Below are 63,469 nucleotides of genomic sequence, written 5' to 3' on the forward strand. Positions count from 1 at the left end.
TCCAGTAAGGAACGCCTGCCTGCCTAACATGAAAACACAGCCACATGCAACATCAAGGAGTTGTAACCAACATGCCCCCCATTTCTAAAATCAGATAAACAGAAGTATTTTCCATTCAGAAAGTCACATGGTAGTTGATAGGATCCACCGCACTTAACCCTTTATAATTAGGGAGAAGAAACAGGCTGCACAAGCCATTCTCCTAAAGCATCCACTTGGGAAGACAGTTCTAGGGATGTGCACCAAAAGCAGTATTCTGGCCCTTCCACAGCTGTCATTCTCAACCCTACACAAAGGCTGCACTAGAGCCAAACCAGAAAATAAAAGCGTTGGTGATATCTCAGGTGAGTTCCTCAATGCAGACTACAGCACTAGCAGAAGTGCAGTAGAAAGGACTGCTTCTTGCACTGACAGTGCACTGACAAACTCAAAACATTCAGTGGATACTGATCTACATAGGATGATAGGAATCACCGTTTGGAAGAACTTCCTCTTCTGTCTGATTGCTGGTCAAATGAAGAGCTCTGCATGAGAGAACAGAGAGAAAAAAGTGAAAGCCAAGACTGTTTTATAAACTTCGTAAAAACTCCAATACTTGGCTGTGGAAATTTCTTCAGATAAACAGGTCTCTGACTACATCAAGTCTGGATGGAGCTCCCCAGTCTGACGAGCAGGAAAGAAGGACTTGTACGACTACATGGAGCGATCCAGAACTGATGTATTGTACTAAACAAAAGACACTAGGAGAATACAGTTCTTCTATCATCTTCAGTAAGCCTGTTCTTGTGCTTGACACCTTTTTAGGCACACAATCTTGAACTTCTTCTTCTTCTTCCTGGTACACTGGATAGCACAAATGTGCAGTTCTCCGAACTGTATCACTTAATACCGGTTAATAAACACACACATATGGTGTTAGGAAGGGTAGGACATACACCAACTGTAGAGGTTTTATTCCAGTGGTTAGTGTACACCTCTATGGTGTGCACCTGAAAAACTGAAATGCAAAGGCACAGAAGCAGGGAGAAACAAGTCTATTCATGTAAGAATGGTTGGGTGCATAAGATTAGGAACAATGCTGCTCACTGCAGGTTCTTTGAAAGGAAATAGATGATTAGAGATTAATAATGTGGTGTTCCAGAAATACTCTGTTGTATGCTACTGTTGTGTCTGTAATTTAAAAGACAGGGATTCTTAAAGACTCTACACCTTGCACAGTTCAATGCACGCTGCTTTCACAGTGGTCCCTTCAAACAGACCTGGCATGTGCTTGAATTAAAGACGTTCCTACCTTGGTTGATTAGGGAAAGATTTATTCACAAAGTTTCCTGAAAGTTACTCAAAGGCCACTTCAGGCCAGAGAGAAGTGCAGCAGGAAGAACAACACACCACAACAGGAGCGGTAGGATGCCCAAGGTAATGGTCACTGTCCTCCTCCAAGAGGTCTCCTGGAGCTCCCCATCCGTGATTCTCCAGTGCTGTACGCACCCTGCAGATCCCCACAATACGCAGCTGGACTCCACAGACAATAAGCCAGAAGGGCTGGACACTATTCTCATTATTTTGTCTATTTAAGTATCACTGCCGCTCCGTAAGTAATGGGAAGAGTCTCCCACTGCTAGCGAGAAATGAGTGCACTCAGTTTTGTTCATGAGGACCTGCGTGTACTCAAACACAAAATATTTGTTCCAGCCAGCTCAAACAAGTTATATGTCTCTGAGACAAACTACATCCTTCAACTGCTAAGAGACCTCCAGAAGAGAGAATAAATTCCACTAATGAAGGAGATGTTATTCCGGTCTAATGTACAACTTTCCTTCTTCCCTCTGTTTTTTTAAAGGTCAGCCTTTTTGTAGAAGGTCAGCCTTTTTGTACTGAGTGGAAAATGTTCCTAGCTAATTCACCTCAACTCCTCTCTCTCACACAAACAGCACTGAAAGAAGTCTAACTCAGGAGAAAACCCTTGTGCTCAAAAGATGACATTTGCAGACATGTGCTCAGTTATACTTTCCAGTTCAAAAAAGATAAGCCAGAAAATAAGCAATTTTCCTCAGTCTGTCAAAAATTTCTGCCTTATAGGAAAAGTCTTCATGGAAAGTTAGGTTATCATATCTCAATCCTAAGCACTCAAACTTATGGCTTTTACATAATTAGAGAAAAGAAAGAACTGAATTAATGTAAAAAGTCCAAGTAAGTGAAAATTAGTAAAGTTAAAGGAATAAATATTCTAAGTATTGCCTCTGAGAAGAAGGATGGAGATTCCCACCACGGAAGTAGACTCTAAACCCTCCACGCTAGACTCTAAACTTTGTGTTCTAACAGAAGAGCACTGATTTTTAATTTATTTCTTAAATTCAAGTTTAATTTCAAAATCCATTATTCCTATTTCTTGGCTGAGGGAGTGATGGAGCTAATTAAGCAACTTAGAGCTAGACAACTGCCTTGTTTTTCTTCCATGCGCATAAACACACTGCCACTCCCACACTACACAGAAAAATCTATACTACAAAAAAAAAAATTAAAAGTCTATACTATAAAAAACCCTGTAAGTTTTTCTATACTAGAAAAATCACTTTGAGCTACTAAAGTACCTGCACGTTTGTATTTCAGTTCAGCAGCTTCTACTGATACAGTCTGATATTTGATGTTCTTCAGCTGCTCCTGTTTCAAACCTCAGCTCAGTCGCTAAAAGGATTTTTGATGCTATTTCCAATGAAAGAGAAAAAACGACCTACATTCCTGGAACTGCCTCTCACATCTGAACAGCCTCCTCCAATGTGGAAGACGCTGTCTTCGCTGCATGTATCCTGCTTTGGCCCAGTGAGACAGATTTAATTTATGACCTTTAGGTGTCACATGCTGCACCGCACACCTTTTTGAACACACTCGTAAGGCACGTAGCTGAAGACATCTATATGACAAAAGAGAAAAGCCTAACAACTGTACAATCAAGAGCCAGTCAAGCAACAAATAAAAGGAGAGAGAAAAAAAAAAAGCACATTTATTTTCTACAGGCCACCACTAGAGAAATCACACAGGAAGAGACACGTTGTGAAATACTTAATGATGGCACGGATCATTAAAGAAAATATATGTTTTAGTGCTTTGCAGACATGAGGAATAATGCTTACTTGCATAAAATGGTCAAATTAAATGCGAAGCTAGCTAATAAGCATTCATCTATATTCTTGTTAAACATGTATCATCCAGAAATTCTGACCAAATTAGTAACTCGAGATCTCATGCTTCATGCAGGCAAGGTAGCAGTACCAAAGAAATTCAAAGAAAGGAATCCTGCAGTATTTTGGCCTTTACGTACCACATCAAAAACTCATTTGAAAAATAGCAAGGTCCATTCGAAAAAAAACCTCAGGCCTTGCAACCAAACTTTTCATCTGTAGTTCGTGGGCTATGCAGATCTAAGGGACCACCGGTAACGCTTTCTTCCTCTCCCTCTCTGCAAAGACAGACAGGCAGAGGTGTACATCCAATCCAAGAACAGACAGTAAAGAGAGTATAAAATAAGCTACAAATACTACCATTAAGGCTTTAAACAGTCTCATCTCTCAAACCCTAAATTCCATGTCTCCACTAGCATCAGGAGGTTTGTATAGTATCAGAGCAGCAAGAACTGCCAGCAGTGAGTATACTTCATTTTAACAGGGGGTAATAGCACTGATGGTCAAATATCACTCTGAATTTGAACAAGGAGCAGCTGAGCTATTTTCCTAGAACGCAAGTTCACTGTGAAACACTGCTGCTAAGGGCTCCCTCATCAACCTGAAGTTTATTTTTAACTTTGACCTGTGTTCAGCTCTGCAACACTCTACCAAAAAGCCTACAGACTTCAAAGCTACAGAAAGCTGACACAAAAAGGTATGCCATGAAGACTGACGAGCTATTAATGGGATTTTTGTAGTAAACTGAAAGAAAATGGGTGGGGCAGAAAAACAAGTATTTGACAGAAATGCTTATGGTTAAAAGACTTCTTGAATGTTGTGTTCAGGAAAAATTTTTATGTTGAACCCAGAACTGCAGGAAAATGGACAGTGAATAAAGCTGGCTGCTCAACTTTCTGGAGTAAGCATGATAGTGCTTACATTATCTAAGGATCCTTTTATGATGTATGCTATTTCGGTTTTTGACCCTCATGAACATGACTTGTAATCCTAAGGTATGCCAGTTAGCTATCATCTTCCTGGCTTCATTTTCAGCGCTGTATGAGATCTTCGGATTCCCAGCAATGGAGTTCCATGAGCACCTTACTGAAGGCCTTCCAACTTCCACCTTCCTGCAACAGCCCGAGGTACGCTTCAGATGTGATACCAGAACCCACACTGCGGCACAAACAGATTTATCAACTACCTGAGAAAATGGCCGTGCTTGCAAAAAACAGGAAGCAAAAAGAATTCATCATTCTTTTACTCTTCCTGGAGAGGCAAACAGCAAAGCTTTGCATACAGGAGTCCACAAACTTGAGGTCCATCTAGAGCTACCCTTGCCAATAACTTTTATTGGAAAATGATCAGCTGCATGCAGGTTCTTGAACTGCTGCATTTACTGCAGTATTCTCTAAATCCGGCCAGGTAACACCCACCCGCGCGACCACTGCTGCAGATCACTGCCCCCTTCGCAGACACAGAAGGTAAAAACACCCGACACAAAGGGTGCGGTGGGCACGGCCAGGCTGGCTTTCCTTGTCTGGGGTTTTGGTTTTTTTGTGGGGGTTTTTAGTTGTTTGGTTGGTTTTTTTGTTTTGTTTTTAAAAAGACCTGCAAGCACTAAATGTCAATTTAACTAATTAGGAAAATAATCCACTGACTGCTCCAGGCCCAAGGCCATCAAGTATCATTTAAAAAACCTGACCCAACTCCACAAGCTGTTTCAACACAGTAGGTCTAAGTTTTTGTGAACTGGTACATTTTGAAGCTGGAAAAGCCCTGGAAAAGGGTCAGACTAGGAGCAGCCTTTTACATACTATCCAGGAGCGACAAAACAGAGAGCCCGATTCTTCCCAGCAGTCCGCTCTCTTCTCTCTCTCATCCCAAATAAGTACTCTGAGGCCCCTGCTTACAAGTTGCAAAAATTTCAGTTCACCCAGTCCTCTTTTCTGAGGGCACTAAAATTCCCAACAGCCAGTTCTGGGTACCGATCATCTGACTTGAAAAATAGATCTGTGCTTAGAAATCGTACAAATTAACTAAACTGGATTATATTCCTTTAGTTTTTAATGCTAGTACTTAAAATAAAGCTTATTTGGAGGAGAAAAAACCTTTTGCCCCACACATATAAATTTTTGATAACAAAATACTTTTAAAAGACAGCTTTGTTACAGCTCTGCCAACAAACTTAAGCAACTGGTTACCCAATGCTTTAAGAAAATAATTTCTATAAGCAAGAATATAAATTATTTAAGTGGATCTAAAAACATAGCTAAATAATTTGCCTACATGGAGATCCCCACAGTTAGTTTAACCTAATTTTTCTAGGTAGCTCCTTGGTATGAAAAATATCTATTCAGCCCAGCATAGAGAGCCACTGCTCTCTTTCACTTCAACACTTTCAAAAGTATTCCTGATGCGAGCTCAGAAGCTTTTCAGAAGTTGTTAGACAAGAACTAACCCTATCTTCTCTGTCACGCAGGTGGAACGTACCCAGCAGCCAGAGAACAGCCAACTCATCGGCATGCAAGACACTAGAGCGCACAGCTTTGATCTCCTCAACACTGCCTTCACAAAAAAGCGGGAAGTTAAGTTGCAAGCCAGTATAGCAGGACAAAAACTAGTTTCAGGACTGAAAATTAGAACTGCTTTAGTTCAGTGCAATTCACCACAGACTTGGAATTAGTCAGAACACGTACAACCCTTCAAAGAAATCAGAGCTGAAGTGTCTGCGGCCAAAAGCTATTTTGTCAAAAAAACCCAAGAGACTCCTTACATTTCCCAAGGAACAACTGATCTTGTTGAGGCATCATATGCAAAAGCTGATCTATACATTTATCTATGCATGAGCGTGTTACAAAGATGTTAAAGCCTCTCCTGTACAAGTGATCTACTAACATGAAGCACTTGGATCAGACAATTTAGCTGAGCTTTGGAAGGAAATGTGCGTGCAACTGCCTAGAAGGCTTAGCAGCTGCTTCACTGGCATCTCACATGACTGTTCCTATTTGATGCACAATGGCTAGAACCTCCCTGAAGACATCCACAGGACCAGTCTGTTCTGCATTTAACAACGTAATTTTATTTATTTAATTTAACAGATTAATTTATTCCTTCAGACTTAAAAAAAAAACCAAACAAAACAACAACAACAAAACCACCCAACTAAACAACAAAAAAACCAAACTGCCTTAAGTGCATCCCAGCCTTCAGAGCAGCAGTTTCCAGTACACTTCCCACTTGGTGCAAGCTCACAGGAGAGCTCTGCAACAAAGAACAAAGAACTGGTGCAAAGGACCAGATCAGTGTAAGCTCTTCAATCCAACGTTTGTCAGGAGAGAAAGAAAAGGAAAAAAAAAAACCCAAAAAAACCCCAAAAAAAACAAGTAAGAAGTTTCTTCTAACTAAAAGCTGGACACCTCACAGCTGCTGATAACGGGTTGCAGGCTCAGGCTTCCTCAGCTGTATGTTTTTTCTACCTCTCTTCTTTCCAATATCTTCAAGATAAAAATGAGAACATATTTGCTCCTACTCCTCCAACTGGAAACAACCTAAATACCTGACTTCACAGTAACAGCCAGCAAACCAGCAGAAACAAGGAGAACAGGAAACGTGGGGAAGATAGGTATGCATATTTCATATCCTAAGAATAGCTACTACTGCTGGTTGTTCAAGGGGGAAATAAAGAGAGAAATAAAATATTAACTAACAGGCTCGTCTTGCTGCCTTACAGGAAGAATCATTTATATTCTGTTCTAGGTTTTACTGGGTAAGTAGAGGTGTCAGCGACTGATAACCGAATTAACGCCACCACCAATATATTTTGTCAAGCTGCTCATCAACAGCTTATGAGGTTGTCTTCAGGTGCCTGTAACCTCTTCCCACTGTTCAAAGCAAAATGCTCGATGCTGAATGTCTGACCTCAGCCAGAATCTCTGGGAAAATCATCTTAACTCAGTTTGGATGCTGAGGTCAGTAGTGTTTCAATGTAACTGCACATTAAATTCTTGCAGGTAAGTTGCATACTGGCTCCAGTATTTGCATGTCACAAAGCAGAAGTCACTCAGTAAATATCTGCATGAAAACAAAGCTCATTGCAATGGCTCTCCCAAGCTGCTGCAGTCTCATGGAGGTGTGATACTGAGAGTGGGAAGAATTCCTCCCCCGCAATCTCCGTGGTGCTGCTGCCAGCGCTGAGCAGAACAAGGAGGAGGAAAGAGCTTGCCCAGAACAATGGGGAGAAAAATCTGTAACTGCAAGTGATTTTGACTGAAAATGCACAAGGATGAGCTCAGGATCTCTGGTCTTGATAGAACAGACATGAAACTTAAATCAATGTGTTCTTAGTCTTTTTGGTGTTTGTCCTACAGGTACTACTAGCAAAAAGTTACACTAATCCTCTACCTCACTGGTCCAATATATTGAATTTTGAAACCCAACTACTTAAAGTAGGGTTCAACATGGCACCTTAGAACGTACTTCGAAGAATTCTTTCAGGAAGTAGGCTGCATCCAGTAACTGGTTAAAAAGTAAGCATAGGAAACATCAAATTACTGCCTGCATAACTTGTATTCAGTTCTCCTGAGTACACGCATTACAATACGATTTTCAATTACGCACTTGAACTATTTTTAATCACAAGACTTCCAGCCCATGCAGTGTTTCACTTCCCCTTCTTCTGTAAAAGTTAAAGCAGCACAGCAGGGAATTTATAAAGAGAAAAGACCATCCATTGCCAAGACAGCTGAATGCTCTCCAGAATTGGATTTCCTTTCCTATCACAAAACTAATCCTTACACCACATCTCTTAAATTCAAGCTGGGTATGCATCTTCTGCCTGCCAAATTTGAAACATCTGAAGGTACATCAGAGTAATGTCATGTAAACAGGTACTGATGCAACGGATACTCATTCCTTGACATTATCATGTAAATACAACCACCTCTCATAGAGGCTGCTGTAAAGATTTAAAGAGAGAAGTAATGGCATATCCTACACTTACACAAGCTCTGCAGAAAGTTCAACAGGAGAATTAATGAGCAAGACTGCATGCTCACTGGTGCCAAGGAAGGAAAAAAGTGAAGCTGTACTTGAAGGAGGGCAGAACTAAAGTTTAGTCTGCTCTTCATTCTTTCTCCCCCCCCCCCCCCCCCCCGCCCCCTGCATTTATGCAATTTGGCAGATTATAATCTCAAAAATACATTTTGGAGTTGTGTTTTAAATTCATAAACTTCACTGATAAGGGACTGATGTTTCTGGTTTAGAAAAGGAGTATGGCCCATTATGTTATCTTCAAATTCCACATGTGCAAAGGCCAATCCAGTCAGGTTTTTTTTCCTGCCAACAACCTCACCATCTGCTTCATCTCCAAGAGACAGGCCACCCGAGTATACTCTACAAGTCTTACTACACTTCCTGGATTATCAGTAACTCCATGTGACCATGCAAATTGAAGAATCTAGATTTAGAAGAGAACCTCTTATTTCCGTTCAAGATCTTTCCAGTGAAACAGTACTGACGACGTGGTGATCTTCAAATTGAGGTATGCCATGCGATGTTTATCTAGAATTAAACAAATACTTCATATCTGAAAAAGCCTTACAAAATACCTTTACTCACCAATTAAATTTCTTCTGTAGCTGGTGTCAGAACTGGCAAGCTATTCAGTTCCACAACAGAGAATGACTGAACCTGGAATGCTCCTATAGCCTAGTAAGCTCCTTCCGACTTCTCTGCTCCTTTCAAAGTACTGCATAAATGTACAATCAGGAAAAGAAAGGTCTGGACACTTCTGGCTGAGGAAATGCACAAGACGAGCAGGTGCCATGTAGGATGTAACACGTCCAAGTATTTCAAGTTCCATTTGCAAATCTGTTCTTCAGCTTTTGCTATTTGTTTGTCTAGAATCAAGGTATCACACCCTCCACAGAAAGATGATTACCAATATTCCCTGGTTTTATAATGGGATCAACTGTCCCTTGGTTTAATGGCAATTGTCTCTCAATTAATGCCTTCTAAGCATTACCAAAGCTCAATACACAAATGATCCAAACTCATGATATGAGAGTTTTCTTGTTATTTTCAAGATAAAATTTTATTATTTCACTGAGACCTACTTGGACACAACTCTTAACAGCATTCTTAGACTTTGTAGAAGTGTGCTGTAAGTTCTTTGCTTTTTCATGAGGGTATGGGTGGAACCCACCCATACCCGGATTTACTTAGAGAGGAAAAAATTAAATGTTCAAAAATCTTTTATGCTTCCAGTATAAAATAGCATCCAGTTTTCTTTTGAAGTACAAGTCATCTTTATTTTCAAATTTATTTCAGTTGTAAGAATCTATCCCATGCTCCTCTTGGACATGGACAAATTTAAATTTAACCTTTACCTTCAGTTCTTGGAATCTCTCCATGGTAATGGCAGATTTTCAACAATATTCCAGTGATCAGGTCTGTGGAGCTCACTCCTCCCTCCTCCCACCCCAGCCCTTTAATCTTACTGAAGGAAATTAGAAAGAAAGTTGTCTTACCGATAACTCCAAGGTTAATGTCCCTTGCGAACCCCACCTAGCAAGTCGACATCATGACATGTCAGGTCAGCCTCAACCACGCTTCCCTGATAGTCAGGTAAAAGGAAGGAGTTAAAATACAAAATTGACACTTGCAGATTTCTGGACATCAGAAAATGTGATGCAATATATTCTGAACTGTCTTTCAGAGCTTCTGGTAACCTCCAGGTTGTTAAAACATTTCTTCAGAGGGATTTTCCTGCTCTAAAATTTCAAAAGTTCCTGATCAATAACCAAATATTGCAGATTCACCTTGACTATTTTGTTTGAGTGAGAACATAAGCTTAATATTTCCCTTTAACATGAATGATTTATTTTTTTCACCTCCACATTTTATCAGCTAATATACACTCAACTTCGCCATTCTGGGTTTCAAAAGACATTTTAAGCCAATAGACTATAACAGCTTCATTCAAATCCTAAGTTAACAGAAGCTCTAACTTTTTTTTTTTTTTTTAAATCTAGAAAAAACAGAAAACACAACTTGGTACACTCTTTCTATAAGGCTCTACTTCAGCATTTCACATGAATGACAAAAGTCAATCTGGCAAATCTTCAGTGTACAAGCAATCCTTCATCACACAAGTACTCCAACTCAAGTCATGCATGCTCAAAGATTCTTCATGACAGATTTGTAGAACAGGGTCCTTGCTGTTCTACATATTGGCCACCATCATTTTTGGATAACAATTAAATCTTGCTAAAAATACATACATCTGGCATTAGGCTCTACTGGTCTAGGTGCCAAACATTTTTTTACTAAGAGGTTTTAAGACTTCTTGCTCAGTACTTCACATTTATTTTTCTGCTAGCCTTATAATAAGAGTGCCTTCTGTATTTTTTTTTCTGTATAGCTCAAAATACAGAAATGGGCTTCATGTCCAAATGCAGATGGGACAAGAAGTGTTTCTATACAGAGTCACCGTGTGGTGATCTTCTACTTAAGAGCTGATTTTGAAAAAGTTTAAGCAATGTAGTTGTCATTCTTTCTATAATTAGACTACAGAAGCTGAGTCCTGAAAATAAACAATTTACAAAAAAATTAAACCTTTAATGCTTTGAAAAAAAAATGCAGACTATGTTTAATGAATTAGTAAGATTAAAAGCTAAGTTTAGTAAACTAATTTTGTTAATAATGTGAAAGTAAGTCTACAGTAACACAACAGCTGTAAAAATCTTTTGCCTAAGTTTTGGATATGCTAGGAATCTGGCAATCTACTTCCTATTTTTAAGTTAAACACCTTATCAATACAGACATTTAAACAACTGCTATAAATGAGTGATCAAATGATTATTAAAATCCCATTGCATGGCTCCTTCTCCAACGCCAGCAGGACATTCAGAAGTTTAATATTGGTTTGCGAGTTGAAATCGATTTCCAACAAGAGAATTTTTGCTAAGTAATACTGAAGAAAAGATCAAGAGAGATGCACGAGAGTAAATTTAAATTTATTTTTTGCTCTATGTATCAAAATTGTGCTGAGAGTGCAAAATTATTGAGTATCTGTCATCAGGCATGGTAATTTTTCCCCTGTGCTACAGTATCTTTGTTCAACAATTTTTTTCCAATAAATTTCTTAAGTTCTTCAAGTTCAGTATAAACAACTACTCGAGAAAGTTGTAGTATGCATTATCTCTAAGGATTCAGTAAAGCACTGCTGCAAATTTAAATGGTGAATCTGAGAATCCATAAACATCGTAAATCGAAGAACTTAGTATATCTTGTAAATATACTTTTACTGATTTTAATTTTCCATTATAAAAATGCATAGCTCACTTCTCATATTCAATAAGAACATTAGGATAAATGGTGACTTGGGCAGAAATACAAGATGCAGTTTTACAATTCTCAAGGAAGACAATTTTAATATTTTTGTTCCTTAGTCATTTTGCAAACATTCTAACTGAAGTGTCTCACTTCCTCCCCACACCCCCATAAGCATGCACTGGCACTTCATCTCTCCTGGGGGAACATTAAAAACATGCAGTATGTGAACAGCATCTTGCTTCCAGGATGGAGAATACTTTAAATTTGATTCCAATTAAGCTCCCTTGTACCAAAGCTCCTTTACAATGATTACTGAAAAGTAAAATACGTATTGGGACTACAGGGTTCTGCTCAACACCACAAAAGCTGTATAATTACTATGAAGTCATACTGATAGGACAGCAAATCCTTGTATTAAAACAAAACTACAAGCCAGATTCTTAACCACAAGCAAAAGCCTGAAACATATACCCAGGCAATACCCCTCTGACTTCACTGCTCACATAAGGAACAGAGACCATAGGATTTGGCCCCATTAACTTTACAAAGTTAAAAAAAAATAAAAATAAAAAACCACCACACACACACAAAAAAAACCCCCAAAACAAACACAAACAAACAAAACCAAAAACCCCACCACCACCAAAAGGACTTCAACATACTAAATACTAACTCTGAAAAGCACTTTAAATTATTTATGACCAATTCTATTAATTGGAAAGGAAGAGTCTGACACAGGGGCCAGCTAATTGTTGAGAACCAGATATATATCCTCACTTCAATTCAGGTCAAAATTCAAACCATGCAATTATATACCAGACCCACGACAGTAAAGCGTGGGAAGGCTCATCGTTCTGTTCACATTCTGACATCATACACTTGAGAGACACCAGACAGGAATAGAAGACAAAGGGAGGAGTATGACCACTTAAATTTAACTTCCTCAATAATCTGTGTTTAGAACGTTGTAAATCAAGTATGAGCAACGTATTTGATTTGGATATTTAGAGGTCCGGCAATAGTTTTCTTTAGAGAAAGTTTAAAACCGTTTGTTTCTCTCTTTTCTTGAGAAGCAAATGTTCTTCATTGGGGTACAGAATGGCTCAGATGTAACAGAAGATTAATGTCATGACTTGCCAGTTAAAATTGACATCTGGGAATGTCCAAGACAAGGGTCAAAGCAACACATAATAGCCCAATAATGCAGCTAGTAACGCCCCCAAAAGATAGTACGTATTTTTTTTTTAAACAGCCTTTATTACAAGGCATGAGAATTCTAAGGCAAATTGTTCATCATGGCAGAACATCAAATTAAAATGTCAAGACAGAAATAAGTAGAATATGGAGGGTACGCTTGTGTCATCTGTAGCAAGAAGTTAGTTTACTGTGCCACAGCACCTAATTTATAATTCTCATCCCTAGTCAAATATTATCTTAAATTAGACTAAGATGTTTGAGATCAAAACCATTGCCCTACATGTCCGTACACTGAATAATACAATACGGCTGGATCCTAACAGAATAGCCTCTAGAGGGACTCCCCAGTATGTAATAAAAAGGAAGAGAATTAACACCATTGTACGCTCTGCTTCCTTCTCCACATTACATTAGAAGATTATATTTAAATTAGATCTCCATGAATGTTTGGATACATTTCAACACTTTTTAAAAGCAAAAAAAAAAAAAAAAAAATTAGATGCTGGTAAGTTATTAAACAGCAATTAAACAAAGAGTGCCCTTTGGGCTATCTGTAAATTCTCCTAGATTTCAGTCTGATGTCCAGAGTGCTACATGTTAGCAAGCACAAGAAATTTTGCATGAATTTGATCACTCACATAGGCAGTTATACTTTGAAAACAATGTTTTTCGCAAGAATTACCAATGAAATAATGTTTTAGGACACAATTGAATTTGAAATAGGTAATGTTTTGAATAGATTTTTGAGTTTTATTGAAATCTTACATGAACAAGAAATTGGAAATACAATCACATCAAGGAACAAATTGCCACGGCTTTGACGTTTTAAGCCAAACAAATTTTGTAGGGCAGATTTTCAAAAAGGTGTGAAGTTATAACAATTTAAAAACACAGTTAACCTACTTCTAGGAATGCAAAACATACAATCATGTTATTTTCAATACAAGAAAACTTAATTTGTTGTAATTTCTTAAAACTACTAAGACAAAGCACTAGCTTTTACTTTTATGTACAGCATACTCCTATGTAGTCTATCCCAAATCCAAAAAAAAAAAAACCAAAAAAAAACCAAAACAAAACTGTCCAAAACCAGAGGTTCTGCAAAATCATGATTGAACAGTGTGCCATTCCTGCTTTTAAACTGCTAAAATGAAGGCTAAAATGATAAAAGCATTGAAACCCCATATGGAGTTCAGGAATTCTGCAAGCCCAGTAATGTCCAAGTGCGTTTATGAAAAAAGAAAACTAAGAGACTCGAGTATATACACAATAGAGTGATTCTTCAGCCCAATACAAATGGCAGCCAATGGCTACTGAAGGATGAAACATTAAGCCAATTTTGTTGTGAAGGATGTAGAGCTATAGCCAATTCTATGTTTCCAATATTCTCAATCCCTCCTCACTTGTCTACTTCCACTGTTGCCCATAAGTATCCTGATAAAATTCCTGGTTGTCATTATTGTAACCATAGTTACCGGCATAGTCAGCACCTTGCTGGAGCGGCTGTTGAGCGATGGGTTGGGAGCCCCAGTTCTGCTGGTTGTTGGTCTGACGGCGCTTGGAATCAGGTTGGTTGTACCCATCTGCCTTTCTCTTGCCTCCTACGTTGCCCCCACGGTTGCCCCTGGCTCCACGAGCACCGCGTCCTCTCTGCTGCTGTGCAGGACCCCCTCTCCCACCCCTGGCTCCTCTTGGCGGTCCCATGGGTGCCCCCCTCTGTGAATAGCCAGCTCTACCTCTTGGTGGTGGTGCTCCCCGCCCCCTAGGTGGTGGAGGGGCACCTCTCCCACCCCTTCCTCCTCCTCCTCTTCCTCTTATAGCATAGCCATCATCATAGCCGTAATAGGGATCTTCATAGCCACCACGGTAGTCATGATAGTCATAACCATAATAATCATCATAATAATCTTCATAGCCATAGTAATCTGGGGGATAGCCATATCCACCTCTCCCTCCACGGCCTCTGCCTCTAATAGGAGGTGGCATGCGAGGCGGAGGGTAGTAATAATAGTCTTCGTACCTATTAAAAAAAAAAAGAAACATGGAATTATTTATCTTCAAAAGTCTACCAAAATAAAGTATAAATTTCTCCTTGTCGATTAAAAAGACATAACATGTAGAAAATAAGTCTTTCAGATTCTTCTAAACTAGCTCATATTTTACAGAATATTCATTCTGTAGTATTACAGTAGTGCAAGAATGAACACTCACGCAGTACTTCTGGAGGCCTGTCTGGCAGCCTGACGTTCTTTCCTTTTCTTATCCGGTGGCTTTGCTAACACTATTTCAATTTCTTCCCCTTCTATCTCTTTCCCATTCATTTCATTCATAGCCTGTACAAAAAATCAAGAGAAACATCTAAATATTTGTTTCCATTCAAAAGGAAACTAAAACTTACTGAAAGAAACCAGATGGTTGGGCTGCTCCAGGCTGAACTATGCTATGTGCTTAGTTTCTGTGCTACTTCAACAGAACGTTAGATATTATTCTTTCAAGCCCCTCTTTGAAGTGAAGTAGCATTAAAAAAAAAAAAATATTCTCTTTATATCATAAGGTAAAAGAATGGGCTTAAACATATTGAGCATTATTTTTTAAAAAATCAGACATAACATCACTTTTAATGTTCTCATGTCTCCCACAAGTGTTTCAGAAACACACTGACAGAAGTTCTCCCTACTCACACTGACATGAACACTCACTGTACTTGTAAGCCAAGCAGAGCACATGCACACAAGAGAAAGTATTTTTATATTTGGGCTTCCTAGCTAGTTGAATGGGCTAGGTGAGTGCCTCTGAGGAAATTCAAATATTTCTGAGGACACATACTTAAGGGGAACAAAAAATTACTGAAATTTGGTGATCTCATCAAGTGAGGCAAGAATCCTCCAGAAGAGTAATGTGTAATTATCAAATGCATGCACAAAGAGAACTTAATATACATAAACAAAATACGATTAGGACTACACCTGCCCAGTTCTTCACCTGGAGTTACCCAATTTGCATTTAACATTTCTGGGTATTAATATTTGCATTAACAAAGACTTTACATGCCTATACAGCTACGTGCCTCAAAAACATTAGCGATCATGGCAATTTATTTCAAAGAGGGTATGACAATAAGTAGACACTGGAATCAGGGAGCCAATACTACGCATTAATATAATAATAATGCTTTCATTAAAAAACAAACAACACACTCATACACAAAAATATCTCTCAACATTCATAAATCAATCTAGTGGCCATAAGTCAGTCACATGGGATAGATGTGGTAGTATTCCAGTTTATTTCAGAGAAGATGAGAATTAGATAAAATGCAGTACAGCAGAGTATCTCTATCTTTTCTTGCCTGCTACAAGTTTTCAGTTGCCCAAACATAATGGAGCATTTAGAAGTAACGTTGACTGGAAAGGGACTGGAGAGCGTTTAAAAGACATACTACAGTAAAACTTGTCAGGAGGTGTCTGGTCTAAACCTATCCAAACTGACTTCAGCTTCACTAAACATGAGTGACGTTCTTACCCACCAAAATAGGTTAGAACACTCGAGTCTGGCTTTACGATGAAAGTTGTAAGCGATTATATGGTTATAAAATGATTAGTAAGGTTGAGTAAAGAGCCTTTCAACTGTCTATTTAGCCACATACACCACATACAATACACTTGCTAAAGACTCCCAAGTGCAAAACACTTCCTCTCCTCCTCCTTTCCCCCATAAACTATTGATTTAAAAAACAGATGGAGCAATTTCTACAGAATTCAATCCACAAAGTACAAACAGCAGAGATTAATGACCTTCTCAACTTCTTCTAGATACAAAGGAAGACACCTTTGAAGCTTACAATAACGATCTCGGACATTTAAGAAGTTATTTAGAAGAAGCCTTCTAGGGAGCATGTAGAGTCAAAAATAAGTAATGCATTAAGGGAGTTGCTAGTGCCATTTTTCTAACTCTTCATAAAGCATTGTTTGAATTATCTCTCAACTTCTATTCAATACTTCTGTTACTCCAAAACTACACACAGCCTTGAAACGGGAGTCTTTGAGAGACAACCGATACCTTCTGTCAGTGTTTCCTCAGAAAAATTGTCTAGGTTGATCTTTTTTTTTTTTCTTTCTTTCTTCTCTAGACTCTCCTGCATTGGTCTACACCTCTTTTCCAGTCTATTTGTTAACTTGCTACAGTTTTGTCCTTTTCAAGTTTCACATCCTCCTAGCTACTGAAATCATAGGAACAAAATTATTAGTGTTAAAATTCTCACAAAGGGAAACTTATTAAATGGGCTCTACAAATTGTCGTATCTAGATACTTACTGTAAAGAAATTTCTTAAAACCATCTGTACAAAATAAACACATCACTTCAGCTAGGAAAGAATAATCAACCTACCTTCACTGCTGCACCTCTGTCCTCAAAATGAACAAAAGCATAATCCTTCAACTTCTTTACTCTTTCCAGCTTTCCAAATTCAGAGAAAGATTTCTCAAGAATTTCTTCTGTCACAGTAGTGGCCAAGTTTCTTACAAATAAAACTTTCACCTGGTGAAAAAATGAGAATGAAAGCTGTAGTCTTTAAAAGTCAAACCTCAAAAGGAAACTAGTAAGATGTTAATCCCTTCTCCACATTAAGAAATTTTGAGTAAGTTTATAAATTCTGTACCTGTTAAAAAAGGAACCTTGTAGTTACCTGTATGAAGTTTCTACAACTTCTGTCCTTCCACAGTTCCCTGCCATGATCAGAAGAATATCCAACTTTGATTTTCTGCTTCTGGGATGCTACAAATCCCAGTAAAATTTTAGTAACAGACCTCAAGAGCAGCAAAGAGTTATCCCAAAACACAGCGATAAAGACCATGTCATTCCCTTTGCTGAACTTCACCTTCACGTCACTCTGGAAAACAGTTTTACGAAGTACCTAGCGTTCAGTATCAGCAGAAGCAGATAATGAACAGACTGATGTGCCAATCCACTAGGATAACCCCTGTACACTACTAGTTTAAACGTGAACAGCCGGTTACAACAGCAAGTTCCTAATGCCTTACAATGGCAACTATTTGCAGTGCCCATGCCCGTCTGCATGGCTTATTAAAAAATGCCCTCCAACTGCTTTTTGTGCCTCAAAACAAGCAGTGCTCTCAGCTGAAACAAATCTTTTTCACTATGGCATAAAGAAATTGCTCCCAAAGCACAAGAGCATCCAGTTAACTTCTTACAGACCTTTGCCATGACTTCTGGATCAGGTTCCTCTACTGGATCAGCCCATTCCACTGTCACAACATTTCCCCAGACTTTTACTTTCCCACTCATCAAGCGGCGGCGAGCTTGTGCTGCTGATTTGTGATCCTCATATTCCAAGAAGCAGAATCCTCGATTCTTCTTTTTATCATCAGGTTGATGATACAAGATTACATCCACCAAACCCTCTGGAAAAAAAAAAAAAAAGTCTTTAGTATTAAGCCTCAAAAGAAGAAAAAAAAAAATCTACAGTCTACCCTAAAATGCCTACACTTGTTTTTTGTAACACACAACCTTTGAATTTCACACCTAAAAGGGGGAAGGAGCACAAGATAAGCAAAACAAGTAACAGCCAGCAATCCACAATTTACCTAGAAAGAGGTAACCTAGCAGGTGAAATTCTCTAGAACAAACTTACTTCACAATTCGGCCCTGCAAAACATCAACCTGAACAGTTCACACAGTGTAAGTTTTCTGTGTTTTGTTTTACCATTTTTACATTTTTGAAAAGCAGTCAGCATTAATGTGTGGCATCTTCCCTGCCTCCAGCGGAAGCTGGAAATAATTTTTTCTGTATCTCTCCAAAAAGAGAAGAGATAACTAACTGAATATTCACCTTCTGTTTTCACCACTTCCCTGAAGTACTTATAAATAGCAATCCTAAAAAAGCAGCAGTAGGTTAAAATTCTCCGACAGGAACAAGAGCAGGCGATCAAGACTTCAGTATCTTGTTTAAAGCAGAAGCATCCTTCCCAAGAACTGGGACTGAAATTAATCTGTCATTAACTATTCCTACAATAATATGCCCTCTAAACTAATTTAGTATTCCCTCCTCCCCATCATTTCTCAACACCACATTTATTTTAGACACCCCAAAAACTTCTCAGCTGTGAAAGCAGAATCTACTGTAGATTCAGTTATAAATACAGAGCCTTCAACAGGAAGCTAGAACAGCTAACACAATTAGACCTTTTTATTTGTGCTGTTTCCATCTCAAACTGTAAACTTACATCTTTTAACAATCACTGAAACAGATACTAGTCCCTTTACACTCCACCATTAAATATACTTGATATACAAAATTTCTACCAGAAACAAACTTGGAATCCAACTTGTCAACAGTTTAAATTATAGCTGAACACATCTGTCAAATACCTAGACCTAGAAAACAGAGAGACTGAATGGTATTTTGGGATCAGTGTGACAAACCAGTTAAGAAGGTCTTACCTGTGACTTTACTGAACTCTTCCAGTATGTTTTCCTTAGTCTTGTTCTTTGGAATTGACCCAACAAATAACCTGTTGTTTGCCACGGAGATGCATACTCCAAGGTGCTTCCCAGGACGGATTTCATAGTTGTCACACTGAGAAAATAAAAAGCCGTTCACTTGCTTTATCCACAATAATATGGATTAAAAGATCCCCAAAATCATAAAATCAGCTATTTTATTAATTGTCTACTGTTTTTATACATAGCACATGGAATTTACATTGCAAGAGAACTACTGAAACTGCAGTGTCCAGGTCACCATTTATTTGGAAGAACATTGCCAAGCTTATATTTCCCACAGGAACTTCAGAAATCCTGCTGAATGGAAAGCTACACACAAACTGATGTACAGGGAACAACATGTAACAACCATAAGTTGCACGGAGTGAATTCATCATCTACTGTTTTTATCTCAGACTTGAAAGATCTTTCTAGACAACTGGTGACTGCTTCCTTCAGTGTTAATCATGGCTGCTGTTATTAAGAAACAAACACATAGCATTACAGATACACCACGAGTTCTCCCATTTTGATAGCTTTTAAACACTGAGCGTATTTGTGAAATACTCAAAATTCTGAATCACTGCACGACCTTGTTCTCCCCACTCGGGATTTTCTGGACCTTGTAAATGCTGGAACTCAAAAATTTACTGTTATGTTTTAAAACTTCCCATTTAAAAAAAAAAAAAGTCAGCCCACTGTTTCATGCTTGTACCCGCAGTTGAATTACTCTGAACACCAAGCCTCCTGATAGGCCTTTAAAAGGCTGAACTCTTGTACCATTAAAAAAAAAAAGTATAAGTATTCAAGATAGACATCATCTTGTTTTAGCTAAGATTTTCAAACACAATCTGAGAGGATGGATGTTTGACTATCAGCCAGCTTCTGAAAGTCTCATCCAAGTCTTTAAAAGCAAGTTTTCAGCCTTTTTTACACCCTAGTTGAGACTTAGCCATACAGGTGACAGAGCAATACCTTCAGTAACCCTCTTCATATTTAGAAGAACTAGAACAATGCTAAGGTACCACAGCCTATCAAACAAGGCTACTTTAAGGAAGACAAAACCATCAGAATTTTGCTTCACATAGATCAGTGATTCATAACATAAAAACTTGTGTTCCAGTCCCATGAACATAATCTGAATTAGCTTTTATCTTACAAAGCCATTTACTTATAATCAATCCCATCCCCACTGGTACCTGCAAACACAAGCAGAAGGCCCACCTGTTGTGGAGAAACCAAGACTTCAAAATTTCAAGCTTATTTTCTGAAAGAACCTCACTTCGCTACCAAGGTTTAATTAGCTCCAAAATGTAGCATGTGTCTTCCCTATTTTCCTTTCTCCCAGCAGTCTGTGGAAAATATTTCACCTAACTGCAAGTCTGGCCCCATTACTGGATAATGGTAGGGTGAAGGAAGCAGGGAGAAGGAAAACCCCATACAGGACTTGAGGAATATATTCACAGAAATTCACTTATTTGGTGCAACATCCAGGATACAGAGGCCAGTCTTCCATCAGTGGCACATCACTTGTTACATCTCCTGTCACTTCAGCACCTTCCCTTTCATCTCCCTCAATCAGTAAAAATTTAAAGTAACAACTGAGCATCTTAAACTTGGTCAAAAAAAAAAAAGAAACTTTGAAAACAATTTTTCCTTCATAAGTGACAGTAACTCATATCCACCAACTTCAAACACTGAAACCCAGAAGCAGTCAATTGCAAAACCATATTTTGTGCATCTCCTTCAGGAAACATCCAAGTAGGTTCTAGAAAGGAAAAGCAGCCTAAGCAAGGACCAGCAATTCCTAGTTGAGGAAGAGCCTAATGTAACAACTACAACTATTGCTAAATATGCGAAAATATCTGAGGGAACAAACACCAGGACATTTAGAGGCAATGATACCTTCTGAAGCCCTTACAAAACAACAGAATCACTTCTTAAGTTTCTCTAGGTTTCAGGGTTCCCTACCCCCAGGCTTAACTAGATGTTTAGATTTTCCGGTCCTCCTTCATACAGGATCAGCTCAATTCTGCTACAGCAAATGAGAAAGCATTTCACCTGTTTTGCTTCAAAGCAGTACAAGCCGTATTCACAGCCATATCCAAAACCCTAGGAGATGCACATCGATCTGCCTAATTCTTCTCCCTCCTTTCAGACAGCAGCAAGGTCAAATGAACCAGGGCCCCAATGCGTGCTGCCTCTCATTTCAACTCTGTAGGGATTGCTCTGCGTCCTCTGCCAAACCGTCTAGGTGCAGGCCAAGTCAGGTGTCCATGCAGTGAGCTGACTGGATGACTGCCACTGGAAAGAACTAAAGGCCACTGTGAACCCTAAAAAGCACCAAGTCAGAGACTTCCTCCACAGCAGCCACAGCAAAACAAAGCATTTCTGATCAGCTCTTTATAGTAGGAAGGGTGAGAAACTTGAAATACAGTGAAGCTCGAAGAATGTATTTTCCAGTTGTAATCAAATAAGCTCTTACTATAATCACCCCAGTCCTCTAGCAGACTGCAGTAGGCCACAGGAGACTAGTCCTAAAAGCAGAACGCTATTTGTATATACTAAATCAAATCAGGAGGCAATTTCCGAGAAAGTAAAATTTTGAGTCTGTCAATGGATGCTTTAATGAAATACTTCAGAAATTTTGTTTTCTAAGAGAATGTAAACAGCAAGCATGTTGATAATCTCTTTTACAGTCAGAAAATAAAGTTACTCACCAGTTTGACTGCTTCCTGTGCTGCATCTTTACTACAAAAAGTAATGAAAGCATAACCTCTGTTCTGACCAGAAAGAGGATCCATCATGAGGCGCAGATCCCAAATAGGACCAGCTTTCTCAAAGAGTGGTACCAGTTCATCTTCATACAAGTCTCGGGGAATCTTACCAACAAAAACCTAAAAGTGAAGAAGACACACTTAAACAAAGCTTTTCTCAGAAATCCAAACTTACTTTTAATACTTGGAAGTTCCTAAGAAAGGAAACACACTGCAACATCAACCATCACAGAAGAAACACTGCAGCCAATTTACCGTATGTCCCATCAAGTCCTCTAAACCTCCTGCTGTTAGTACTAGGTTTTACATATGGAAAACCCGGTTTTGTTATTTATATTGAAGAGGCTGAAAATTTGCACCACTGAAGGGGTAAATGGTTCTTACCTGGTTATAATTTTGGCAATGAAAAAGAAAGACCTTACAGACTATCTAGTTGGGTATCAAAGCAGGTCAAGCACTTCCTTGCCCTTGCAGTATTTTTGAAGCGTTCTGTAACTCAGTCTTCATTAGAATGCTACAGACTGAAAAAAAAAATTCTACAAAAATCCTTTAATGACCCAATGCATTTTCCACTTTTAATATATACTGTAATCTTATTTATAGTCTGTACTTGTTTCAGCTTCCACTAATTGAACGTTTTAATATTTGTCTGGGAAAATCTGGAGTCCTTGTGTTTTTCTTCCCTAGATACAGCAATGACAATAAACTTTGGCAAAGTTTTGTTAAGGAGTTTAATCTTTTCAGCTGAGGTCTCCCTCAGAAAGGTGTCCCCCCCTCAAATTGTTTAACCACTGCAGCTCTCCTCTGAATTCTCAAAATCTCTGAATTGCTAATACCAGCCAAACATTCCAAACACCCATTAAGAACAAAATCTCTTTATTTTAGCTTCAAATATCTTTTGGTAATAAAAAAGCTGGAAGTCATCAACCTTTTCCTGTAAACTTAAAACACTGATGACCTACAGGATCAACACTAGACATGACAAACACCAAGTGAACATCTTGCAAGGGTTAGAAGAAACATCTGCAGTAACTTTTTTTTTTAGATACACTGATAAGCTTGAATAAAGTTGCTGAAATACCAAAAAAATGTAAATATCAGATGTTTCATTTTTCTGTTCCACAACAAGAGTACTGTGGAAAAACTTTGGAAACTGGCGGCATCAGCAATACAAGAGATGTTGTCTAAGCAGGATGCAACCGCGTCACTTGTGGGCCTCTGCTGGAATCGCTGACCATTAGACTTACTTTTTTGAGTTCTGCTTCCTAAAGGACCTGTATAAAGTACTCCATTTTACTTCTTCCTTATTACTGTCTCAGAAGATTAATTATGGAAAGTCTTAACTAGGAAAAAAAACCACACCTCTATTTCATTTTCCTGAACAATTTTACAGAGCATTGAGGGGTGCAATCCAATTCTGCACACAAGATGATGTGTCCTTCAGTTACTTCAACAACCGACCCTCTTCTGTTGTCTTCGCAAGCTAACAGAAGTGTACTGCACTATTGCAAGAGCTTCTTCAAAACCTCTCTCCTTTTAATAGTGCTCTTCATGTGCTTTGCAGCCATTTTTTCCTAAATGCAAGATTTTAAGTGCTTATTAACGTAGGCCACATGACTGCTTCATCTCATCCAAATCTACAGTCTTCATTAAAAAAAAAAAAAGTGGAAAAAAATTCTGGCACAGTGAAAAGGTTAAACCCTCACAGTTCTCCCAGTACAAAAATGACGTTCTATTTCTGTACTAAATTCAGCACAACTTTGTCTACTGCTGAGTTTATTATACCATTGCTTTTTAAGTTAGTTATTACAGTATCTCGTTCTTCCAATTCAATTTATTATGGACAAAAGCAGTTTAAATTGTCCCAGTATCTCCACTGACATAACATTCTCCAGATTGCCAGTTAGCCTCACAACCCTTCTCTGACTTCTTGTTACAAATTCTAATCATGCACCCACAGAGGAGTAGACACAACACTAACTTACCATTCACAGAGCTACAAGTAATTCTGTATTTTTGATAACTACACTCAAAGATTGTTTGTCATATACTTATCCAATAAATTTCAGCTCTGAAAAGGACATGTAGCAACGCCTCCATTTCATACAGTCAAAAACATTACACAGACATCTAACCTAGCACATCATCTTAGCACATTATGGGCAAGTAATCTATTTACAGAATTTTCAAGTTTTTAATTCACATCACTGAAAAACACTGAAAGTCTCTCAAAACTTTAGAGGTAGGATTTACTTCACCTGGAGACCCCTCAACGAAACTGAAACCAATCCAGCAACCAGTCCAGACTTCAGTCAATTATTCTCTTCATGCTAGCCGTACTGTGCTGATTTTGAAGAGTGTTTTCCCCTTGTCCCTATTATAGTGGGTCAAAGGGCTGGTATTTCACTGTTACAAATAAAGCCTCCTGTTCCTCAAATCGTGTCTTAAATAGTATTATATTCATTTATACTAAAACGTGACGGACAGAAATCAAGTACCACATCAGTTACCTCCTTAATTTTTGGTGTAACATTAGTCTGGACAGGCCATACGCATGTCAGATTTTTATTTTTACCCTCCTCTAAAGAAAAATACATATCTATATATTAAGATCCTTAAGTTTTCCTGAATTTAACAACTAAAACCTTCTCAGTCAGTAGACCAAAGATGAGCAGCGAGAAACATGTATTTTAACCTGTCCTGTTTAGCAAATACAGCTCAACCTCATTAGGCATTACTCACAAATGCAGATAGAAGCCCCGTCCCTGGAAACGTTCACGGCCAGGTTGGCCGGCGCTCTGAACAACCTGATCTGGTTGGAGATGTCCCTGCTCCTTGCCAGGGGGGTTGGACTGGGTGGGCTTTAAAGGTCCCTTCCAACCCAAACTACTCTATGACCCTAGGTTGGATTTACCATCCACCATTATCTAACTGAAACACTGAATACTTGTCTTGTTTGCATAAAAGCTTCATCATCCTGGACTAGCAGCAGACTTAAACTCCTCCTTGCTGTGACTGAATTTAATAAATATTTATAAATATTTATTATGTTATTTATATATATTATTTATTATTATTATTATATTTGTCTTCTCTTTATATTATATTTGTCTCTTTATATATATTCTATATAAAATATATATATTATTTATTATTATTATTATATTTGTCTTCTCTGCACTTAATTTCAGAAGTTACTGAAATTGCTATGAAGTTACTACTGTCTATACATCCTCCAATGTTGCTGAACTGGCTTATTTTAAGCAACAATGAGACAACTTAAAGTAGTTTTATGTTAGAAAAAAAAAAAGGAAATTAAAAATACAATTTTTTTTTCCACTATTGCTTGCATATACACTTTAGTAAAATTATTAACTATGACTAGCACAGAGCAAGCATACCTGAGCAGAGCTTGATAAGCTACGCAAATCATCAGTTCCTACCTTTCAGCTCAAGGACCCATTCTAGTTATCTCCCCCTGCCAATGAATTTATTTTTCTTCACAGAATATGAATATTCTCTTTAGAAATCATCCATACTGTGACGCTTCTAAGCATCTTCTCGATGGTATACATAAAAGCTTCAGCATCTCAAAGGATGCAAAAATAATCTATAAAATGAAACACGTTCAAGAAGTTCAGCATTTTCTGAAGTCTAATCTGGTAGTTGACAGAAGAATTTCCAAAAGAACTCCTGTATCAAAGACTAGCCACAACTGTGCGACTGAGAGTATTTAAACGGTTTAGAAATAACTACAAAACAACACGCTAGGGACCAAAACCTTGCAGAATAACTAAGTGAGGAAATACACAGCTCAAGCATTTTCATATCCAAACTGAAGTTTGCTCAAAGCTTGCTAGCAACACGCACGGGTTCAATCATGACCTTGAATTTCCCGATAAGCTTACTGACTAGACTTTTCCTTAGGCCGGGGCAGGGGTCGGGAGGTGGAATTCTTAAAAATCTTTAAAACCCTTCCAATCATCTTTAAGAATAGCTGGTGCAACAGGAAGTAAGAAAAAAGATCTTAGACATTTTAAGCAAAACAAAGGAGCACCGTACAAGCCTCTTGAGGATAAGCAGTCATCAGTATTTGCAGATGCAAGTGACAAAGCCTGTGTAAGGACAGAAAGAAACACCCAAGTAATTGCTTCCATTCTCATCCAGTAAAGGCTCCCATAAACATCTCCAAGCATCAACACGATGTGACCTCACTATAAGCAAAATGCTTTACGCTGGAGCAGCAAATTCTTAACTAACACAAATACTCGAGTTTAATATCAAATCCTATTGCAATTATGTTCTCCTCCAAGCTTCCACATAGTTGGGACTACTTTGTATTTATTACAGAATCACATTCCAAAAAGGCCCAGCTGCTCTTAAAGCCCACCCACTTGAAAAAAATACATTGGACAGCTTCAACCACAGAATCACTGTGACAATTGTGAGCATTCAATAGGCTGAACATCTATAAGATGTTAAAGCTACAGTTAATGTGTAATTAATTCCATTTTGTTTTAATAAGACAAATTAGTTGGTGTACAAATATTTACAGTAGAAAGATCTGATACATCTTGGGGGGGAAGTGCCATAATAATCTCCAGGCACTTGTGTTCAAACATGCTCTGCCTAGTCTACCACATCGTAAGATCATGTTTAAGTTGTTAATTACTACGCCTCAGAGCTCAACAGCAAAAGCTAAAGACTAAATTTAATAAAGCATACACCAGTGTCAGCAAGGTGTTCGGCATCTCAGTCAGTGAAACCAAGTGGCACGTTTAAAGCAGTAATGAGCTGTTAAATCCTACAAAATGCCAGCAACAAATTAATTTGGTGGAGGTATGGTTTCTATAACTAGTTGGCTGGGGTTTTCATGTGAGAAGCATTTATGTTCCTATCTTCAGGGAGTTTCCACAGGCTACCCATTCTAGCAAGCTTCAGGAAACTTAAAAATAGTCTCAATAGTATCAAAATACTCTTAATAGTATTAAAGCATAGACAACTTAATGGCTTTCCTGTGACTTCCTAAAGAGGCTAACTATCATCATATTATTAAGGGTGCTGTCCAAGTACCTCTTAAACACTGACAGGCTAGGGGCATCAACCACCTCTCTAGGAAGCCTGTTCCAGTGTTTGACCATCCTCTCTGTAAAGAAGTGTTTCCTAATTTTAATGCATAGTGCAATTAAATAATACTTTCTACCACCACATAATCACCCTGACAACACCGTCTCAGTTGTCCTCTTCAAAACCTTGTGTGTGAGTACCTTTATACAATACCCGAGTCTTTCACTTTCAGCACTTTCCATGAAAAACTTTGCTACCGTCACTTAAATTCCACTTATGTTGTAAACAGAGTCAAATACCTTTGAGTCACGCTTTTACATATCTATACAGCCAATATCTACACCGGTCACTTTTTCAGTGATGGACCATAAGCTTTGGGGCGAACCATGAAGTCTGACAATTTAATGATGTTTTACATTTTAAAAAATTTTACACAGCCTTTCATAGTATATTCTACCTGCTTTTCCCCCGCCTCTACCTATGATCCCGTCTTTTGCAGAATACTGAGGAGTAAGAAAGACTGATTAAGACACACAAACATATGAGAACACTTTCCTCTACAACACTAACTTTCACTTGTAATATAGTTTACTTCCAAGTATTTCTTATCTATCAGTTTGCACAAACATACAAAATAACAGATTAGTCTGTATACACCAACCTCTGTTCCAATACCAGGCTGAACACCAGAATACACAGTATCTGGAGGGGGGCCCCCATATTTCCTCTGTCCTGTAGTTACATCCAAAGTGTAACCAGTCCTCTCTAGCAAAGCCTGAAAAAAAAAAAAATTGTCACATTAGTTAGGAGGGGTGGATAGCAGGTTAAAATACAAATTTAAAAAGCGTCCTAAGATAAGCATTTCCTTATCTGCTCCTTGCCACATTTGAGAACAAGGCATATATGGACAGACAGGACCTAAAAAAAACCCTGCTATTTTGCGGGTTTAAAAAACAACCACCACAAACACCAACATTTGTTTTATAGTGTAAGGTCACTGGAAAAAAAAATACTTTTTCTTTTCCCTTATTTTTCATTTTACACGAAGTATCCCAAGAACCCCAGAAGAGACAATTCTTTTCACCCGCACTGTACTTAAGATTTTTGCACAACAGAAGAGTTTCTTAATATACTAATACCTTGTTGAAATGTCCAATCGGTCTCAAAGTAATTCTAAAACTGCATAAAAGCTTTAATATAAAAGGACAACCAAGACAATTCTTAAGTAGATATCAATGTTTTCATAGACCTTACATAATATTATGTCCATGCAGTTTGGCAATTGTGTAGTCAGGAAGATCTGCGTTTCAACCAACCTCTTTTCAATCTCTATCACATATACATTTCTTTAAAGGCAAGCATGAATATTCTTACCCAGGCAGTATTGAGGTTTTTTAAGTACATTCAAAATTACTTCGGTCTGTGTATAGGTGATACACCAGGTAGTACAGAATAAGCACCACTTTCTAAATGTTACCTTTATCTTTGCTTCATCTGGTCCCTTCGTTGATTCCTGTACTTTGCTGCCTTGTTTCTCTCTTTGCCTGTAGGTCTTCATAACTCCACATAAAAATGCACTTTTGTTCTGTAGATACAATTTACAAAATAATTCAATTGTGCATGTGAAAAGCCCTGGGAATCCACTGAATCTTATACTCCATACTGTGAGGTCACTATATCAAGCCAATGCAATTAAACAAAACGTCAAAGGAATTCTTCAGAAAAATATAACAATTAATTGAGCAAACCTGTCAGACTGAAAGAAAATCATCAGATTCCAGGTAGCATTTTTACCTTATTTTCTCAATAGCACGTTCATTTTTATTATCTGGGAACTTTCGCTTTGCACTCAAATACCTACACATGTAAGGCAATTTCTAACAGGCTTGTGATTTGGGTTTGAAACGTTAGAATACAGCAACAGCAATGAATTTCTGAGTTACAACCCTCCTGCCAATAGCGCCAGAACACTATTCATACTTATGTGCTCACACTCCTGGAGCTCTCACCTTACCTGTACATGCGACAGGTCACTTTCTTTAAACTGCTGTAATACAGAGAGGGCTCCTTCTTCATTAAATTCCCTAAGAGCATCAATTGCTCTTTCATCAAGATCGACATAAGCTACCAACCCTAAAAGTTAAAGATAAAGATAAGTTACAGATTTCTATTGAATTTCATACAAACTAAGAACTATGCAGTTTGCTTTTAAAGTCAAAAAGTTACATTCCATAGCAATAGAATTATACATTTAATATAATTACATATTCCTACACAAGTACATGAAAAAAACATGAGTACAACAATGAAAAAAGTTAAATTAAAATGTATATACCTAAGCACTAACTGACGTGCAAGATTATATCCCATGTGTAACAGTTTTCTAACATTCAGGAATCCAATCTGCTGCGTAAAAGCAGTATTACAGACCAGGGTTTGAAACAGTGAACTCTGGCTCACTTCTAGTAATTTGAATTTTGTTTGTTTGTCCTTCATTTTGAGTTTCACAGTTCCTTCTCTTGAATGGAGCTGCTCTACAGCAAGCTGACATGTAAACATTACAGGTATCCCATTGTACATGAAAAAGGAGCTACCTAAGGGACAATCAAATAGTTATGAAGCTCTACCCCACAAAATATCAGGAAGTAGAATGGTTTGTTCACTCTTTCCTCCAACTTCAAAAAGGAAAAAAAAAAGGCAAAAGAAAAAGAAAAAAATCAATGGACTTCCTATACATCTAAAATACTTTTTTTTTCTTTTTTTTACTCATTTTGTTGCTTTATGCAGTTCAGGAGCCAGAATTCAAAAAAGTTATTATTTCGAGCCCTGCTATGTACCCGAAAAGGCTAACGTTAATTTTACAGGTACAGACTCCCCCAAGAAACAGTGGACCAGTTCTGAAGCACTTTCTCTGTTTAAGGATCCTTACAGGTTCTTTCTTTCCTTTTATAATGCACTTGCATAAGCTGTGGAGCGTGAGAAGTACAGACTAAGACAGGTACTTTTTAAACTACATGGAGAAATTTAGGATAGATACCAAGAACTCCACACACTTTGCAACAGCTTGATCTCCAAAATACACAGATCATTTAACTGCTACATGATTTTAAAAACGCACAGTAGTGCCAAGCCCAAGGACTACATTTCAGAAGTGATCCTGCATATTGAAAGGCACCTGTATCTTTCATATGAGACCTCAGCAAACTAAAAATCCCAAAGTTCAATCCCAAATTTACCTCAGGTGTCAGAAGTACTTTGCTTCACTGACAAACCCCTGCACAATGCAAGCATCTTCAGTGGCATTAAGGAAGTGTGAAGAAATGTTTTCAGGTTACTCATGCAGTGGAATTACACTAGGTAGTCAGGTTCTGGGATGAAAAGCTTTTAATTCCTTTGAGAACTCCTCACAACACAGCCTAACTGCAACACGTGTTAGCCCCACGAGCACTTCTGCCTAGGCATTTACACCTTCTCTCAAATCATCAAGTGCACGTCACTGCGACCCACAGTTAGAAAGTGCATGTCTAAAGCCAATAAAAGCTGGTAAAGGCTTGATGAGAGCTCACTGTGAATGACTTCCAAAAGACATCATCCACGTGAGTGAGAGTATCATACTGAAGGTTGGTATTGTTTTTGAACTGCCTTCCCTTGATCAGTGGAATTTTGACTCTTTTCAACAAAAACTGTCATCTTGCCCCCAAGGCGTTCAAGATCAGCGCATAGAGCATTTCTCCTGTTTCTTGTAAATCTGTTCACAGAACACACTCTAAAAAGGAAAAGGAAACCTCTGACTATATGACAAAATAATAAGGGGGTTACAAAAACAAAATAATAAAAAAACAGCTTTGTATATGAAGAAACCTCTCTAGAAGTTGCAGAGACCACTTGCTACCAGCAAGGTATTACTCGATTTGCTAGATAGCTTAGTCCTCAACTTTGCTGAAAAGCAGTTAGTGTCAAACTGAACATTTCAGTGTAATAACCAACATGGATTAAACTGTCCACTCAGAACTAGAGAGAACAAAAAATCCACAGGCAGACTCAATTCAAATGTAGTCCCAGGCAAGACAAGCTAGTTGCTTCCCTCACTAAGTGACCTATCCAGCCTTTGAGTGTTTAAGAACCACTGTGAGGAGTTGACAGTAGAAAAGCAAAAGCAAAATTATGATTTGGATTGAAGAAAAAAAAAAAAAAAGTACAGTTTAGTATGCTCAAATATACATCTTCATTTGACAGCGTCTAAGAAACTAGTGCTCTGTGCCCTAAAGCAACTAAGATATCACATACAACACTAAGTATGTGTCAAGTAATTAGTCAACGTCAAACCCAATTTGCCTGTAGGGAAGTCAAAGTAGCAAAACATTCAGAGCTACACAGATCAAAACCAATGATTTTTTTAAACCTTAATCTATAAAAATTTGAAAATGGTATGCCCTCACTTTCATAACCAATCAGAAACAAGAAATGCATATTATACCTGTCTGAAATATTTCATCAAGTCTCTCTGCCACCTTCTGTGGGAGGCCTGCCTCTATCAGTGTCTTGTAGTGTTCTGTGTGAGTTACACTGGAAGTATCCATTGGTTCTTCCTCTTCTTTTAACTGTACCGCATTACCATTCACCTGATTAGCCATTTTATTATGCTGCTGGAAAAAATTCAGGAGCTACATTACAATAAGCCAGAAATAACTAGTTTGTAGGACAATGCATGATTTATCTAAACTAATTTGTATACATGCTGCAAATGACCTGTACCAAAAGTTTTATTTAATACTTTTTGGATGCAGCTGATCTAAGTTTCAAAAGAAAGTACAACCCTTAACACTGTGGAAAATGTACATGGAAGAATTTATGTTTTTTTTTTTTAAAAAAAAGGTACTTCATGTACATAACAATGTCTAAACTTTATCTGCTGATTGTCAGTAAGTTAACTGGTTACCATAGCAGCTAGAATGTACGGGGATACGAGAATAACATCCTTCAACGAAGAATTAGAAGAGCTAGTGCTATTTTCATTTCCCATTCCTCTACTTTTAAAACAATCGCTTAAAATTTAGTGAACACATAACCCTGCAGGGTAGCTTAATGTATAAAAATGTCAATACTCGTTCGCTAATTTTCACTTTCTTTGCTTGTTGCCATGTCTTCCTTCAAACCCAACATGCTGCATAAGAACAGCCAAACACTTTCTTGTGACACTGTCAGAACTCAGGAAGGATAGAAAGAGAAAAATTGCACTCAAATACACATTATAATTTGAAGCTGCAACTAAACTGTTTCCCTGTTGTCAGTTTTACTCAAATAAGAGCTCTACAAATCACAACTACTTTTTAAATAACATATAACTCATTGGTTTAAAAGGAAGCCATGACTGCAGCATGTTCATTTCTTATATTAATAAAAAGACTGCTTTCAGAATTAACGAACTGATTCCAAATATGTGCATTGAAAAATGCACAACTATCTTCTCAGACAATTCCAGAGGGCTTTGCCCAATTCATAAAAAAACAGTTTCAATTTCTCAATTAGCCAGCCAGCTGACATTTAGTACTCTGAAATAAAAAGGCTGACAAGAGGCAATTCAACTACCCAGCAGAGAACATTAGGATGATCAGCTGTTTAAGTTCAGAAATGAAATGAGCCTCGGGTTTTAAAAGATAGGGAAGAAGTCGATGATCAGCAGTGAAATGATAACCAGATAGACATATGCAGCATGGTTGAAGCAATGCAATCAAGTACTGGAATACAGGTATGAAGATGATTCAAGAACAGGGTTTTTTTAAAAAAAAAACAAACAACAACAACAACAAAAAAAAACCACACAAAAAAAACCAAGCACAACACTGAAGCCTCAAGCTATCTACTATGCTGCAGAACAAGTCTCCAAACATAACCACACCTCTAACAGTCACTTGTATACCCATCCCTCCTTCACTACAGCTCATGAACTTCTTGGAAGATATCCTATGAAGATTTGCAAGTTTGAGCAAGGAAAATAATAATCATTTTTCTTCAGACAGAAAAGTAGTGATTTTACTAAAGCTATCTTGACTTGAAGGGGAATCATAGAGAGATGTAATACGGCCTCACGTCTCTCTGTCAGATGTCTCTTCTTTATGCGGTTAGCGAAGAAAAGAAAGGAAGTTTTCTGTAGCTAGCTAGTGCACACTCCGCTACTTGACAAAGAAAAATTGTTTCCTAAGCAATTCAGTTTAATTAAGAGCAACCATGACTTTTACTCTAATTACAGAAGGAAAAAAGTGCTACCTGAAGAATACAATAATGCTTAATTACAAGTATTAACTGAATTCTCAAAATATTGAATGAACATGAAGTTTCTACAGGTTATAAAAATCATGGAAAACAAAAACCAGCTAGATGTATGCCTGCTAGATAGCCTCTGCAAGATCTCAAATTTGAAACAGCGCACAGCAGAGGGGGTTTAGTTAAACTGAAAACGCTTTGGGTACAGTATCATTCTAAATCGCTCTTCTCAAAAACCCATAGGATGATATAAACAAAAAAAAAAAGATAAAGAGAGGGGTTTTTTTGTTTTCACCTTTTTACTGCCTTATAAAATCAGTTATTCACACACATATTATCTTCTCTGTACGCAAAAAAAAAAAACCCTGCCAATAATTAAGGCTAAGCCAACAAATACAGAAAAGTTACTTCAAACAATTGCAGGTACCTGCTGAACTTCAGCAGCTTATGGTGATTCTCCAGACACTATTTTTTTTTGTGAAACCACATTAGCTTTCGAAGCATCACATACTCAAAAGTTTGGCACTATTCTCGGTGTCACCTACAACAGGACAAAAGGCTGACAGCTATTCTGTGTCCAGGCAGAAACACCTCATCTGCAGTGCAGTAACTCAGACTTCTGACAGGTAAGATTTGCAGCCTACCAGTATGAAAAGATATCTACCTTCCTCACAAACATACGCCAGTGTGCAGAGCAATAACTAACCCCTAAGTATCAGATTACTATGCAGCACCACAGCTGATCAAACGCTTTTTTAAGCAGGCTTTTAGACAATGTAGTTCAAGTCTCAGCACTTTTATTCAGTAGCTACATGGTTTATTTTTGCTTAAGAATTAGTATTTGCATAAAGAACTTCAGTCAAAGGCAGTGCATGTTCACCATCCAGAAAAGTTAAGTTTGGGTGCTCAAATTTTAGCTATTTCCTGTCACATAAGCTTAATTTAATATTTTCTTAAATAAATTTACTCTGGAAAAACTTGAAGTGACATAGCTGTCAAAACATTCAGGTCCTGACAGCATTCAGAAGAAATCCATTTCTTTTCAGTTATAGTAATAGGTTTCCTGCTGGCTCTGCAAGCTTGGCCTGAAATCTGAGATTAGACTGACTTTTCTTCCCGAATGGTCACCAACAAGCAGAATTACTTTTCTTACAATACTGAATCTGCACTCCAAGTTCAGCAGAGACACATGTGTCAAAGTCGGTTGAAAAAGATGTTTTAGCTCTCCCTCTAGATAACTTGAGGTAGATGTAGCTTTCAGTAAAAATATTTTTAACTGAATTTTATCAGTAACAAAAACACACAGTGATTTTATTAACATTTTTGTTCTCCTCGAAAAAAAAATTAGAAGCATATTAAAGAAAAAGAGGAGTTATATCTATGTTTACACGTGCAGTGTGTCACGTGACTCAGCCCATGACAGGCCAGGCCACATGCACTCAGAAGTTTTTCATCTGCATTAAGAGCTCAAACATCTAAAAAGAGGGAGACTGGTTGAACCAACACGATTTTAAGTGTGGATTACAAATAAAGGACTACGTATATTAGTACGTGTGGGGTATGTATTTGTCTTGAAAACATGCAAAAATGGATGAATTTAAAACAGTGTACACAAAGGTGCTTACCAAACGAGCAGCAATAAATACACATTGGGGGCAGCTTTACGTAAGACAAGGAGAATTTCCACTGGTGCCCGAGAAGTCACCCGGCTTCCACCTCAGAGCTGCAGAACTGTGTGTGCGGGGAAGGGGAGGATTTTCTTGTTTCAAACTTCACAGTGTTGCTGCCAACAATGTTTTTCCAGAGACCGTGAATACTTTATGATACAAAACATGTTTTTAGCCATCCAGTCTCAAAAGACTAGTTTGCAAAGTGACTGGTCTCTTTTTTAAGCTCTAATCAAGTCAGAGGTTAAAACTACAGATGCTTCTAAATTACCTAGAAACAAGCTGCCTTCTCATTTTTAATAACTCAAATGGCTAAAATGGTAAGTTTCCTAGAAAATGGAAAAAAAAAATTAACACACACCTGAGCCTGATTGTGTACAGTATCTTGAAAACAGAAACTTGATCTCAGTCTCAATCTGACAATCGCTGGTTAAACAGCCATGATGTTATTATTCCCTGCATTTTATATCATGCCTCTAACAGAGGTTGCCACCCACAGACTATCTAAGTATAACTCTATCCAATAAATTATAAATTCACAGTTTAGTTAACGGTAAACACGCTTAGTAAGAGCTTAAATGAGCAGGAATGGCAATTTCTGGCACAGGGACAATATCTCAGACCACCATAACCAGCTCCACAGTGGTTATCCATCAATACCGTTTTCAGCCTTCTGACTTCATGGAGGAACTAAACAGTACTTGTTTAGTTCAGGTGCAGAGAAAGCATAACTAACTCCTACATTAAAACTTCTCACCAAAGTCATTCAGCTTGCTCACGTTACTATTTCTTCTACCCAATGCATTATCCATGTGAAGCATTTAAGTTACACCACACTAAAAACAGCACTGAGGGGAAGTTTTTTGGGTTTTGTTTGTTTGTTTTTTTTTTTTTTTTAATGAATCACAAGAAAACAAATAGTCTCTACAAAGTTATATCCTGCATTTCAAGAAGGTTCTTGTCAAAACAGGAAGAAACACACGAATGACGAGAAGGTTAGAACTCGCATTAGAAGACTGAACTGGGGGTTTATTAAAGCCTGACTTGTTCACAAACATTACTGGCACATCCCTTTATTTTCTACATTAAGGCCTTATAGCCATTCATTTTGTACCACAGCTTGTTTGATCACAAAGTACATTTTTAACAGCTTAGTTATAACACACTAAGTGTTTATTAGTATGAATTACAAGACAACTTGTTTTAAAGTTATCACACCCTGAAGACCTTCCCACATTAGCCAGGTTTGCACAGCAGCATCTCAGCTGCAGACTATCTTTACCACTCGCAGTAGTGAGCACCTTCACCCCTCCAGCACAGAGTTCTCAGCCTTTCCCACTCCATAACTCTATGGAATTAAAAAATTTGAGAACCTCCATCATGAGGCTAAGCAAGAGACTGGCACAGCCCACACAGAAACCATGCTTCAGTATCCACACAACTACCATCAGGAGATGACCTTACCGCAGCAGGTTAGCAAGGTGCAGAAAAATACAGCACTGACTGCAGCAGCAGCTACTCCATTTTGCTAACTTGACCTACAAAGTCCATACATGCTCGTTTTTAACTGGAGCTGGCCATTCACAGCTCATCTGGGGGCCTGGGTTGTACAGAACATCATCCCTGGCACTCCAGCTCAAAGCAACGCTTCAACAAAAACGAGCTTTCTTCCGACAAATTTATCCTTACAGAATTTTTCAGATCTCTGCCTAAGAAACCAGGAAGTAGTGCTCTTTTTGTCAAAACTAGTAAGTTGAGTCTTAGCAGGAGGCTCAAATACTATTCCAACAGTGTTCACATCTAGACAGAAAAACTGAGAGGTAAAGATATTAAGTACTCATGGGAAATGCAGCTTCTAGAATACAAAATTATCAAGCAGACTCTGACAGTTTGCAAACACCACAGTTTGCGTAGATTAAAAAGGAAACTACACTGCAAGATGCAGAATTCTGGTTGGATCACTTCTACTTTTAGAAGCTACGTAAAAAATTCGGTGTTACATGAAGTGTAATTTCAAAGGAAACAGAAGAAAAAAAAAGAAAAAACAAACAAAAAACAGTTTGATGAGCATTAACATCCTTCCTAGCACAAACACACTGCTGCTGGCAGGATCCTTTTAAGGCAGTATTTGGGGAGAAGGAAAATCCCAACAACGTGCAAAAATTGACAGGCAGCAAGGCCGCTAAGATCCGGTAACCACGGCCTCATTTTAAAAATACGAGTAATAACGGCGTACTGAAGCAGAACTTTCGAAGATTTAATAAAGCCTTGGGGTAAAAGATCGTTTAAGAAAAACAACGTCTTAGCAGCAGAACTCTGCAGAATTTCTGCACCGGAGCACCTGACAAGCGTTCCTCTCCCGCCCGAAGCACTGAGCGCGAACCCGCGAGCAGGTGCGGCGCGCTTCTCCCTGCCTGCAGCCAGCTGGATCCGAGCACAGGCCCCGCAAGGCTTCAGAGCGCGCCGCAGCAGCGACGCGCCCTCCGCGGAAAGCCCGCCTCCGGCCCCGCCGGCGGAGCGGCCAGCGGCCGTCCGCAACAGCCCCGCACCGCCCGGGGGCGGACGGAGCGGGGACGTGCCGCAGCGGCCGCCCCGCCCCGCTACCCCCTCGGAAGAGCGCGGCCCTGCTCCCCGCCACATGCAAACCTAACCCGCAACGGCGGGGCGGAGCGGCGGCAGACCCAGCCCGCGGCCGCACCGCCCTCTCCCCACGCAAGGCCCGCGCCGGGCCGGGCCGGGCCGGGCCGCCCTCCCGCGCCAGGCCGCAGGGCCCGCCCCCGGGCCGCTCCCCGGTACCCGCTTCCGCGCGCGGCCCGCCCGCCCGCCCGCCCCGCCGCGGCCAGCGCCCAGCGACGCCCACGTCCCGCTCTCCTACGCGGCGCGAGCGCCCCGGGCCCGCCCGCGCCGGGCCTACTCGCAGCCCGCGGCCGGCACACCCCGCCGCGGGGCCTACGCGGGAGCCGTCGACCCCGGAGCCGCCCCCCTCCGCGCCAGGCGGCCCCCCGCGCCCCCCGGGCACTCACCGGAGCGGGGCCTGCGCGGCGCAGCTCGGGCCCAAGCAGCGACGGCAAATGGCGCGCGCTCCTCCTTCTCCTCATGGACGGCGGCGCGACCCCGGCAACACGCGGGGTTTCCCGGAACTGTTTCCAGGGACCACTGCCTCACCCACTCAGGAACTCACGCTCTAGACGAACAGCCGGCGGCGCCTATGAAACGTGGGAGGCGGGACGCGACAGTCCTCCCGGAGACCAATGAGAGGGAGGCACTGGAACCAATGGCGCAGCGCCTTCAACCCGGCGCGCCGGTAGGGCCGGAGTGGGGGAGGGAGGATTTAAAGGGGCAGCGCCGGCCGTGGCCTTGGAACAAAGGGAGCGCGAGGAGGGCGCGCGCGGGCGGGCGGATGCTTCCGCGCTTGCCCCGCCTCCCCTTGCGCGGCGCGGCGCGGGGGCGGAGCCTCCGGCGGAGGGGCCGGGTCGGGCTGGGCCCCGGCCCCCTCTCGCTGTGCGCCCCGCTCTCCTGTAGGCACCCGTGCGCCTGCGTAGTGTGGAAGCGTGTGCGTTTCCATCACTGGTAACGTGGAGCGCGGGTAAAAATTGCCTATGTTACCGGTTGTAAATAAAAGAAGCTTTCTGGTCCAGAAGTCAGAGGCAAGCTCCAGCTCTTGGAGGCGTTCGGTCTGTCTTGCTGAACCTGTCTGGTGGCAGACACGTTGCTTCTCCCGTGAAATCCGCACTGCCTCTGCGGCTTCCCTCACCAGATTTGGCAGTAGTGACAGCTCTTCTTCGCTGAATATAGGGTCTACTGTGGCATAAAGAAGGAAGGAGAAATAATTGTTCATTGCCTCATCCATTCGAGTTCGCCGCAGAAGTTTGTTTTACTGGGAGTTAAGAATTACAGGTTTAAGAAGTTCTCGTAGCACAAAAATTGAGAGGAATGGAGGGATCTGAGCATCTGTCCCTTTAATGGTGCTTAATAAATGTCCTGCAAAACCCTTAAATATTTTATAATATTGTATCCAGGAGTGAAATGTGGAGTATACTGAGATACCTGCTGTCAGCTGATAACTGAACGTGATGAGACGATAGCAAAAGGAATATTGGGGTGTGTACGCTTCTGGCAGTGTAATAATTTCTATTGCTGAGCACTACCAGATCTTACAGCAGGAAGATTCCTAATGTACTAATTGCCAAAATAAGAGCCTTGGTGGCATTGCTGACACTTTCTTACCTGTTCTGCAGTGCTGGTTCCCAGGCCCCTTGTGGGTAACTATGCAGATAGTTGTGAGCATTAGCACGCCGTGGGTTTTGGGGGTAGGGCTTTTTTTGGTAGATCTCATTTCCTACCGCAAATCAATATTGATTTTGTGTTAAGCTTGACATGTTTTTGCCAGTACATGACTTTAGCATGCTATTTTTCTGCTAAGAGATTAATAATTTAAGCAATTTATAAATTGGTGTTCATAATTTGTAATTAAACATGGATTAACTCTAAGCTGCCACACTTCCACCCCATGTCCTCTTCAAGAGGATCCAGCACTTTTACTTTTTCACTGGAATATGATAATTACACTGAAACCATTTCCCTTTTCATATTGGTTCCATAGAGCAGTCTAGTTGGTATTTTTTGCTGTGGTGAGGTCTATAAGCTTTGATTCACACGACAATAGAACCCTGGTTACGCGGAGAAAAACAGTTTGAAAATCCTCTGCTGTGTGCTGCAGACTGCACAAACGTTGTCTGCAACGGGCCTGACTGAGTTCTGACATGAAGGCACATCTGCGGTTTTCTGCCTGTGCTGCCTGGGCACAGGTTGTTGATCCTGAGTGAATCGTGCTACTCTTTGTCCCCAGTTGAAGGTGGTCCTTTGCTTCCATTTCTACTTTTGGATGTTCTTGCCCTCCATGTGTTGGGGGTTTGCCGTTCTTTGTTTCTATAACCAAGCTCTGCTCTGCTGTTATTCTCTGGGTGCTTGACTGTTGAAGGCAGCAGGACACCAGAAGGTATCTTCTATCCTATTGCCATAGAAAGGTGCCAGAGCTCCAGGCTGGCTGTAGACCTCAGCCCTTTGGCTTACAGACCAGGCTCTGTTATGTCACGTCAGAATATCCGCAGCTGCTACCACCCTAGCCTCTGCGTGTGCTTCAGCAGCCACTTTGCTCTTTGGTCTCACGCTGGGTATGATAGCCTCAGCCCAAAATGATCTGAATGTTGAACACCTCTAGCCAGGAACAAGCGATGGCCTGCAGCTGGTAGGGTTAGTCCAGTGCCAGACAGCAAGCTGAGCCTGAATGGAGGTCCTAGATGCTCTAGGATGAAGAGTGATTTTAAATTTTTGCTAGATTTTTTTCAATTTTAAGTTTTGTTAGAAAATCCTGGCAAGATACTAGTTACAGCTCCCTCTGGTTGGAACTAAACAGATAGACACAAGACCTGATTTAGTCCTGGGCGAAGGCAAGGCAGAACAAAAACCGCCTTGGAACCAAGGGGAAGGCTAGTCTCTGCTGCAGAGAGCTGGCTTGCCTCAGTCTGGGAGGACAGGCAAGAAGTCTTGCTGGCTTGTGAACGTGCAGAAAGCTACGGTGTCCCTGTGGCCATCAGCTGGTAACAAAGCGGAGAGGTGAGACCGCAGCTCCGGGCGGTGACGCTGCCTTCGCCTTTCTCATTCCTTCAGCACCCAGGAGTCCCTGGATGCTGCAGGGGAGAAAGGTGAGCATATCCATTAGCAGACAGAGCAAAGGAGGTGAAGGGATGAGGCTTTTCAGCATCTGTATGTATTTACCCTGTGCTCTGTTGACATTTGCCTATTTCCTGACAGCCAGAGGTTGAGTTTTGCTGAGGCTCAGCCTGTTCCCATCAGTCTGCCACTCCTTTTCCAAGCTTGCACTGAAATTCCTTTGTTTCCACACCAGTGGCAAGATGACAGAATTGATTCTGCTGTAGCTTGTGTGTGAGCTGTTAACATATATACGAAATGACATTTTCTGGTGCTTGTCCCCAAATTTGGATCCGTCACCCGTTGTGCAAAGAGCCAATTCACACACAGAGCAGAGATATTCCTTTTATTGCATACACGTGCGTGTAGGGGTGCCTGTCCCAAGACAACACACCAGAGGTCCAAATCGCCTCTTATTTATACACAAAACATCAACAGAGTCAACTTTCTAATACATAAGCATTGTAATTTTATGAAATGGCTGGTCAGAGTCTCTTCACCTAGCATATAAATCAGTGCGCATGTTCAGTCCCGTTACTCCACCGACTTCTTTTGAGTCGGTGGTACGATTTGGGTAGAGGGTCTGTGAGTTGGTGGTCGTGGTAACCCTTGCTGGAATTACCTTTCCCTAGTTTCTTCAGTAGTTTGGCAAAGCTAAGCAGTTCTTCACGGGCTGTTGATGGAGTTAGCATTTTATTATTTTATGCTTTTTGCTTTTAGACAGGTCAGACAAAGGCATGTTGTTTAAATTATGACTCTTTAACAAACATTATTCTGGCTTCAAACCATTAAGGATAGGGCTATAGAAAGGGTATCTATAGCAGCAGTTAACTTGGCTGTTAATCTAAATTTTACATTTTTAATTTTAATGCAACATAGTGCTTTAGACTTTTTATTCTGACCGATTATCAGTGCAGCTATTATGGATAACGTGTCATGGATGTGCCTGCCTCCAGCAAACCTCTCTTGCTCTGATGCTCTGCATGCAGCTCTTCTTGTGTTTGTCAAAGCCCGGGCTTTCAGTGAGAGGAGGTTTGTCTTAAAAAAAAAATCTACAGGCTTTATTTATCAGTGGGGAACTTTCTGAAACCTCCCAGTGTGTTCCACTCCCCTAAAGCAGGGAAATGCTCAGGAAAATAATTTCTACCTACAGAAGGCATGCTGCTGTTACGACCATGGGGTTTTTTTGTACTTACATTTATTTTGCCTTGCACAGAGCCAGTGTATTTGATTTTGGGAAAACATACGTATATGCTTTGTCTGTGTCCTACCTCAGTCCCCTTGTCTGCTCTGGAGTAGGGAGGACTGGTGTGACAAGGCCCGACGAGAGCAGACAGGGCGACCTATGTATCTTGCACTAAAACTAGCTTGCCAAACGTCTTGGATATATCACTTCCCTCTCTTGTCACTTCCGTCCCCAGCCCTCAGCCAAAGATTCTTGGCGATTTTCATCATATTTGTGTAGGATTCAGCACAAACTAAGCGCCTTGGGAAGAAGCTTCTGTTTGCTGCAGTGATAATCACCAGCTCAATTTCAGCTGGAAAAAAAGTGCACTTTTCCCACTTCTGCAGTGGCCAAGCAGTTTTGGGCCATGATCTATAGAAGCAAGATAGGGACAGAGGATCTGGGGGTAAGGAAGGAACTCCTTGAAATGTAAAGGCCACTCCAAGAAGTAAAGGGGTTTTTTTATGAATCTGTGCTGTAGGTGGCTGTTGAGAGTTAGGGTGTTGTGAACAGGGTCAGTCCAGCTCTGAGGAAAAATCAAATGACCAGGATGCACCAGTGCTGGCAGGGAAGAGAGAAGAATCCTTTCCTTTGTGTACCCCTGTGTCTGCGGGATGGAGAGGGCTATTCATGCCATCAGCCATTCCAGACCAATTGAGGAAACTCCGGACTCACTCTGGAGTTGTACAGCAAACCACAGGCACTGAAGTGGCCGCAGTCCGTAGCTGGCATCTCTCCGTCTACTGGCCCTGAAGGTGGATGACTGAACCCCAAATAAACTGCTTGCTCCTGGTCACACAAATGCTCGCATCATTCATCAGAAGCTGCAGTACACTCCAGAATACCAAACCCTGCTGGTGAAACGTCCATCGGACCAAATACGATCATCTTAAATAATCTCTGCCTTCTTGTTGCTGAAATACTTCTAGTAAGAGGTCTGTCTGTAACTTAAACTCTGACATCTTTCACATTTACCTGCCTCTTATGTTTTCATCACAAGCACTGCCAAAGGAGCTGCAGAAAAAAAAAAAAAACATGTTACAAGCCTTCAAGCTGGTGCTATTGCCATATTGCAGTCCACTTGGAAGAATAACTTTCTTGAAGCACCCTAGGTCCGCTGTACTCACCTGTGGTGGGTTACTGCTGTATCATAAGAATCAGTAACAAGCAACACCCAGCCATGTCATTTGGTAACTTCTTGCGGAGACTGACAGTTCAAACCTCAATAGAAGAAAAAAAAAAAACACTTCTGAAGAGATGCACTGATGATGAAACTACACAAAACAAGATGATTTAACATCACCCTTGCCCAAAGGCAGAGGTCTCCCCTTGAACGTTTACCTTGAACAACCCTTGCTGCTGACCAGACACTACACAAACTCATTATTCTTGCTGACCCCAGGGAAGAGGAAAAAACATTTCTGCAATCGAATCTGCATACAAAATGTCTTAATGAGCACCAGAACCAGCGCAAGAAAAGGGACAGGGTGCTGTGGCCGAGACTGGTGTGCTGGGAGCTCTCGTAGAAGCTCAGTTGCTCAGAGAATTGCCCCTGGTAAAGAGCTGGTACAAGAGGTGGGGTGGGTGAGGTGATTGTGATGGCTAGAGACAAGTTCAGGAGAGGGGACTTTTGCTAGGCAGAGATATTTGCACCGCCAAGGAAATGAAATAATGCTCATTCACTAGGAAGGGCCAGAGTGGCACTGGCATTAAACTAAAGCAAACTGGTTTCAGGGAGATGTAGGTTATTGGGACTCCCTGGAAGAGAGAAAGTCAGTGGGTAGAATACAGTAGAGAAAGCTCATCACGAGGACAAATTGAACAGACACTACCCAAGGCGTTAAGGTTCACAGCCACGTGGAATCTCTGACTAGAGGATGGCTGCAAAATCGGTTACCATGCCAGCTAGATAGAGAGCGTTCTAATTTAGCCAAGGTAATTTCAAGAGATGTGAGAAGACTGCTCCCACCACATGCACACCTCCCTCCTCAGCACTTCTCACGTTTGCTTGGTGGTGACTTCGTCACTTTTGGACTCCACCAGCCATTTAACTTGCTAACCTAGCAAAAGATTCATTGGGCTCAGAACAAAAATACAGGCTGGGGAGGTAACAGGCTGAACGACTCCCCCAGGAGTCCAACACCTGAGACAGCGAAAGGGAAGAGAAGAGCTGGAAGCAGGAGGGAGACCGTCTTCTTTACACAGCAGCATTGATAATCTGTTCAGCTTCTCCAGCAGCCATAGTCTGTGGGCATGGCTTTATAATCATCATCTGCCAGTCAAACTGCTGCTGAAAGAGACGCCCAGCCCGCTCGCTTGGCCCAGATCTGCAGCTGCCTGTCCTTGTCGTGTGTACTTCCATTGCCATGACCTGAGAGAAGCTCAGGGTGACTGCAGAGAAGTGAATTAACTAGACTTTCCTCTCCAGGAAGTGGGATGGGTTTACGAACACGTGGTAAAGGACCCAGCACATCTACCAGCGCAGGAGACCCCCTGCAATTTGCACAAAGTTGAAACACGAGGAAAGGGAGACGTGTTTCAGAGAGTGGGCAGGAAAGTTCTCTGCTGTGTAGCATGGTACTGTACCACACACCTGACCTCCGGGGGACTGCAGAGAGTTTGTAATGCCGCTCCTGGCAGCACAGGGGATGATAGCGGTCCAAATCACAACGCTCTCACGGAGTCTCACAGCAAATCTGCTCTCCCTTACGGTCACCTGGGCAGAGGCTCTACGGCTGAGCGTTCATGGCATAGCTAAGGTTTCAGCGGTGCACAAAGATGCAGAGTAAACCACAAAACCATGAATTTAAGCCCTCGTCTGTTCACTTCAGAATATAAAGTTGTGCAAATACTTATTTCAGCTATGGCATAGTCCACTGTAGCTGCAATGCCAATTAATTGGTCTTCCATGGGGACATCTCCCCCCACAGCTTTGGGGGGGGGAGCCAACCAGCTGACAGAGACAATAGGGAAAAGATTTTTAAACGGGTAAAAAATTGGAATTTTAAGTGGGTAAAAACTCAGCAAGTCAACAGCCTATTGCTTTTCATGACACAGTTCTTCACAGTAGATATTCCCAGGGAGGAGAAGGGGAGATATTAATATTTTTGGCTGAGGTTAACCAGCCTCAACTAAAAAGAACAAACCTCATGGAGACAGCTCTACACACATCCTCCACACAGCTCACTGCAGCACTGTCTCCCACCGGCTGAGCAAGGAGTTTTTAAGGGCTTGGAGGCTTGATTAGAGCAATAGTGCTGTCATTTACTCTCCACTAGCTGCAGCGTTCCTCCCGGGAGAGTGGCGGAAGGGGAAAACAGCTAATTGGGGATGTTAACAAAGGAGAAACTGGGACACCTTCATCGAGCCAGCCACACCCTTCTCCAAGCACTTTGTACTTCAAAGGCTCCCCCTTTGCCGCCTGCTGTTTCAGACCGACCAGTTCCAGCCTCTCATCCCCCCAGTCTAGCTCCACCGCGACGCTGGGCAGTGGCACAGAGTGGCTTTTCCCCGTGGTGGAAGGTCCTAGGTCTGTTCAGGCAGTTTACCGACCGGACAGGGCAGGTCTGGAAGGAAAGGCTGTTTTCTCACCCACCCATTCTTATTTCGTAAAATCCTTCTCACGTCAGGGCTATGCTATTTGAGTAGGTCACTTGAAATACATTTTATGATGGATTTTTTGCATTAAAATCACAAAAGTGACAGAACCTGCATAAAATTAATCTTATTCCACCCTTCTTTAGAAAAGGACTTAGATAAGGAATATGGAGAACTAGAGGCAGAACAAACCACCACTGGGCAAATAAAGGCTTTCGGAAAAAGAACGTTCATGTAGAAGTCAGGACTTCAGTTGTCTTGCTCTAGGAACCACCACAAGTGAAATCACCACAACTGAGAATAGGATTTTCCCCTCTCAGTTTATAGCACTAAACACTAAGTGCAACAAAAGCACCTTATTTTTTTTATAGGTGCTCTGCTAGTTCAGTGGAGAGTCACGGCACCCCTACACCACAGTGGCAGTTTTCTTGAGACAAAGTTATTTCCGTGTGAACGGGTCTCTTCCAGGTACCATTCCCCCCCCCCCCGCCCAAGTTTTCTTGCAGCTTTACCTGTAAAAGTCAGCACACTAAATACACATGGTCATTTCTCTCAAATAAACCTAAAGAAAATAGTGACATTCTGTACAGGACTGCCTACTCAGGAGTATATCCTTATTTTGGAAGAACAGTGAAGTTTAAAAGCAGACAGTGGATTTTTCTTTTCCATTAACCAGAACAGAAAAGAGAGAGTGAGTAGTTTATTTGACATTGTTGCAGGCCACAGTGTAATTGGACAAATTTGGATTACGTTGGCCAAAGCATACAGTCTTCAATGCTGTTTTACACCGCAATCAGCATTGGCCATGCACATCAACAGCAGCATCAGCTTAGTCATCGTCTTTAAGCTTCTTAATCTTATACTTGTGACGCTCAATTTCTTTTTGCAGGCGCTCTATCTCTTTCTTATGGTGATCGATCTCTTCCTCATGGTGTTTCCGTAAGGCAGCGAGCTGCTCCCTCTCCTTCTCCCTGCAAGAAAGCACGGCACGAGGTGCGGCACCCGCACACCCGCGGCTCCCCGCAGCCCCTGGGCGCGCAGGCGGGGGCCGGGCTGCGGGCGAGGCTGGCAGAGACCCAGGGCCAGGCCACCCGGCCCCGGGGGTTGGGGGCAGCGGCCTGTGCGGGCCCCCCGGGCCTGCTGACCTGAAGTACCGCTCCTCCTCGGCCGCCTGCTTCTTCCCGAAGGCGCCTCCGGCCTCGCGGATCGCGCCGCCGCCGCCGCCGCCCTTCCCGGCGCCTTTGCCCAGCTCGCCCAGCTGCGGGGAGAGACGGCTGTGAACGGGGAAGGGACAGGGACAGGGGGACGGAGACACCCCCCGCACCCACCTGGTCGGCGCCCGAGCCCGAGCTCCAGCGCTGCTGCTGCGCCAGCAGAGCCCCACGCAGGCCGCCCCTCGCCGCCGCCGCCACGGCCGCCATCGCCCGCCTGCCCTTGGAGCGCCGCGCGGACGGGACGGGACCCGCCCCGCGCCGCGCCGCGCCGCGGCGTCACGGCCCGCGCATGCGCAGCCTTCGCTCCCCCTCCACCCGGCCCCGCTCCGCGCAGAGGCGGGACTTGGGACCCCGTACGGCTCCTCCGCCCCGGGCTGCGCTCCCCGGCCTCGGCCCCGGCCGGGCCGTCCCCTCGGGACCCGCCGCGGGTGTCCGGCAGTGAGGGAAGGAGAGGGAGGGAACGACGGCAGTGGGGGCGGGGCCTGTTGCTATGGCGCGCCCTGCGGTCACGTGCCGAGGGCGCCGCCGGCCTCAGCGCCGGCCTCACGTGTGCAGGCGCGCGGCGTCACGTGGTGCTGGCGATGGCGGCGGCGGCGGCGGGGGAGCCCGGGGCGGGGGGCGCCGCCGAGGAGGCGTTCCTCACCTTCTACAACGAGGTACCGGCGCCGCGGCGGCCCCGAGGCTGCGGGCGGCCCCGCCCCGCCCCGTCCTCCGAGTCCCTCCCGCCCGCCGGCGGCCCGCGGCCTCCCCTCCCAGCGCCGGGGCCTGGCGGGCCGCACGGAGCCTGGCCCGGCCCGGCCGCCCCGACGGGAACCCGCCGGGCCCCGAGCTCGGCCATGGCGGGCCCTGCGGCTGCTCTGGGCCGCTGGCGGGCGGGAGGGAGCGCGGGGCGGGAGAAGCCGCTGGCGGTTGCTGGGCGGTGGGCGAGCGGCGGGTTCGGGCTCGGCCCAGGCGGAGCGGGCGTTCCCCGTGCTCGCTGCCGTCGGCCCCGCGGCGTCTCCCGCCCTCCGAAAAGCGCCTGTTGTGGGGGTTGGAAGGCGCCAAGCGTTCAGCCCCCATTTTGCTCCCTGGGATAAACCCGGTGGGAGTTGTGCGCTCCATGGCTTCTGGCCATATCCCTTCGCTGCTTGGCCCTTTTGTGGACAAACTGACATCTGGGGAGGTGCCTGGGGCCCCTTTCCCGCAGTCTCTGCTCATCTGCGTTACTTTGTGTGCAGCTTGGATGGGTTTATCTGAGCCTGCCCGCAGAAAAGCCGTGACAGTTTGGTGGATAATGATTTCTTTAAATAAAGGTTGACTATAAGTGCATGGTTTGGTTTGGATTAATACTGTAAAGAACAAAAAGTAAACCGAACTGAACTAAATAACCTGTGGTCAGAACGAAGTGGACTTCCTTACTTGCACCAGTGTGACTTAAAGTGTTTAATGCGCTGTCCTGGCAGCAGTGGGTTAAAAGCAATCGTGGGGTAGGTTTCTGAGGAATCACGATGACAGTGCTGATGTAGGAGCCGAGTGCGGGGAAAAGCCACAGCTGTTGAGCGAGCTATAGGAGAGACAGGTAAAAGTGTTTTCTAGGGTATTTATAGTGAAAATGTAGTGCTAAAAACACTGTCATGCTGTAGGAAACGCTAAAAAATGTGCTCCGCTAGTGCTTGAGTAAAATGACTGCAGGCTTGGGATGAACAAGTGAATTGTTATGGGATGATGATGACTGCTGTAGTAATCGCATGGGAAAACAGGTAAACACATTGTGATGGTCACTTAATACAGGCCTCTCTTGTTCTTCAGGTAAAGCAAATTGAAAAACGAGACTCTGTTTTAACATCAAAAAACCAAATTGACAGACTGACCCGACCTGGATCTTCCTATTTCAACTTGAACCCTTTTGAGGTTAGTTTGAACATTTTATCCTCCCTTCTGACTTGGCATACCAACTTTCAGATTTACTGGGTATTTATTTCAGTAAAAAGATCAAATATAAGAAGAAAATTCTCGATGTGCAGAAGATTTACGGAGATGGGTGATGTATACGTGCTCGCTCTCCTTTTCACTGTTTTATGGAGGGCACAAACTGTTCTTTTGACACATTTCCCTCGTGCAACAGCACTGGAAGGTTTGGCAGATTAACGCTAGGTACTTCCTGAATGAGAACCTAAGAGCTACAGGCAGCGTGCTTGTCAGGTTCTGTTCTGAGCGCTCTTAGGGCGGCGTTTCTAGTTGTGACTTTTATTTTGGGTGTTCATCCTGCTGGTCTTGCAGAGTGCATAGAATAGGAGAAGGACTCTCACTGCTTGCGCTAGTGAGCAGTCTTTGAGGAGTCACTGGAAAACAGGTTGTTCCCTTGCACGTTACAGAGTCGGAGTCCAGTTGCAGTCAGTTATAAAGTCTTAATGAGAAAGACAGTAAATTAAACAATGTGGTGTTCATCTGGAGCTGGCTTTCCCGTTGTGTATTCCTTCCTGAGATCTTCATCTGCCTTTTTAAAGCCTCAGGTGCTTTTTGTAGTCCCAGTTTAGGGCTGGTCAGCCAGATCAGTCGGCAGATTCACTTTGAGAACGTTCAGTTCTCTGTAGATCTTAGTGCTTCACTTGGAGAGTAAATTAAGAAAGCCATGAAGAAGTGGACTGTAGCTTTCCTGCGAGAGAGTGGGTTTTATTTACATTTATTAGTGTCAGACCAGCATGCATCTGCATTGAGTAGGCTCACTTGTTGCTTAGGATTTCTGTTCAGTAAATTGATTCACAAAAGAGCTCCTCAACTCTGCGACATCCCTAAAGATCAGTACGTAGACAAGTAGACTCATTCATGGAAACCAAATGGTAAAACTCTCCTGCCTTCTTTGAAACAGATAAAATGAACAAATTCTTACAAAGTAGTATGTTTCCTCCCCAAAGTTCTCAGTTATGAATGAGTCAACAGTGTCCCAAAGCCACCGTATGCTTCCACTTCTGCCGAACACAGGACTGATTGAAGATTCAGACCAATTGTGGCTGTTTAGAGATGGCAGCTGTCTACATGAGACTTGATTGTGGAAAGGGCACCGGCGCAGTCAGAGGAATCTAGCATTGCTAAAAGTAGGATGTCTCAAACATGGTGTCTCTTAAAATGTTTCTGTTTTACTAGGTGAAAATCCATGCCTTGAAGCAGCTCCCTGATGGGGGGAGCTTTCTGGTGTTGTCTGTGTGCCAGTGAACCAAATGTTCAGAGTTTGCTGCCAGGAACCTGAAACATGGGGAGTATCATCGAACTTGCTCTGCTCTCATGGTCTCTTTTAGGTACTGCAGATGGATCCTGAAGCCACAGATGAAGAGATAAAGAAAAGATTCCGGCAGGTATGTGGCTTTTGCACTTGAAGCCTCTGAAAGGAAACTAGAAGCTCAGTAGGGATTGTGCAGCTGTGCTTGGGAACAAGAAAAATGATGGCCAAGCTGTATCTGGGTAGAGGAGTAGCCATTTTGGGAAGAAATGCATAGAACAGTCTTTGTATCAACAGGAGGAGAGCTGGAGAAGTGCCCCTTGTCCACGCATGGTATGCTGCTTTGCCTGGAAAGTGTGTGATGGGGTTATTGCAAACTGTGTATAATCAGCTTATTGAACTTTAGTTCAAAGAGAAGGTCAAAATTTGTCAGAAATTAAGAACTGAGAAAATGTATTTTTCTCAAATATACGGCCTTGCATTCAGAAGTGTATTTTCTGTGAGCTTTAAGAATTTCAGTGGCTGTTTTTGGTGGCTGGGTTACCTGGGACAGGTGCTCACTGCCCCATCTGCATTGTCGCATGCAACGCAAGAAACATTACCCCAGACTTACTCTGCTGACACATCTGCAGAAGAAGGTTGAGTTTTAATCAGTGCATGCAGCAAAGAAACAGTGTTTGGAGGGCTGTATCGTCCCACCTGAATTAGCGGTGTAAACGTCAAGAGCCGTCTTTAGACAGGAAGCTGTGCTGGCTGCAGAGGAACATGCCTGCCAAGTTAGTAATGGAATATGGGCTATCTCTGTATGTGGGAAGGGGAGGATAACCTTTTAGTCTGTTGCTGAGTTCTCAGATCTGCAAATCAATAAACTGAGGCTGTCTTAGCTTTAGGCTGATAGAATACCACGGGAAAGTGTTTTGAAATCAGTTGATGAAATAAAAAAAAAAAGTGCATGGAATTGTGTATTGAAGAAATCAAACACACCTTTTTCCTGTGAGCTAGAAAGTGCCACCTCTGGAGTTCAGCAAGTAGTTATTTTGCATTCTTCGCCACTGATGCAATTTCAGTTACCACGCTGTGACTAGTTTTGAACATTATACTAGCAAAGATGTAGATAAACTAGAGAGTCCATACCACAACAGCAAAAATAAGAGACTTGTAAAAAAAAAAAAATGCCGTATGGGAAGGGTTTGAAACAACTTTCTCTTTCTCTGGAAGAGCTTAGCGGAGGACGTGTGCTTTCCAGCCCATTTAGGGTTGTGCTGAAGATGGTAGTGATCAATTCCTGTCTCTGCTGGATAGAGAGTACAGGAAGTTTTCTTAACTTTCAGTAAAGGAACCTAAGGAAAAACTTATCCGCTTCTTAAAATTGTTTGCTATTTGAGCAGCCTTAGGGATGCTGGAGAACTTCTTGGGAGACGTTGAGTAAAAGGGAAACTTTGGTTGAGGATGATCTTTGTAGGTTTGTTTCTTCTTAAGACCAAGGATAAAAAACCTAGGTGACCAAGGGTTTCATATCAACCCCAGGCACTGCAGCTGAAGGGTGTTTATATTATTCTGCACATCCAAAGCTGCAGCTTTTCTCAGACAGCCTGTTATTACTGGAATTGTATTTGATTTAGAAGGTTTTGCTGATGCATATTTCTACATGTTGTCAGCTGATTTGTCCATATGCAAAGGAATGTGATCCCTTGTGATTCCTTCTGTCCTCCTCTCACAAAAATCTCAGAAATATTCTTTGCATTTTACAATGATCTTGATATCAAGATCCTTTCCCTTCCAGCTGTCAATATTGGTGCATCCAGACAAAAATCAAGATGACGCAGATAGAGCCCAGAAGGCGTTTGAAGGTAATGCTCTCACCCTTTCCCTGGGCTGGTGTACGATCGCAGTTGGACTGCTGTTCTTCTGTAGCCGGTTTAAATGTTCACTAGGGCCCACTGAGGGGCGAAAGGATTGCTGTAGAGGTGCTTTAGATGAGGGAGCAGCAGAGGTGTGGGGGTGGCATTTCAGCAGAGAATTTCACTAGGTGGCGGTATTCGCACTGCCAGCCTGCGACGGAACAAACAAGTCCATGGGGTTTCGAGACTGTTCAAGAAAAACTGTTTGATCTGTGCATTAGATTTTATTCAAAGACCATACCACAGAAGTGATGTGATGGTTTTAGGTGTATGCTTTGCATTATGGTGAGGCATTATGCAACTCAAACTTACTTCATGCCCTATAACTAAATCACTGGGTAGGACTGATACTTTCACCCTGCTATCTCCAAAAGATATCTTACAGTTTCTACTGTAACTGTACCCCAGATCTCATTTGACTAATCGTGATATCAAGTACCTAGATGTATTAAAACAAATGAACAAAAAAACCCAACCAAACAAAACCCCCTCAAATTCTAGGAAGCAAAATTTCTAGGGAGCAATCTTGTGATGCCTTGTGAATGTGAGTACTGATGCTATAAATGTTGATGCTTTTTGTTAGCTGTAGATAAAGCGTACAAGTTGCTGCTAGACCAGGAGCAAAAGAAGAGGGCCTTGGATGTGATACAGGCAGGAAAAGAATATGTGGAACACACTGTAAGTATTCCATAGGAATTTTCAGGTGGGGGTGAGTGGTAATCAGTCCTTTGTAATTTGCTTTTTGGTACACCTGCTGCACGTTTGGGTCATTACAAGGTGAGCTGAGCAACCCTGGTAATGAAGTTGTGCAGGTGGACTCTGAGCTCTTCACCACATGAACAAAATGTGCTTTGTTCAAGACTGCTGTTAAGCTCAGTGCAGGATAATTCAGTGAAATTCAGTACTCGATATAATTAGGTCAGACCACATGATCTGACCTAAATATTTTTTTTTTCAACTCTGTGAATGAATTATGCACTTCAGACATGTGCAGGTGGAAGAAAATAGGTGGTGACAGCAGGAGACTGGGGAGTTTTGGGGAAAATGACCCGTAAGATAAGAAAAGGAGCTTGGATTGGGTTGGCCAAGAAGTTAGTTGAGTGAGGTGGATGGAGTAAAACACAATAAGCTCAAGAAAGCAGGTGATATGGGAGGCCTCAGATACTCTAAACCAAGGAACACTTTATGTTCTCCTTGTTGTTGTTAGTCTTTTGAATATTAGAAAGCAAAATAAACTTCCTGCTCGTTTGGATGGTGTATATTGAATATTAATATATCTTAAAAACAAACAAACAAACACAACAAAGGGATTGTGTTGAATGAATAGTGTCCAACATAATATTTTTAATTACTGCAGTTCATGTGATAGTGATCTTCTGTACATTCATCTGGACCTAAGACCAGGAAATGTTGGTCTAAAATAAAACATTGATCCAAATCAAGAATTTACTATCGTGCAGAGTTCTTTCCACACAGTGGAGTAGGAATGCAGAACTACTTGGATACAGTTACGTAAGCCCTATAAAACTTTTTAGGCTCTTACTTTTGTTCTTAATCTTTAGGTAAAAGAAAAAAAGAAGCAACTGAAGAAGGATGGTAAACCTCCTACTGTAGAAGAGGATGATCCTGAAGTTGTAAGTCATATGTGGTTCAGAGAAACTGGGGAGTACAAGATGTGGTTTGAGGAATTAAGAGTCAAAACCCGTACAGAAGTATTTATTAGACTTGTTAGATTGTTGTAAATCTTTGCACTCACAGAAGAGCTAATTCTGATAAGCTGCTGCAGAGTACCGTGCGTCAGGTACCTGTATATTTTAGAAAATGGTTTAACTGTAGTGTAAAGAGTAAATATATCATGAGATTATATTGATCAAAATACCCAGTTCTTTTCTTCAAGCAAGTCTCCATTGCTTGCGCCTCATGTAGTTTTTCTTTAATTGAATTTCTTGTTGTAATCTGAATGTTGAAACTGTGGCATTCTTGCTGCCAGCAGAGGCATGTCTGGAACCCACTGCAGCATATCTACAACGTGCTCTTCGTGACATTTTGTATTAAGAGCTGTTTTGACTTTCTTCTACTTGAGGATAGATGTGCTGTTCTTCAACAAATCACTTTTATTAAAAACCGCATGACATAACTTAGTTGTGCTTATCTGGTTTCTAGTCTGAATAGGTCAAGTGATAACTAGAGGTGTTAACAGAATGACAGATGATTATCAGACGCTGACATCAGTAGCCATAGTATCGTCACCTTTTTTTTTTTTCCTACAAAGTGATATTTTTTTCTCTTGATATCACCCTTAACCATCTTATTTTCCATTGATTTTCAGAAGTCTCTTGCTGGTCTTTAATAATGAAATTTGTTTTAAGTATACTGATACTTTCTACTGGAAAATCAATGCTAGACTTCTACAACGCATCAAGACCAGTGATCATTCTGCCTTTTTTTTTTTGTCAAACGTAACATTGCCAGACTTAACAGAAGAATAAGAGAGCTTGAAATGAACCGTTCTGTTTGGGCACAGCATAAATACAAATGAAAATTAGATAATATGAGGCTAATAAGTAGTTGTTTCCTGGTGTCAGGGCCAGAATTTAATCAGCAGGGTTTTAGACCTGTTTGTGTGTCCCTGCTGCTGACTGCTGTCAAGGCAGAACATGGAGTTATGTGGGCGTACGTATGCTTTGCATTCTTTTTATGCTTCTTACATTATTATGTAAAACAGACTTCCCTAACTGTGCTAATGGGCATTATTTTAAGACTGGATTTATGTTTTATAGTTCAAACAAGCTGTATACAAACAGACGATGAAGCTCTTTGCTGAACTGGAAATTAAGAGGAAAGAAAGAGAAGCAAAAGAAATGCATGAAAGGTATGAGAAGCATTCTGCTTGTGCAGTTCGAACTCTTCTTTCGCCCTCATTCTTCCTCAGAGAAGATAAGGAATCACAGAGTCTTAGAAAAGTCAGAGTTGGATCTCTGGAGATCATCTGGTCCAATCTCCTGCTGAAAGCAGGACCTTGGGTTAGATTAACAAGGGTCCTGCCAAAGTGACTTCCAGTGGTGTAGATTCCACCACTTCTCTGGGCGGCCTGTGGATTGTGGAGCTCTGTGCTTGAGAAATGCAAACAGGAAACTTGCCTTCCTGTATTGAAGACATTGATATATTTGGTATGCTTATATTCTCTGATGTATATACATGGAGGCCAGCCAAAACGATGAAATGGTGACACGTTTCTGCATTTTTTTAAATTTTTTTTTTAATTGCCAGAAATGCCCTGTGGCATGGTTTTTGTACGGTGAAGGCAGTCTGGGAGATGGTTGCAGGCACTACTTTTGATTCCAGATGAAAACTGGGCAGAGGGGGGAATTTAATTCTTACCTTACATGCTCAAGTGTTTACTAACGCCTCATAATGTGTACTCTCAACAGTCTGAGAGACTTACCACTAGAGTTATGGAGTCCAGCTTGTTTTGCCGAGCAGGAGAAGCTGTCTCACTAATTAAGTACATGCATGCTGTCAGCAGTGCCAAATCATCTCTGCTTGGTGCTCTTCAGAACTGAAATAAAATAGTATTTGCTGTGCTATCTTAGGTGTGCGCATTTACCTCTTCTGATAAGCACTTTAATCTGCTAAGCAATCAGAAGAGCTTTCAGAGACGTTTTGAAAGAATTGTGTGTCTTTAAAGGAGTTGCTTGTGGGTTCATAACTTCTTTGTGGCTTCCCTTCCAGGAAGCGGCAGAGGGAAGAGGAAATAGAGGCACAAGAGAAAGCTAAACGAGAGCGAGAATGGCAGAAGAACTTTGAGGTAATCAGCAGCTTAGCTCTACAAGATGGGCCTCAGCAATTCTTGGCTATGCTGCAGGGCATGCTGCTGGAGAGAAGAGACTTTTTTTTGTCTGCAGATGCTGTAAGATAATTCAAGTAGACGCTTAGTAAAAGATCATGCACAAGCCTGGGTTTTGTCCTTGTGTGAGGAGAAAAGCCCATCAATGGGGCTTTGGTGTCACTTTCCAGAAGCAGGTCTGGTAAATTAAGGTCTGGTATTTTTCAGCTCTGTCAGCAGTTCATTCTTGTCCCCAGGTCAGAAATTTGAATTGCTGCTTAGCCCAGGTCACCGGTGATCAGTAAAACTTGATCTGTCAGCTGTTGAACCACTCGTGTGACCTGTTGTTGCTACTTTTCAGTCTGATCACTCTAAGTGTTACATTCATCTCCTGTGAATATCAGAGATCTGAACAACAGTCGCTTCCCTTCAACCCTTCCACCCTGTATTTGAGGTTTAGGCATATCAGAAGTAGCTTTGGGGTGGCTGTGCTGCTGTTCTAGGGGTCAAACCTACAGCCTGCCAAAATATTTGATCTAGCCTGTAACTCTTCCCTCATTACACACCAGAGGTGAAGTCTTGTGACACGTGGGGGGTGGTGGGCAGGACAGGAGTCAGTAACGGTGTGCAGGACCACATGAAAAGATGAGCTAGATTGCACTTAATCCAAAGCCAGATCTCAGTCTCTGTTGAAGAGATTTTTAAAAAGAGGGTGTCTGGGAGAGAAGTGTATGAGCTGGACTGGCATCCTGTGGGAAGTGGATAACTAGGATGTTTCTGGAGGCTCAGCTGGGAAGAGTTTGTGTTCGTAAGCTATATAACATGGATATAAAAAGCTGGGTATTCTGGAAAACTTGTGTAATGCTGCTGTGTTGAGTGGATTTTGTGGTGCAAGGCCAGAGAGAAAGGAATGGCCTTGCCGCTGGCAGTAGTTCTGTGTTCTCATGCCGGAATGGCTGCAGAACTTGGGTGTCATTGCTGTGGGGATGCAGTAAAGCATACCAGCTGGGGAAATGTGAGCCAGTATTACAAGCAAATAATGATGGACCAAACAGGGGGGCTGCAGAACTATTTGTTGTAACTCTGAGTACCTGCATGTCCTCAGCCATGCCTAGACAGCTGAACCTCTGCATTTGCAGGTGTCTTCTCCAGCCTTGCTGGTGACCATTGAAGTGAAAAGACAGTATCAAAGCTAGGTGTTAGCGTCCAAAACGGATCACTGGAGTACACAAGAATAAGCAGCTTATTTCTGCTAGTGACCATCACTGAGGAAGGGTGTTTGGAGACAAAAGAACACAGGAATTCTTGGCTGCTCCTGTATGTGTACTAATTCAGTGGCTACCTTTAAAGCTGTTTATGGAAGCTATTAATAGGCTGCTTTCAGAGCTGAGTTATATCTTGATGTATTTTAGAAGGAGCAGGTTGGAACATCTACTTTCTCCCACCCCACCCTCAAAATTCACTTTCTTAGTAATTTCAAGAACAGCTTCCACCAACAAACTGTCAGAAACAGGAAGGTTAGAACAGAAGTTGCCTTATGAACCTCTGGGGTCCCTCTGGTCCAACTTCCCTGCTCAAACAGGGCCACCTAGAGCCGCTTGCCCAGCTTCTGAATATTCTCATCGACGGAGACTGCACAGCCTCTCTGGGCTGCCTCTTCCAGTGCTAGGTCACCTTCAGTAAAACATGTTTCCAGATGTTCAGATAGAGGCTCCTGTGTTTCAGTTTGTGCCATAGGCCGTTGGACCTGGCACTCCACATCACCAAGAAGAGCCTGGCTCATTTTTCTTTCTGCCATCCTTCAGATACTTTGGTTTGGGGTTTTTTGGGGTCTTTTTTTTTTTTTTTTTCCCAAGAAGAGTTTCTGCTGCTCTGCAGCCAGGCCAGGGAGAGGAAAAAAGAGTGCATCAGATGTCTTTCTCATTGTGTCTTTGTGATGAAGCTTGGGGCAAGAGACATGAGAGAAGGCAGCGGTAATTTCCCTTCTCTCTTCTCTGTGCCTCCAAGCTGCAGCATGAGGAGAGCTGTCTCAAGGACGTGAGAGTAAGGAAATGGCACGTTCTGGGCTGACAGATGAGGAACAGCCACTGGAGATGAGGCTTCTTGTTTCCTTTGCACATCAGAGGATTCAGCAGCCTCTAGTTAGGACTGTACCTCTCAAGCTGGTTGCTTCTGAAACAAGAAACTGGTATAGTGCTTATACTGGTGTTCGTAAGCTCACTTGTGGTTCCCTGTGCTGTGTCTGTAGCTCTGGCTCTTCACAGCGTCTGTGCGTCCTGGCTGCCAGGGTGCTGCCTGCTGGGTAAGAGGGAAGTTGCTATTGATCTCTTGAAACTGGTATGCATTACCTGTTGTCTGGCTCTTGCACTTAACTCTCCATTTCCTCTTTATTTTTTCCAGGAAAGTCGGGACGGTCGCGTGGACAGCTGGAGAAATTTCCAAGCAAATACAAAGGGGAAGAAAGAAAAGAAAAACAGGACCTTCCTGAGACCTCCCAAAGTAAAAATGGAGCAGCGTGAATGATCCTGGCAGCACTGCCCGCGTGCAGCTCCTCAGTCCCCTCCCTGCTTTTAAGGACTCATTGGCACCTAGAGTAAGAATTGCTTTTTAGTAGACTGTTTGTTTCCAGTACAATTAATTATTGGTCAAAGTATTTTTTGTACTCTGTCCATTTGAACTAGGGCCATAGTATGAACTCCGCCAGGAACCCGCTACCGTAGACCACTTGGCTTAGGAGAATCCCCACCGTTATTGCTGTCTTGTTTGTCTGCTGCCCTGTAACTCGATGTTTTGTACTTCACAGAGATTGTGCTGTTTCTCCGCTTCCATTTCTAGTTTGAGAGCTGAAAAAACTATTGGAAATGCATCCATACCTTTCCAGGGATCATCTTTCTCAGCAAGTTCAGCCTCAGAAAGGTCTGAACTGACTCTGGGAATCTGCTTCCAGCACTGTGCAGTGCACCTGACCTGCAGTTAAAGTCCTGCAGCTCCTCACTGAACCAAGTGGTGCTTGGAAGGACCCTTTCCCCAAGATCTGATTTCCAGGCTAAAATCCCAGCTCTCAGGCTTAGACTTCTGTTAATCTCAGACCAGCTGGTCGCTTCCTGAAGGAAAAATAACTTCCCTTGATTAATAGTTAAGTTGCAATGGTCTGTATGTAAAATAAATTTTTACCCAAGTTACCGGGTTTTTTCTCTTGGAATTATTCAAAAATACAATTGCAAGGGTGTGAATTGAGTGCTGGCCACTGAAATGCTGCTGCTGTTCAGTGCGCACACGTTCCCTGGTAAGGGTCTGCTGTCATCCCAAAGTCTGTTCTGACTTGAATTTTGAGGTGCCTGTAGAGTGGCACCCAGGAGGATGGGGAGAGGCTGTCTCTTCCCTGGGTGGATGCAGCGTGCCAGTGTCCGCGCTGACTCTGAGCTTCTTGCTGTGCCTTTGGGGAGCGTGGATGGGCTGGGGGGACTTGAGCACCTGTGCAGCTCTCCAGAGCTATGGGATGAGATTTGATTTTTAAAATCCTCCTTGTCTGTGTATTGTAAGCTTTTAAGAGATTCTCAACCGTTTAAAGGTGTTCAAAATGGAGCATGCTACAGATTCACGTGCGCCTGGCAGACTCCTCTGGAGACCTTTCTGCAGACTCTTCCCATCTGTCCTGAAGGCCGTCGTCATACGCGGGCCCTGTGGTCACTGCCTCTGTGAAGATACTGCTTTCCTTCCTCCTCACTGCTGTCAGCCAGCTCCTTGGGCTGCCTGGCCTTGGCTTTTCTTTTCCTCTCATGCACTGGTCTTTGTGACCAGATGTAATGTGAAACATCCTTCCCTAATAAAACTGAGGTATTTGGGTGTTTTATACATTAACTAGCTCATAGGACAGTAAAGTACAGTTCCTATTTCTTCTGTAGACACAGGAATACAAGAATACAAGTTTCTTTACCTTATTTGTCCTGCTAGGTATAACCTGCTAGACAGATAGCTTGAGCTGAACCTCAGGGTTAAATATAGCTTAAAAAATAACATGTCGGTGATGGCTGGGTGGCACACAAGAGCCAAACAGTAATTAGCAGCAGGTGAAGGTGGGCTGACAGGCCTGGGAGACACTGAGCTCTGCAGCATTGCTCTGTTCAGGTGCTGAAATTCCTTTTTGTTAGCAGAGCCTGATCCTCGGTTCGCTGGGAACGCGTTGGTATGACGCAACTTCCTTGTCAAGGCAACGATTAGCCACGTTTGTTCTGGGGTGAATGTCAGTTAACTTCTGCGGTGCTGTCTCTCAGATGCGATCTCTTCTGCTTCCTGGGCGTAAGAGACGAGCCGTGCTGGGCAGTAGCTCCCATGATAAGAGTATTTTGAAGTGCAGTCTCTTGCCCAGAGGACAGGCTGTCCCTCTAACTTGTCTGCCTCTTGTTGCCCTGTCAGAGTATTCCTAGCTTAGAGATCTGTCGCAGTCGCTCTTGTCCCAGTCCCAGTGCTTCCTTTTGATACTGAAATACTGGTGTTTCTGGTAGCATTTCCTTTCAGATGGTGTCATGTCTTTGCTGACTGATGGTACTGACCTTCCAGATCTTTTCTTTAGGATTTTTTTCCGGTAGCTCAGGATGAATCCTGTGAGAACTTGAAATGTTTATAAGACCCACATTATGCTTCTACTTCTCAGAGATCTGTATGTTTATGAGAATTTGACTGGCGGAGTGGCTTATCACTGGGTCTGGAGAAGTGCAGCCTGTGGTCAGAGTCACGGAAGTAAGAGTCCTACAGGCTTCTGCAGTTAGGGACATTTTTTCCACTGGGTGTGACTTGGTAGGGGCAGCAAAATGCGTCGCTTTAACGATGCTGTTTCATTGTCAATTTAGCTGCTCCCATTTCCTTTTCTTCGTGTCTGCCTGTGATGTGCTTCTGTGTCTGGATATGCAGTATTTCTCCCATCTTATCTACTCAGCCAAGTCCTGTGAAGCTTCCCGGGGGAGCTTTAGCAGCGGCAAAATACTTGGCCCTTTGCTAGGTATCTTTCTGCTCTGCTGGGACCTGGGAGGTTAATTTTGATCCTCGTATTCAAGGTTTGTAAAAGCAAACTTTGGAATTGCCTGGGTGGAAATAAGTGAATGCACAACCTGGACCCCCACAGATGCAGCCTGGGCTGTTGCCTGGCTTCTGCAACGCATGCCGAGGCAGTGGGATGGATGGAATGAAATGTGTAATCTCAAGGGGGAGAGATGTTGTACAGGCAGCGATCTCTAGGCCTCCTTCCTCCTTGGCGCTGTTTTGGGGTCAGTGGTCCTTGTAGACTGAAATATCTGTCCTTGATATGCAGGACAAGAAAATAAATCAGTGGGAATAAGGAGTATTTGGTTTTTTTTGCTTTTGGAAGGAGAAAAGGTACCAGGTAGCTAGATAAAATCTATTCTTGATAAGACATAAACCAGAGTGTTACTTAACATTTATCTTAAGGTTGGCAAACACAGTGATGCGCTCTAAATGAGCTACTGCTGCTCAGGAACCATTTCTTAGTGACTCAGCCACAGGGATTGTATAAAACCACCAGAGAGTACTAGTGGCAAAGACGGAGGGTGAAATGGAAGACACTGTCTTCCTCGCTATGAAACCAGGCTGTGGCCGTGCCTTACAGTTTCCGTGGATGCCTGGTTGTATACATGCTTTACTGCAGAGCCTTTCGGAAGGAAACGAGCAGCGGTACGGAGGAGAACCAGGGCATCAAAAGCTGCTTTTTTCCTCAACCTGAGAACAAGCGCTTACGGAGGGAAATCAGCAAGAAATGGGTTGAAAAGACACAGAAGTGCTTTTCCTGCAGTGGATTGTAGAACTCAGTTTCTAATTTCCACTCATGTATGCATTCACACAAATAAATGCCATCAAGCTGTGTAGAGACCTGGTGTAACTGCTCGCTGAGGGAGTCTCTGCCCCGCGCTGGCGGACGCTGGCAGTGTACGATGAGGGATGCGTTGCAGTGTTCGCTTTCTTCGTTGACCATCATCTGCTGGCTGCTGTTGGACATGAGCGAGGTGACCTGGATCCTGGGTCACCATTCTTGTGCCATCTGCGCGGCTGTGCCTTCTTCCAGCCTTCCTTTTCCTGAAAGAGCTGCTGGCTTTCTAAATGCATAGAAAAACCCTCTCGCTTCCACCCCTTCTCCTTGGGCAGTAACAACTCCTTTGCTTTATGTGATTTGTATTTCAGGAGCGTAACGGCAGTTCTGGGGGATTAACTACGGCCAGCGAAGCGATGGATGGAGCGACCCAGGTGGGAGAGTGAGTTCAAGGGCTCGTGCACTCCTCTTCTTCCAGACGGGAGTTTCTTTTGATAGTCTTTCTCTGCCCAACTGAAACTGGAGAGAAACTGTGAGAGGCTGGCCTTAATATTGGAAGTTTCCCTCAAAGAGTTGGGCGTTTGCAGTGTGTTATCATCTAGAGCAAACGGGCTGCTTGACTTCCTTTTCCTCTTGCAAGCTGCAGTGTGAGCAACACCTCCCCTGCTTGGGCAGCTAAGCCCTACAATTCACAAGCAGAAAGGGGGCGTCATCCCTTGTTTTGTGCACCAGCACAGCGTGCCTGGGCCTGGCAGTGTGTGGGGCTGCGTCGGCCGGGTTCAAAACCTCCTTGGTTTTGTTTTCCGGAACTCCTGCTGCTGGGGGCTCCCCAGCCTCCAGCTCTGGGGGTAACTCCTTTTGCTCCTTGGAAGGTGAAGCTCTCACAGCCCCGGTTTCGTGTTGTGCACAACACAAGCAGATGTTTGGGAGCGCTGCTACTCTAGGCTGGGGTCCCATCTTCCCCGCTTGGATCGCAGCGCTGCAGTGAGCACTGTGCACGCTTTAGGTAGATGTAGGATGTAGCTGAGCTGCCTGATTGAGGCTTGGCAGCCTTCCTACGAGGAAGCCTCCCTGTCACCCAGGCCAGAGGGCTTTGGACTCCCAGGGCAAGAATGGACACGTATGTCGGGGCAATTACGGCGTTCCTTTGTAGCAGGAGGTCTCTGCCTCAGCCTGTCCAGTGCCATTGAAATGGACTCTCCTGCATTACTGGCCTCCCTGGCCACCTGCTTCATTCGTATTCCCTTTCGGGTATATTCCGTTGTCCGGCAGCAGCAGGCAGGTCCAGACGTAGCATCAATATCAACACTGAGGTGCAAAGTCCTCAGCTTCACAGTTACTGCTGGATTCTCACTGAGGTAAACAAGGATGTAACTTGAAAATAACCCATGGGATTTATGCGTTGCCCATCTCGGGCCTGGTCAAATTGCTTCCTTTTCAAATGCCTGCAGGCCCTGTCTGGGCACTTTGGTAACAGCTTTTCTGGGTGGAACGGGGTTTGCAGGAGTGCATTTTGATGACATGGAGAGCATCTGTGAAGGAAAATAACAGTGGTACACGTGTCAGTGCAATTATTGCTGTTCCAATCGCAGAACTGAAATGTTTTGGGGAAGGACCTCTGTAGGTCTTCATTTCAACCTTGTGTTTGAAGCGGGGCTGTCATTGATTCTCGGTGAGGTCAGCTGAGGCTTTATCTAGCCAGGCGGTTCGGATGAGACCCCTGGCCTCTTGGGGTTCCTGTCCCAGGGATGTGCAGCCCTTCTAGCGAAAATATTTCACCAATGTCCATCCTGACTGTTCTGAACCCCAGGTTGTGGCTGTTGCCCCTCGTCACACCACTCGGCGCTACTGAGAAGAGTTTGCTTCTGTCCTCTGCAACTTCCCTTCCAACAGCTGCAGGTGGTGGTCGGACCATCCCAGCCCTGCTCCCTCCGGTGCCCCAGTGCTCAGACCACGGTGGCAGCTGTCTGCCAGTCCGCCTCCAGTTCTCCACGTCCCTTTTGAG

The 63,469-nt window shown here is 42.4% G+C and overlaps 3 protein-coding genes across 7 annotated transcripts; 1 reads left to right on the forward strand and 2 right to left on the reverse strand.

The window, feature by feature from the left end:
* Positions 1 to 13,419: 13,419 nt before the first annotated feature.
* Positions 13,420 to 38,136, reverse strand: HNRNPR (heterogeneous nuclear ribonucleoprotein R). Of its 5 annotated transcripts, none has more exons than XM_086765167.1 (11): positions 37,996 to 38,136; positions 31,519 to 31,684; positions 29,056 to 29,174; positions 28,519 to 28,626; positions 27,703 to 27,816; positions 21,918 to 22,094; positions 19,156 to 19,291; positions 17,911 to 18,116; positions 17,083 to 17,232; positions 14,907 to 15,028; positions 13,420 to 14,715 (listed from the first exon to the last, which is right to left on the reverse strand). In XM_086765167.1, the coding sequence occupies exons 1-11, from the start codon at positions 38,068 to 38,070 to the stop codon at positions 14,103 to 14,105; spliced, it is 1,986 nt and encodes a 661-aa protein (XP_086621293.1). In that variant the 5' UTR covers positions 38,071 to 38,136; the 3' UTR covers positions 13,420 to 14,102. The 5 variants fall into 5 exon arrangements, with proteins under 5 accessions (XP_086621293.1, XP_086621292.1, XP_086621290.1 ...); XM_086765166.1 differs by having other exon boundaries at positions 31,519 to 31,687; positions 37,996 to 38,126; XM_086765164.1 differs by having other exon boundaries at positions 31,519 to 31,705; positions 37,996 to 38,115.
* Positions 38,137 to 46,191: 8,055 nt separating this feature from the next.
* ATP5IF1 (ATP synthase inhibitory factor subunit 1) lies at positions 46,192 to 46,994 on the reverse strand. The gene is made up of 3 exons (XM_086765063.1): positions 46,835 to 46,994; positions 46,652 to 46,764; positions 46,192 to 46,477 (listed from the first exon to the last, which is right to left on the reverse strand). The coding sequence occupies exons 1-3, from the start codon at positions 46,925 to 46,927 to the stop codon at positions 46,336 to 46,338; spliced, it is 348 nt and encodes a 115-aa protein (XP_086621189.1). The 5' UTR covers positions 46,928 to 46,994; the 3' UTR covers positions 46,192 to 46,335.
* Positions 46,995 to 47,251: 257 nt separating this feature from the next.
* DNAJC8 (DnaJ heat shock protein family (Hsp40) member C8) lies at positions 47,252 to 58,825 on the forward strand. Its single transcript, XM_086764903.1, has 9 exons — positions 47,252 to 47,376; positions 48,509 to 48,610; positions 49,996 to 50,052; positions 51,700 to 51,766; positions 52,401 to 52,495; positions 53,380 to 53,451; positions 54,598 to 54,689; positions 55,550 to 55,625; positions 58,044 to 58,825. Exons 1-9 carry the CDS (start codon positions 47,302 to 47,304, stop codon positions 58,164 to 58,166), a joined length of 759 nt encoding a protein of 252 aa, XP_086621029.1. The 5' UTR covers positions 47,252 to 47,301; the 3' UTR covers positions 58,167 to 58,825.
* Positions 58,826 to 63,469: the final 4,644 nt, after the last annotated feature.

The sequence above is a fragment of the Chlamydotis macqueenii genome, chromosome 22 (genome assembly GCF_036417535.1).
Source record: "Chlamydotis macqueenii isolate bChlMac1 chromosome 22, bChlMac1.mat, whole genome shotgun sequence".
Taxonomy (NCBI): Eukaryota; Metazoa; Chordata; class Aves; order Otidiformes; family Otididae; genus Chlamydotis; species Chlamydotis macqueenii.

Excerpts from the sequence above, each read along its gene's own strand:
- HNRNPR (XM_086765164.1), bottom strand. The coding sequence starts at position 38,070 with ATGAGGAGAAGGAGGAGCGCGCGCCATTTGCCGTCGCTGCTTGGGCCC. Across the intron at positions 31,706-37,995 it reads GCCGCGCAGGCCCCGCTCCG|CTCCTGAATTTTTTCCAGCA; the intron begins GTGAGTGCCCGG and ends ATTGTAATGTAG. Across the intron at positions 15,029-17,082 it reads ACAGAGGTGCAGCAGTGAAG|GCTATGAATGAAATGAATGG; the intron begins GTAGGTTGATTA and ends TTTTTTGTACAG.
- DNAJC8 (XM_086764903.1), top strand. The coding sequence starts at position 47,302 with ATGGCGGCGGCGGCGGCGGGGGAGCCCGGGGCGGGGGGCGCCGCCGAG. Across the intron at positions 47,377-48,508 it reads TCCTCACCTTCTACAACGAG|GTAAAGCAAATTGAAAAACG; the intron begins GTACCGGCGCCG and ends CTTGTTCTTCAG. Across the intron at positions 54,690-55,549 it reads GCAAAAGAAATGCATGAAAG|GAAGCGGCAGAGGGAAGAGG; the intron begins GTATGAGAAGCA and ends CTTCCCTTCCAG.
- ATP5IF1 (XM_086765063.1), bottom strand. The coding sequence starts at position 46,927 with ATGGCGGCCGTGGCGGCGGCGGCGAGGGGCGGCCTGCGTGGGGCTCTG. Across the intron at positions 46,765-46,834 it reads CGGGCTCGGGCGCCGACCAG|CTGGGCGAGCTGGGCAAAGG; the intron begins GTGGGTGCGGGG and ends CTCTCCCCGCAG. Across the intron at positions 46,478-46,651 it reads GAGGAGGAGCGGTACTTCAG|GGAGAAGGAGAGGGAGCAGC; the intron begins GTCAGCAGGCCC and ends GCTTTCTTGCAG.